The sequence below is a fragment of the Octopus sinensis genome, linkage group LG5 (assembly GCF_006345805.1).
Source record: "Octopus sinensis linkage group LG5, ASM634580v1, whole genome shotgun sequence".
Taxonomy (NCBI): Eukaryota; Metazoa; Mollusca; class Cephalopoda; order Octopoda; family Octopodidae; genus Octopus; species Octopus sinensis.
In genome coordinates this window covers 76,433,251-76,505,339 of record NC_043001.1, presented here as the reverse complement: position 1 = coordinate 76,505,339, position 72,089 = coordinate 76,433,251, and the positions used below count along the sequence as shown (strand labels likewise).

The following is a 72,089-nucleotide window of genomic DNA, read 5'->3' as shown; positions in this document are numbered from 1 at the left end:
TCATCATCATCATCATCATCATCATTATCATTATCATTATCATTATTATTATCATTATTATTATTATTATTATTATTATTATTATTATTATTATTATTATTATTATTATTATTATTATTATTATTATTATTATTATTAAGAAGGCGGTGAGCTAACAGAATCGTTAGCACGCCGGACACAATATTTAGCAGCATTTCGTACGCCTTCAAGTTCTGAATTAAAAAATCCGCCAAGGTCGGCGTTGCTTTTTTGTCCTTTGGGGGTTGATAAAATAAGTACCAGTTGAGCACAGGAGGCGATGTAACCAACTAACCTCTATCCTCGAAATTTTAGGCCTTGTGAATTATTTCTTGTTCATTTGTTCGTAATTTTTTTGTTCCTATTGTTTTCCCTTCCTTTCTTCTTTCCTTAATTTCTTCGTTTTCTAATGTTTTCCGTATTTTCCTTTTCTTTCATTGTTTGATTGTGTTATTAGTTTCTTTGTTTCTGTATTTTGTTTCATATTCTTCGCAGTCCTCTTTTACTTCTCGCCTTTGTAGTCTAACGCCATTTTGAAAAGGAATACGTGAAGAGAGAAAGAGAGACAGACAGACAGACAGAGCATATATGTATGTATAAACGAATTGAATGGAGCAAAAGAGAGGTAGAGATGATATAAAATGTGGGAGATAATAAGAGGGAGAAAGAAGGAAGACCCGTCTCTGGGTAGATTTTATTGAAATATTAGTGAAACCGATGAGTGAAACCGGTTATTTAATTTGCTTGAAGGTTAAGTGGGTTGAGACTACTATCCATACAGACAAAAGCCGCATGGTCCATTAAGCCAAAACTGAATACGCTGCAGTGAAAATTGATGTTCTGAAACTATTATTAATCAGTACTTCCGAAAGATTTTATTAAAACATTTAATATAATTGTACTTAGATCAACTTACAAGCAACTCCAAAATACAACTGTTCACATATTTGTGCTCTTTAAACGACTGCCATGTTTTCTCTTCTAAAGCATTGAATGCGAAACTAAAACAATGCTAACTCTTAAGATCAGAAAAGTTGATTTAAACTGAGTTCAGTGTATTTCTAATAAATTTCTCATTAAAATCTCTTGTGAATAATTTAGGTACATGCCAGTAATTTTGCGATAGGGAAGGGAGATATGCAGTTAAACAGACTCAAGTCTGTTTGATAGTTATTAAATGTTACCGGCCTTGGAAAGATGGCAGGCAAAGATGACCTCGAGAGAATTTGAATTCAGAATGTATAGATCCGGTATAAATAATATAAGGCATATTATTTGTCGTTTTAATGTTTCTACCAATCCACCACCCTTCTATAGTAATAATAATAATTTCTTTTATTCGTCACAGGAACACAGACAGGAGGTGCATCACAAGGACAGTCTACAATTTATGTTGGAGTTTACATAAAAGATAGGAGAGAAAGAAATGGAAAGGACGAAGGAGTGCTCCTATTACAGGAGAAACTCCAACTAAGGCCAATCAAGAAACCCCACAGATCCAGGATTACCCTGACTACTAATGGATCTAGCCCTCGCATAGTTGTTGTTCTCCAATCTACAAGCGCATGTAGATCCATTCACCCTAACTATTTTTGTCATAGTCACCAACCTTTACACAAATTCACTGGGAAGTAGCACTTTCCTTTCCACCCCCACTCTCCTTTCCAAGTGAAACATAAAAAAACTCGATAAGAGCTTTGATCAAAAAGGAAAATGTCTTTCCTCAATCCTATCAGCCTCAATAATAAGTTTCTTTCAGTATATTGGTGCTGTTTTTATTGCTTGATCTCAGGTCATCCTTGATTGACCAGAACTATGATTAAAGGCGTTCCATACACGACCATCTTGTCTGTTTATACTTCTAGAACAACGTTAATTACCGTGTCTCTCTTGTTGCTGAGTTTCGAACAATTGTTCTCAGGTTTCCTAGCTCAAGCCCACAGCCTGCCATACTGCCATAAAAGCAAGTTTAAATCATGTAAAGGTGTGTCGCCATAAATGGCATTAACGCCTATACGAATATAGTTTGACTAATCAGATCGGCTGGTGTGTAACCAAGTGAACTGAAATCTTCCCGTCAAAAAGTCTAACCGAATCTTTTAGAAAAACTCCATTGGGTTATAAAAAGCCATCTAGAAGCCCACACTGAAGTTTGTCGTTCTGCTCTACGAGATGGCCCTTCACCTTCAATGTTTCCTTACAGAATGATTTCTGGCGCTACACGAAACTATGTCACTCTGTGCCATAAGAGGTGATCTCACTTTTTCTACTTGTTCTGAACTAGGTAAGATACTACCCGAAGCTATGCCAATCAGCTTTCTGATAAGGCCTTATCATCCTTTCAGCTTAATTTGTCCTCAATAATTATTAACTGTCTTACGGTGGCGAGCTGGCAAAATTATTAGTACCTTGGTCCAAAGGCTTAGCAGCATTTCGTCCGTTTTTACGTTCTGAGTTCAAATTCCGCCGAAGTCGACTTTGCCTTCCATCCTTTTCGGGTCGATAAAATGAATACCAGTTGAGCACTGGGGTTTCAGCTTGCTTTTTCGACAAGTTTAAATCCTGCACAAGATCATTCAGATCTCCCTAACTCAACAAATGTGGTTCACTTGAAGAACAGTTAGGCTCAAAATCCAAGTCTTCTGTTTCTTTCTCCACATCTTAATCACTTGACTTGTCGTCGCTAAGTATCATTTGTTTTGGAGGGTCAAGTACAGGTAAGTGTTGACTGTGAAGTACTGGTCTCATAGTAGATTGTAAATTAGGATATTTTACAGTATGCTAGGATTTTGATGTTATACCTTGTATATTTGTCATGCAGAAGTAGCAATCGGAAGTGTGATCTTTGGGCTCTCTCCAAATCATAAGGATGGCAAAGGGCTTATGGCGTGAACCTTTGGCCCATGCAGTGAGAAGCCTGACAGAGATTACACAACGCACATGAGGGGCCCAGCTTTTATCCAGGTCACCCACTTTGCAATCAAAATAATACTCATAGCACATTTTTAATTAATGGCGTGAAATGCCGTCTTGGTGACTTGAATGTTAAATCACTGCAAATATAACAAAAGTTGTTTGCGATGTTTATACAATTTCTTGGAATTATGAAGGTGAATGGAATATGTAAACTTAGTACACAGCCGCACGCCTACACTTCAAGCACAGAACTGACAAAGCATCGGTGACTTATCGACTCAGTGTTGCCAAGCTTCGTCGACTCATTGACTCAGATAGCTAGATTTATGATTTCACTAGGCTAATTCTATTCATAAACATTTATATTAGGAGTATTTCTTAAACCGTCAGTTGAATAGCCGTAAACCTACTTTTGGGCCACCCTGTATAAATATATATATATGAAAATTAATACCATGCAAACGGAGGAATTCGACTGATTGCATATATATGCGGATGTCCGCTTGCATGGATGGTACCGTAGTGGTGGTATTAACTTTATTGACTTTTTGTGAAATGACACATTTTAATATATTGGACCGTTTAATATATATGCCTGCATTGAGTGTGAGTGTGTCTGTTGTGGTTTCTTGATGTTGGTTGAGGAGCTGTGGAGTTCAATATGGAACATTATTATGTTTGTTGATGTATATTGATCTATATTGTTTATATTGTATTATTGTGTATATATATATATGTAAGAATATGAGTATGTATGCACACATATTTATATTTATATGTAAATTATTTAGGATTTGTACTCATACTTGCATTAAAATCTCTGAAGAGGCCGTAAGATATTCTTGTTAATGTCTCATTTATACCTGCATTATATGGCTAATAGGTTAAATGAGACATACCTGTCTTCATGGCCGAAACAGCTGTCAGCTACAATGTAAATGTATTTCTATGTCTTGTTATATTTGTACTATATTAATGTATGATATCATTGCTATTGTGTAGTGTTTTAATAAAGTATTGATTCGGTATTATCTGATAGTTGATGATTGATTTAGATATATTTCTCTATTTTCTCATTTTGTATTATATATATATATATATATTATTTTCACGCTACATATTGTCATGAGTAGTATTAGCATTCCACATCTTTTTGTTTTGCTTCCTGGTAAATCCGAAATAACGTGCAGCAAACTTTTCAGTGGCCTAAAAGGCTTACATAAATCATTAAATCCTGAAGCCTTAATGGTTGACTTCGAGAAAGCAACTATCAATGCTTTCTCTCACACATTCACAACAACTATTAAAGGTTGTTTATTTCATATGACTAAGAATATTCATCGCAAAATTGTGGATATTGTTTAAAGTTGCTCTTTCAAACAAACGTATAATTTAACAACGAACTCAAACGCTTCACAGCATTAGCCTTTCTTCCAGAGCGCAATTGGATTTGTGGAAGTGACTGACCATGATGATTTTCTCCAAGTATACGTATCTTACTTTGAAACTCACTCTTTAGGAGGAGAACAAGTTCGAAGTACGCGAAATTGAATAATGAAGCCAATATTTCCAATAGAATTGTGGAATGTTTTCGAAAGAACTCAGAATAATATGATCAGAACAAACAATAGTTCAGAAGGCTTTCGCAATGCAATACAAAGCTCTATTACTAACATGTTTCCAAATATCTGGAAACTCATAACTTATTTAAAAAAGGAAGAGAATTTAGGAAAAAAGAAAAAGTGTGATTCAGATCAAGGAGATGCAGCAGAGATGAAGAAAAAGTATAGTGATATTAATGCAAGACTTCAGAGACAAATGCTTCGATACAATCCGCAGCAAAAGTACATAATTTGTACAGCATTACTTAGAATTTTCATACGTCTTAAATGAGCTCATCACATTTTTTTAATGTCTGATGTTGAATAAAGACTTACCTATTTAATGCTTTTATAAAACCGTTTACCATTCCTTTAAAAAGATGTTGATATAATATACTTTATCAATGTCCATACGGTGAATTTTTGCTATATGGGCAACAACTTTCCTGCAGTAAATATGTTTACGGTGAATTTTCTGGACACGGTCTCAAACTACGCGGGTTCTGCAGAGTTTAAAAACAGAAGTCAGGCTGTAGCCCTCTCCAAGGAGACATTGATAGCGAAAGGAGTTCTGCTACTGTTTGTAGTAGCCCTCTCAGACATGCTATCAATTATACAGGTAACCACTCTAACTAGCCATGCCGACGACACTAAAGTAGTGCAAAGCAGTCAAAAATCCTCTTTCAATGCTGATTTTCTACAGAGAGATAACGCTACTGTATACAAATGGGCTGAACCCCATCAGGGGGTCTTAGAATTCACATTAGAAGTGGAAACTTTGAGAATACTTCTTGATGTGTGTCAATTACAACTTGATCACCTCTGTCAGTCAAACACCCAACCCATGCGCTCCCGTCGTGACACTGATAGCGCAGAACAGGGTTGGGTGTGAAACCAAAACTCAACGAACGAGATTTATAAGTATTTTCAAAATCATGCTATTTTGCGGCCAAATTCGAGTTTTTCGCTTTCTTCTGCCTCCTTTTTTGTCCGACTAATGGCATGTGCACAGTCCTGCTAATTTTCCATGATTATGCCGTTCCAATGAATATGCCGAAGTCCAATGAATATTAATTACTCTCATAAAAAGGTCCAACTAGCTCATAAACAACAAAACTGGTCCGGGCTGAAATGTGATAAGAAACTTAGCTCTTGATTTAGTGAGAAATTTTTACTGCGACCCGGCAACGAATAACAAGCACTAGACTAGGCCCGGCAACGTCGGGTCATAGTGCTAGTAGATCTTAAATGATTATAATTATAACTACATATATGTACACGCACACACACATATACATACACACACATGTATATGTATCTTATATCTTTTATCTTTTACTTGTTTCAGTCATTTGACTGAGGCCATACTTTTAGTAGAAAAAATTGACCCTAGGACTTATTTTTTGAAAACTAGTACTTATTCTGTTGGTCTCTTTTGCCGAACCGCTAAGTTACGGGGACGTAAATACACAACCACCAGTTGTCAAGCGGTGGTGCGGGACAAACACAGACACAGAGGTACTCACACGCATATATATAGCACAGGCTTCTTTCAGTTTCCGTCTACCAAATCCACTCACAGGTCCTCGGTCTGCCTGAGGCTATAGTGGAGGACACTTGCCCAAGGCCGACTGAACCCGGAACTTTGTGGTTGAAAAGCAGGCTTCTTACCACACACCGACGCCTGCGCTTCTCTCTCTCTCTCTCTTTATATATATATATATATATATATATATATATATATATATCATCATCATCATCATCATCATCATTTAGCGTCCGTTTTCCATGCTAGCATGGGTTGGACGGTTCTACTGGGGTCTGTGAAGCCAGAAGGCTTCATCAGGCCCAGTCAAATCTGGCAGTGTTTCTACGGCTGGATGCCCTTCCTAACGCCAACCACTCCGTGAGTGTAGTGGGTGCTTTTTACGTGCCACCCGCACTGGTGCCAGACAGAGCTGGCAAACGGCCACGAACGGATGGTGCTTTTTATGTGCCACCGGCACGAGGGCCAGGCGAGGCTGGCAACGGACACGAAACGGGGCGGTGCTGGCAACGGTCGCGAAACGGAAAGTTCTCTTACATGCCACCGGCACTGGTAACACATCTGCAATTTCCATTGATCGATTTCCATTGATCGATTTCGATTCTGATCCTCACTTGCCTCAATGGGTCTTCACAAGCAGAGTTTCGACATGCCACCGGCACTGGTAGCACATCCGCAATTTCCATTGATCGATTTCGATTCTGATCCTCACTTGCCTCAACACGTCTTCACAAGTAGAGTTTTGTGTCCCAAGAAGGGAAGGTATGCATACGTAGGCTGGCTCCATCCCATGTAGAAGGCCACGGGTTGTGGACTCACTTGTCCTGCCGGGTCTTCTCGCGCACAGCACACTTCCAGAGGTCTCGGTCTCTAGTCATTTCCTCAGTGAGACCTAAAGTTCGAAGGTCGTGCTTCACCACCTCGTCCCAGGTTTTCCTGGGTCTGCCTCTTCCACAGGTTCCCTCAACCGCTAGGGTGTGGCACTTTTTCACACAACTATCTTCATCCATTCTCGCCACATGACCATACCAGCGCAAACGTCTCTCTTGCACACCACAACTGATGCTTCTTAGGTCCAGCTTTTCTCTCAAGGTACTTACACTCTGCCGAGTGTGAGTACCGGCATTACACATCCATCGGAGCATACTGGCTTCATTTCTAGCGAGCTTACGCATATCCTCAGCAGTCACGGCCCATGTTTCACTGCCATGTAGCATGGCTGTTCGTACACACGCATCATACAGTCTGCCTTTCACTCTGTGCGAGAGGCCTTTTGTCACCAGCAGAGGTAAGAGCTCTCTGAACTTTGCCCAAGCTATTCTTACTCTAGCAGTTACACTTTCAGCACACCCACCCCCGCTGCTGACTTGGTCACCTAGGTAACGGAAACTATCAACTATTTCTAGTTTTTCTCCCTGGAAAGTGACGGAAGTTGGTCTCAGAGCATTTTCGGTGTTTATTGTTCCTGAGCATCTGCCACATACAAAAACCATCTTCCTAGTTAGCCTTCCTTTGACATTGCTGCATCTCTTATGTGTCCATAGCTTACACTTGGTGCATCTTATAGAGTTTCTACCTACACCTTTTCTACAGATCGAGCAGGGCCATCTACCTGAAGGTGTTTGTGATTTGTCTACCTTCCTACTGATTACGACTTTGGTTTTAGCTAGATTGACTCTGAGGCCCTTCGATTCTAATCCTTGTTTCCACACCTGAAACTTCTCCTCCAGTTCTGATAGCGACTCAGCAATTAGAGCAAGGTCATCAGCATAGAGGAGCTCCCAAGGGCATCCTGTCTTGAATTCCTCCGTTATTGCCTGGAGGACTATGATAAATAGGAGGGGGCTGAGTACTGAGCCTTGGTGGACCCCTACCTCTACCCGGAATTCTTCACTGTACTCATTTCCAACCCTCACCCTACTAGCGGCGTCCCTATACATGGCCCGCACAATATATATATATATATATATAAAAAGCAATAAAGATTCAAGTTAATTTAAATGAATTTACTTGAATATGGTACCTAACTTAGATGCACCAAAAAAAACTATACTGTTTTAACAATACAGTAATGTGGGGTGATTATAAGCGAGAAAGAAGCAACAAGAATGGATAGGTTTTTAGTACAATCGTTTCATACAAGGACAGGCTTTATTATTTGCAACTTTTAATAAAGCCTGTCCTTGTATGAAACGATTGTACTAAAAATCTATCCATTCTTGTTGCTTCTTTCTCGCGTATATATATATATATATATATATACACAGATAGATAGATAGATAGATAGATAGATAGATAGATAGATAGATAGATAGATAGATAAAACTTACTTGGAAGTGGATGCGTGGCGTTCGATCATATAATAACAAATTAATAAATAAAACATATGCATACATACATATATGTACATACCTACATCTATATGTATATATACATGCATATATGGGTACAGGACACCAAAATAATCATAAACACAACGGGAAACAAAAACAAAAATGCGGAAACAACGAAAAAACAGAGTACAAGACATACAACACAAGGAACATTCCCCTTCTTCAACTGCCCCTGCTTCGACTACTCCGTGTTTCGAAGGTAAGGGCAAGACACGACTTCGTTGAAACAATCCTTCCCGCAAAGCAAATTAAATATAATTTGGGATTTTTTGTGGAGGGGTAAAAATGGTGACAAGAACAGGACAGTAAAAACAAAACAAGACAGTAAAAGCAATACAAATAAAAACAGTAAAAGACAGGACAAGGAGAATAACACAGTAAAATCAAACGATAAGAGTTTTTAAGGCTAGACAATGGAAAAATTAATTTGAACGCATTGAGAAAACGGCTTACGAGGACAGGAGAAACCGTTGTTGACTCGTTGAAGGAAAGAAAGTTAGTTACCCTCTGATCAGCGACGAGAGGGAGGAGGAGGAGTAAGAGAGAGGGAACTGTGAAAGGGAGAGGAGAAGAATAGGGAAGGGTGGGAGAGAAAACCAGAAAGGATGAAAAATAAGAGAGGGAGAGAGACAGGCAGTGAGGAAGACAGACAGGCAGGGAGGAAAGTGGGGAGGAAAGGTCATATATTATATATATATATATACATATATATATATATATACATATACCTATTAGACGGAAGCCACAATGTGGACACCCAGATGTTAGAAATAGATCCGCTATGGTCTTACCACTAAGAAATGTTCTCAAGAAAAATTTAGCAAAACAACCAAATGTAATCGAGCAAGATAAAAGAAAAAGCAATAAAAATATGGATTATTCACATACATGTTTCTCTGAGTGAGATAAATTGAATATTAATTTAATTAATATCAACTTAAAACCAGTAGCCTAGCATATATAAAAAATCTGAAAAATCAGAATATATACATACATATATATATATATATATATATATATAAGCACACACATATACCATCATCGTCATCGTTTTTGCTGCAATGGTTTGGGTCGCTTGACCAGAGCTGGCAAGCTGCACCAGGTTCTAGTCAATTTGGGCGTAGTTTCTATGGCTGGATGCCCTTCCTGATACCGACCACTTTACAGTGTGCGTTAGATGCTTTTAACGTACCACCGGCACAAGTGCTAATTACGTGGTACCGGCACGAGCACTTTTTATATGGCACCGGCACAGGACTCTTCACCAGAAAATGCGGTCTTAACAATTCTGCTGAGGAGGTGTCTTCTTCAGTACAGCAAGGTGCCAGGTACCTCTGTCCTTTATCATCTCGTCCGAAATATTCAGTGTTCTGAGGTCGTCCTTCAGTACTTCGTTCCATGTGTTTCTGGGTTTCCCTTTTCCACAAGTTCCACCTACTTTGAATGAACAGCACCCTTCTTTATGTAGCTGTCAGCATCCATCCGCATCACATGTAAAACCAGCGCAGTCCTCTCTTTTGCACACTGCATCTAATTCCTCCTATGCCTAACTTCTTTCTCAATACACTGTCATTACACATCCACCCGAGGATGCTAGCCTCATTCCTCTTTAACCTTCGCATGCTCTCTGTATTGAGGGCCCACGTCTCACTATCATGTAGAATTGCTGTTCGTATGCATCATACAATATTTTTTTCACTTGAACAGAGAAACTTTTGGTTGTCAACTAAGGTAAAAGCTCTCTGAATTTTCTCTATCCTATTCTTATTCTAGCTATTACACTCCCCGTACATCATCTCCCATAATTAATTTGGTCCCCTGGGTAGCAAAAATTATCCACCTCCTGTAAAGAACCTCCGGGGTATTTGAGAAAATCGATTTCCTGAGTATCTATAGTTTTCATGGCTCCTGTGCATCTTTCCACGTACAAACGCTACTTTCTCTCGTAACCTTCCTATTAATCCACTGCACTCTTGTGCGGTCATAGCTTACACCGGGTACACTATATGGAGTTCTTGCCTACACATCGAAGTGGTTGGATCCTAACTGTCTTCTGGCTTACTAAGACCTTAGTCTTCGTTAAGTTGATTTTAAGACCGCTTTGATCCCAGGTTTTGCTTCCATAGCTGGAATTTCTTTTCTAGCTGATATAGAATCTGCTATAAGTCCGTATCCTACCCTACCAGATACTTTGAGCAACCTAATTGTGATTCTAGATGGATCAGAGGCTTTCCAGGTTTTCATATCTTTAATTGTCTTATCTATCATACTGATGTCTGCTAGGATAGCTGGTCCCTCTATTGGATTCACGTGAAGGAGACTTCCTTTATCCCATTCATTCTCAACATTCAATAGCATTGCACATGCCTCTTTCTTGCCTGAATCATTACGTGCTAGCATACCATAATCCATCCATCGCCTGACTGGCTTCCGTGCCAGTGGCATGTACAACGCACCATCCGAACGTGGTCGATGCCAGTGCTCCCTGACTGGCGCCTGTGCCATGTAAAAAGAAAAAACTACGCTCTCGAAGTGGTTGGCATTAGGAAGGGCGTCCAGCTGCAGAAATATTGCCAGATCAGAGCCTAGTACAACCCAATGGCTTGTCAGACCTCAGTTAAACCGTCCAACCCATGCCAGCTTGGAGAGCGGACGTTAAACGATGACACAATATATCAATTCTCTCTGACACACTGTCTCGCAATCCAGAACACCTCATGTCTCTGATCTTCACACTACAGGACATTGGCAAACACACACATCATCATTTAATGTCCGTTGTACATGCTGGCATGGGTTGGACGGTTTGATCTGGGCTGGTAAACTGAAGAACTGCACAAGACACCAGTCTGATTTGGCATGGTTTCTATGGCTGGATGCCTTTCCTAACACCAACCACTCCAAGAGTATAATGAGTGCACACGTGTATATATATTTTACTCATTTGACTGCAGCCATGCTGGAGCACCGCCATTAGTCAAAGAAATCGACCCCGAGGACTTATTCTTTGTAAGCCTAGTACTTATTCTATCAGACTCTTTTGCTGAACCGCTAATTTACGGGGATGTAACCACACCAACATCAGTTGTCAAGCGATGGTAGGGGAACAAACACACACATACTTCAGTTTCCATCTACCAAGTCCACTCACAAGTCTTTGGTTGGCCCGAGGCTATAGTAGAAGACACTTGCCCAAGGTGCCACATAGTGGGACTGATCCCGGAACTATGTGGTTGGGAAGCAAGCTTCTTACCACACAGCCACATAAATATGACCTATAAATATAAAGATTGACAACCAAAAACAATAGTCAAAAATCTTTTTATTCCATGGAGCCAAGGTACAAAGAAGAAGAAAAAAAATGTTTTGTTTTTTATATTTGTCTTTATTTTATTTTCATATATATATATATTTCTCTTCATCATAAAATTTACCCAGGGGGAAATATTGAAAGATTATGTTATCATTATTATTATTATTATTATTATTTATTATTATCATTATTATCATTCAGGCATTTTTTTTTCTTATTTTTTGTTATTTGTAGTCACTAGATATATTTTTTAGGGAGGGAATGGAGGTCATGAGTCCAGCAGAAAAAAAAAAAAAATTGCAGATTTTAAAGTAGCTTCATAATTCAATCTCTGGAGTTCAACTGAGGCTACACACATCCAGTATCAAGTTATGTTTTCCTCCTTTTGCTGCAGTAGTTGCTGGTGTTGCTCTGCCACCGAAAAAAAAAAAAAAAGAATAAAGACCACCTAAAACAGAACCCTTTCAAGGGCTCTTCAGTTCGCTCCCAATTTTGTAACTGATCAGTTTGTTCCAGTCAATTTTGCTGCGGGTCACAGGAAGTTGTCGTCTGAGAGCTTTAAAGGTGGTGTCAGACATAGTTTGGTAGTTTTCAGATATGGCTCTCTGCAAAACAGGAGGAAAGAAAAACACTGATTAATATTATAACAAAAAAAAAAATTTTTTTTAATAAAATAAAAAAAAAATTTTAAATAGAAATTTTTTTTGAAAAAGTGTCACCATGCGGTGGTGCCCCAACATGGCCGCAGCCTTCGGGCTGAAACATTTTTAGGATTTAAGGATTTATGACTGGTATACATCACAGGTTTTTGGTTTAAAAAAATAAAATGAAAAAAACCATCATGTTAACTGGATCAATGATAAATGAATAACAATGTATGGGAAAAATAGGTTTTGTTCTGAGACCCTAAGTTGTACTGTGGATGGTTACTGAGGTATACTTTCACAATCCAAGCAGAATCTTTTGATTATCAACCTGCATTATCGCAGATCAATTTTTGATAAGTATAATACAGTTCGCAACCAGTGTTCCATGTCATTCCAGATCAGTGATAAATGAGGATAGATCTATTAACTCTTTAGCATTTAATCCAGCCACATCCAGCCCAAATATTCTACTTGTATTATGTTAAAACTAACCAGATCCAACCTTTCATACTTAACCTACAATGTCATTCTAAAAACATATAAACACACCATTGAAATCTTGAAGCTACAGGATAATACATGATTAATTCAAAACAATGTGAATAAATAAGCAATACATTTGACAGAGATCTGAATGCTAATGGATTAAACAACATCACCAGAAACAGCATTTACAACAATGTAAACAATAACTGCTAGAGTAACAACAGTAACTGTAGATGTACGTAATGACAAATACTGACAAATTACAACAGGAGGGTAAACAATAACCAGCTGTAACAGGTAGTCAGGATACCATGGCTATCTTGTGGATGAAGACCAACCAATTGCATCATAGTGGTCAAAACATACAGAAGCGTTCAAAATAGGATTCAATATATCGGTCATTATAATCCCAAAGCTTGGCTAGAAGAACATCATTATAAGAAGCAACAACAACAGCAGTAATAATAATTCCTAATATAAGTAAAAAACTGCAAATTTTTACAAAGGGCAAGACCTTAATACCTGTCAGGTACCTTAAAATAAACCCTGACAATGAAATGCAAAATGCAACTATATCTTTGCCACACCATCTTTTGATTCTTCAAAGTGTGACATTTTCTCATTTCTTTACGCAGTGTTTTTCCAATTTTTATGTAACTCAGCAATATCTTTTGGGCTGTGGTGATTGGGTAGTAGAAGGCAGAAAGGGCAGTGTTCCATAGTATGGTCCATCATTACTAGCCTTTATCATCTTGACGTAACTAACCAATTCCTGTCTAGTATCAGTAGGAGCACATACCAGCAAGGAGATGGAGGTTGTCTGTGCTGATAGGTCTCGTGTAACCAGTGATCTAACAACACATGTTCAATGCTGGATCAAGTTTCTTTTCTGGGCTGAACTCTCCCAGACAGGACATGCAAACTCCGATTCTACAGTTGACATCCATAATGACACTAGTAATAACATCAACTACTACTTCAAAAGTATCAATACAAATGTAACAACACAGTACAATAAATAATAATTTCATATTTTGACACAAGGCCAGCAAGTTTGGAGGAGGAGTTAACGCAGTTTACATAAACCCCAGCATTCAACTGGTACTTGTTTTATCAACTTCAGTGGAATTTTGAACTCAGAATGTAAATATGGACGAAATGTCACAACACATTTTGCCCTTCATGCTAATGAATCTGCCAGCTCATTGCCTTACTATAACATCAGTTTCAAATTTCAACACTAGTCCAGCAAAATTTTTTGGAGAAGGGTTAAATTGATTATATCAACTCCCAGTGTTTAACTGGTACTTATTTTATCAACTCTGAAAGGATCAAAGGCAAAGTCGACCTCAGCAAAATTTTGAACTCAGAATGTAAAGTGCCACTAAGCTTCATGTTAATGATTCTGCTAGTTCACCACTTTACTCAGTATTATAATATTGAAAAGCAACATTGCGCACACATGCGAGTGTGTATGAAACTTACTTGATACTCATTCTCTGCCTCTGAAACCAGTTGTGTAAATTCCTTGGCCAATGCTTCTTCTTTCTGAAATAGAAAAATATTTCTTTCAAAACCAAATAGTATTTCATTATATGTTTATATTTTCTGCTTAAATATTTAATTAACCCTTTAGTAACCGGCCCCAATATTCTATGTCATCATTATCATCAGCAGCAGCATCATTTAATGTCCACTTTCCATGCTGGCATGTGTTGAACTGTTTGACATGGAGCTGTCCAAACTCCAATTGCCTGTGGCATGGTTTCTATAGTTGGGTGCCCTTCCTAACACCAACCACTTAACAGAGTGTGCTGGGTGCTAAAACTGACCAGATTCAACCTCTCACACCTCCCCTACAATGTCATTCTAAAAATATACAATCACATCATTGAAATCTTGAAGCTACAAAACAATGCAGAATTAATTCCAAAGAATGTGAATAAATAAGCAATATATTTCATTAAGAAACCTGAATGCAAATGGGCTAAACAAAAATTATTTGGAGGACCTGTAGCAAGAATACTGAATGTATGGATGCATGTTTAGTATTCATAGAGGCTGCATACTTCAGAAGTTTGCTTCCCAGCTAAATGGTTTCAGGTTCAGTCCCACTGTGGGGCACCTTGGGCAAATGTCTTCTACTATAGTCTCAAATCTACTCAACAGACATTGGTGATCAGTGGCTTCAAGATAAGAGCAAGATAGACCCAAAACAATCTAGAGAAGAAAGGTACAGAACATGAAAGATCCACCAATGATATGCAACCTATGGAGTGCTGAAAAGTTCCTGGCTTTGAGTAAAAGAAAATACAGGAGGGTCAGTTAATTATGATTTTATTGAATATATTCCCCTCTCAGAGGCACATTTATTGCAGTGATCCTTCAGTTTTTCTAAGCCTTGCAAAAGAACTTGGAAGGTTGCGCCTCCAACCAGACCTTTCATATCCTTAGAGCCAGGAACTTTTCAACACCCCTCATAGAACCTTTATAAATAGGGCTAATTTAACTTTCTCTTTAGATTGATAAAAATGATGATCAGCCTTAATCGATTTTCAAATCTTATTAAATTCTCATCAGAGGCATCTGCATCAATTTGACCAACACCAGAGAAGCAAGCAACCAATCTGTATATGCTCAACAATTAGAGTAGCTACAGAAAACTAGAGCTACTTATTTGCATACTGTAAGTGTTAACATGTAAGTTCAAAGAAGTGCTAGGCACTGTATGAGACAAGAAGTGGAGACAAAGTTTTATAAAATTTGGGGGGTTCTGAGAAAACCCACTACCCGCCACAGACAAGATCTACGGATGGACCAAGGTTCTAACCAGATAGACATGGCGTGGAATGGTAGCATAGATAGTCCCTAAAAGCTAAGAGACAGGTCTGAAAAGAATGTAAGAAAGACAGATGGGTGGAGAGCAAAGAACAATATCTGTTAAATATTAGATTAGACTTAGCAAGGAGAGAAACTGAAAGTAAGAGGCTTGCTAATTTTCTGTGATGAGATGATCAGAGGTATAAGCTGTTCTAAATGTCAATATGCTAATAAGGACAGTGGTGCACTTGGTGGTATTTGCATCAAAAAGAAAAAGGGATGTGAAAGGTCACTGAACAAAGAGAATGCTTGGAGGATAGGGGTTACTCCAAATACACCCAAAACAAAGACTATAGTTGAAATTAACAGCGACAGAGTTGAAAGGACTATTAAGGGATATAAAGGTAGGAAAAGTATCAGGAAATAGTTGGTAAGATCCTGAAAATATTTAATGAAATACGAAAGGTGCTAATCACTTGCATAGTTAATTCTGTAGTAGAGGGTGTAGTAGTATCTTCAACAGAAACAAGAGTAAAAGAGATGCTCTAAAAGAAAACACTACACAGACATCAAATTGATGGGCGATGTTTATGAAAACAGCTAATTAGAAAGAGAGTAAGCTTATATCAGTGATAAATGAGGATAGGACAGGAGACAGGACAGGAAGGACATCCAGTCATAGAAATTCTGCCTGTGCAAGCATGGAATAGTGATGATAATGATGAGTGTGGGTGTGTGTGTGACTGAGTTTATATTCATTTGTTTATGTCCAGTAACTTAGTGGATCAACAAATATACCAATAAAGTACTAGACTTGAAAATAACTTAAGAATAATATGATCACCTGTTGAAGGTAGTTGAAGGTAGCTTAGGTTTCTGCCAGGATGGACAGAATATCACCAATGCCCACCACCTATTTAGTGGTAAGTTCCCAGCTAAGAGTAAGCCTACGAATACCCAGTATTTGTTGACTAGACAGTCTTTGATAGGGTACCATGCTCTGAAGACTGGTGATCATTAAGAAAACCATTGCCAGTAAGGTGAGAGTCAGCAATGGTTCCATTGAGGTAGCTGGTATGCAATAAGTATGTGTCTATCAGAGCCGGATTCCCAACCTCCTTGTTTACGACAGGCTACCCAGATTTCTGTCAATGATCTAGCTCTTATAGATTAATCAGTCAAACAGTTAGAGAAGTTTTTAACATAGAAGTAAGTAAACTGAAAGGCTTAACCATAAATCTATAGTATATGGAATTTCTATCCACTTTAGTGTCTGTATATTGACCATGATTAACTCCCAAATGGTAAGACATAGAATCAAAGAGAAGCCCTATCAAATCCATGGAAGTGTAAAAAAACAGAGAGAAATCGCAACAAAAACAAACGAAAAAATAGGTAACAAAAAAATATATACTTACGGTAACATTTATAGTTAAGTTAACATCTTTGGAGCTAACAAGCTGTACATTACCATCTTCATAATAGTGGACCTGATAGAATAAAAAAAAAGAAAAGAATCATTAAATAACTGCAAGTTGACAAAATCTTATGTAAGTCATCACCAAAATCTTAAGTCAACTGCCACAGTCTAGTAGCAGGTGAACTGTGATGTTATTTAGTGTTGAGGAGTTGAAAAAAAGAAAACAGGTGTGTGTGAGGGGAGACTCCTAACATAATATGAAATAGGATACTTTTTGATCATAAATGATCAACAAGCCAACAAAGGTATCCCTCAATCAGTAGTTCTCAACTGGTGCCCATATAACCCTTGAGGTTTCATATAAGATTTTGTTGTTAAAGCTTATGAGCAATGAACTAGTTACACTTCTACACTACACTGAGTATTTTAACAAATTAGATCCTAGAGGCACTGCCATTGATGATGGTAGCTTCTGTCACATTAGGTGGTAATGTCTTCACAATCAACCTTGTCCCATTGCATAATGTAGGAGGATCTAAATTTCTTTGAAGCATTATTGGGACTCCTACCTTCAGAAAAAATTTATGTGGAGGAGTTCCAGGTGGCTTAAGAAAATTAAGGAACTCTGTTGGGTAATGGACAGCTTGATTTTCATCAAAGACTGAATCAACTGATTTGTACTCCTTAATGACTGTTAGAATCTTATTCATTAACTCATGGTTAATCCTTGCTACTTCCACATTTTTTTGGAGCAAGAATAGCCCTTTCACAACCATTTATGTGAATTATAATTATTACTTAAGTCTGGAAATACCCTGTTCCTCAAATCAGCTGGAGAATTCACCGTGACAACAATATGAACCAATCTCATATCACCATTCCCATCAAATGGTACTTTTCCATTTCCTAATTAGAGAAGCCAATTTGAAAACGGTTTTGCACATTGGTCTCCATGTAATAAAGCTCACACATTAGTATCGAAAGAGAATTTTAGTACTTTATTCTATTGGTGTGAAGACAATGCATGCTTTTATATCACCAGATCTTGTTCGTCTCAGAATGACTGGTAATGTGTATCTGAAGTCTCCTGATAAAACTAATGTAACTCCTCCCATAGATTTGTTGTTGCCTCTGATGTCCTGTAAGGTCTTACCAAGAGCTTCCATTGCACCTCTGTGACATGGTGCACTCATCCCAAATGATAATGTGGCTTTAGCACAACACTTCTGCTGAACCTGAATTTTTGCTTATGTTACAAATTGGACTGTCCCTTGTGACCAGGTTTAGTGATAATTTAAAAGCAGAGTGAGCTGTTCGTCTTCCTGGGAGAATGGTGGCTGCAAAGCCAGACAATAGTACAGCAACTGCAATTCTTTTTTTGTTACCTTGGAGAGAAGCAATGTTACAAATGTTTTACCTGTGCCACCAGGAGCATCAAGAAAGAAAATTCCTCTGCTTTTTTTCTAGTGATTATGGAATGCCGCATGCATACACATACACAGATACATACAATATCAAACATCAGATGAAATGGATGCGTGTGTGTGTGTGTGTGTGTGTGTGTGTGTGTGTGTGTGTGTGTGTGTGTGTGTGTGTGTGTGGTGTGTGTGTGTGTGTGTGTGTGTGAGAGAGAGAGAGAGAGAGAGAGAGAGAGCAAGTGAGTGAAGGAGTGTGTTGTTTATGTATATGTATATACGTAAATAGGCATACATCTTTCTTGTATGTATATGTGTGTGAAAGAGAAAGAGTGCCACTTAGACATCACTCTCCCTCTCACACTCACACAGAAAAAAGATGAATGCATATATATATTTATATATGTATGTATGCATGCATGCATGACAACACACCCATTCACTCACACACACATAAATGCATACAAACGTACATACAAAAACGCATGTGCATGTGTGACTGACTACAAATAGAGAACTGAACACAGCGTGCAAAATGAAAATAAATTTTAAAATTTTACAGAAATTAACAAAGTGTGCGAGTACAGAACGAAATCAGAGAGAGAGAGAGAGACAGGCAGAGAAAACATTGAAAGCAATGAATGAGATAAACATGGAATGAAAAAATCGTATAAATAAAAGCACGTTAAAAACTATATTGTACCGAATATTTAAATTTGTGAACTTCGTAAATAGTTCTTTCAGTAATTTATGGTAGTTGTTTACAAATAGTGAACATTAAAATAGTAAGTGAGACTTCACCGCTTTTACATCAATGCCAGAAGTTGACATTGAGAAACCTTTTCAAAGAAGTGAATCATAAATATAAAGCAACATTTTTTATTTTTAATAAAAAAAATTAAATGAAGACCCTATTATGTGTCTGAGGTCAAATTATTCATACATCACAAGTATGGAAGTAAATGAAGCTGTTTTCATGTGAAAAGTGAATATACACACACACATCTCTCTTTCATATATTAGATTAGATGTAAGGAATTGTATAAAAAAAGGTGTTAAAATATTTTGTGTTGTAGAAATCTGACCAATTTATTGCCCATAGATTTTAACAACAAAATTTTATATGGACTCCAGCTGAGAACTGTTTTAGACTCATAGATTAACAATGAGCAGACTTATCAAATATACTATTACTAGTATATGCACTTTCACTATTGATGAATATCACAAATTGTATCCCCACATTAACTTATTATCTGATGTCAAAAGTTATAAACTACTAAGTTATGTAATAATGATTTCAAAAGTGAAAAGTGAGAAACTGCTGTTCATTAACATCATTAATGTCCTCAACATAGCCCCGCCAATCTCCACTACTACAATTCTTTATTAATCTGAGTTCTGTTAATTTTAAGAAAAAAAGGTCTAGATAACTCCTTATATACAGGATGCGACACAACCTCCCCAATCCATCATTTTTGTTAAACATTTCAACAGTTATCACAGGATGTACGAAGTCCAAACTACGATGGGTGGGGGGAAAAAAAGCAGTAAAACATTATTTACATGAATACATCGTTACCACCTGTCTATGTCCACTAACGCCACAGCAACGACGAATTTTTTTCTGCCGCATGTTGTATATGCAAGCGCATTTTGTTTTTTTAATTATAAAAAGTTGTCTTTGATTACCTCCCTTTAAACACTTGCTAAAGCAAGAATTACCTCCCTGTTCAACATCCAAAAATTCATAGTTGCTTGCTTACCTGCACTTTGAGAAGACCTATCAAGTCAACTTTACCGCCATTCTCATTAAAGGTGATAGTCCACTGAGAGCGCCAGCGCCCATTCCTATAAAACATTGGAAATACAGATATTAATTACATTAGCATACGAATCGAAATACAAAGTAAACTATAAAAGTGTTCAATATATAATATGAAATAATGTTTAGAATGCTAAGAATTTTAAGAGCAAAGAAATACCAAATTCCTCCCTGATTAGTTGCTGACCCTTTACAAAGACTGAATAAACACTACAGTGGAGCACAGTTCATGAGACAGAAGCACAATTATCTACACTATCATCAGTCAGTTTTACTCACCAGCACACTACACCACTGGTTCATTGGAACATTTTGCAATGTGATTCTAATAATGCAATGCAAAAAAACCCTCTCCATCTAGGACAATCCATCTCAGCCTACTCTTTACATTACTCACACTGTATCAGTTATTAGACCCTGCAAGCTAAACATACTTCAACCAATTTTTTCTAACTCAAATCACAAATCTAGGCAATTCTGTTATTGTCCATTGGCTTTTCCTACATGTTCAAATCAATCTCATTTAGCCTGGATGAGCTTTCATAGTTTATGGGCACTGTCTCTCCTTTGCTACCTATCCTTTAAAAACACGTGTATGCTTTAAAACTATTACTAGCTTATAGGCACAAGTGTGACTTTGTGGTTCAGCAGTCAGCTTCCCAATCATTTGCTTTGTGAATAGTTGATAAAGCCAAAATTAGTAACATGTAAATATTGTGTTTAAAAACGTGTGTGTGAGTTCAAGTACTTATGTCTAGAGATCGCGTGATGGTTGTAAATGAGTATCACTGACATACAAGCAAGGTTGGTTGTTTTCAGTTTTCTGTGAAAAACATTATCTGGTCATGGGGAAATATAACCTTGCTAGGAAACAGGTAAAGGTTGCAGACAGGAAGAGTATCTGGCCATAGAAAATATACAATAAACTCTATTCATCCCATGCAAGTATGGAAAATTAACATTAGAATAATGATGATGATTAGTTGCCAACTCAAAAAGCATTTATCAGGAATTAGTTTAAAAAACCAGTATGATTTTTCAACATTTGTCAGATTTCTTTTAAAATAAGGCCTTCTTGATCTTGTTGTATACTGCAGAAATTGGGCTGACAATTTCGTAAATTATACACTGAAATCATACCAATACATGATGTGGATATACAATTTATTAAATGAATTACTGATACTTTCACTAGGTATTTTTTGAGCTGAGCACATTGAAAGTACTTTAACCCATTTTATACCAATCAACCTGAGACTGCTTCTGGTTTTTTGATACAAAAACCACCCACCTATTTTAAAGTGTTTATATTTAATTTAAAACTCAATCCCAGCTTAATGAAATAGCTAAAAAAATTAATGTGGGTGGGGTTCAGGAGTTCATTTTGCAACCATGCGGTTTTTAATTCAATCCCAATGCAAGGAATATTGTGTAGGCAAATGTTTTCTCTGATAGCCTTGGGTTAGATAATGCATTATAAGAGAAAATGGATAAACAAAAATTATACAGAAGTCTATCGTGTGTGTATGTGATTGTGTGATAGGCTTCTGTATAATTTACCAGTTAACAAATTATACACAGACAAAGGCATGTCTGCGTGGTTAAGAAGCTTCCTTTCTAAATATGTGCTGGGTTTTGTCCTACTGCATGATACTTTGAGCAAATACCTTCTACTACAGCCTTGAGGCAGCTAAAGTCTTGTAAGTGAATTTGGTAGACAGAAACTGAAAGCCATCATGTGTTTGTGTGATGGCTATAAACAAGCATCACTGCCACCATACAAGTGACATTATTTGTTTCTAGTCCCCTGTGATAAAACATGCCTGGAGACAGGACAGGAAGGACATCCAGTCATAGGAATTCTGCCTGTGCAAGCATGGAATAGTGATGATAATGATGAGTGTGGGTGTGTGTGTGACTGTGTTTATATTCATTTGTTTATGTCCAGTAACTTAGTAGATCAACAAATATACCAATAAAGTACTAGACTTGAAAATAACTTAAGAATAATATGATCACCTGTTGAAGGTAGTGTGACCCAACATGGCTGCAATCAAATTATTGAAACCAATAAAGAAGGGATTTCACTAAATCTCTCCAAGTCTGATATTTTTCAGTGTATTTCATTGGGAAATATCACAAAAAACTCCACACACACACACATATTAGTGGGAATGGATTTGTTCAGTGTGCAACAAATTTACTGTTCAGATTGAGAGGTGTTTATTAGGAATAATCACATTAAGCTCACACTGTTGCTTGACCCCAATGGATTCCTTTTCGTCTGGGAAGTGTTATAACATAATATAAAGAGCACATCAATAATGAAATAAAGGCAGAAAAAAAAAACAGAGGCATGAACTTGATACTCTGTTATTACATTTGTTTCAGTATTCAACAATTAACGATATCACATAAGTTGTATCTATGTATCGCATTTAAAGTGTGACATTATTAATTACCAAATACTGAAACATGCTATAAGGAATACACGTTCATTCTCTCACTATATCATCATCGTCGTTTAACGTCCGTTCTCCATGCTAGCATGGGTTGGACGGTTCGACCGGGGTTCTGGGAAGCCAGAAGGCTGCACCAGGCTCCAGTCTAATTTGGCAATGTTTCTACAGCTGGATGCCCTTCCTAACGCCAACCACTCCGTGAGTGTAGTGGGTGCTTTTTACGTGCCACCTGCACAGGTGCCAGGCGGGGCTGGCAACGGCCACGGTCAGATTGGTGTATTTTATGTGCCACCGGCACGGAAGCCAGTCGAGGCGGTGCTGGCATCGGCCACGAGTCGGATAGTGCTTTTTACGTACCACCAGACCAGGGATCCTGGCTGGTTCAATTCGATTTCGATTTCGCTTGCCCCAACATGTCTTCACAAGCAAAGGGGGTTGGCAAGGGTGCCTGTCGTACGGTCGCATTGGAGTATTCTACGTGCCACGGCCACGAGTCGGATAGTGCTTTTTACGTACCACCAGACCAGGGATCCTGGCTGGTTCAATTCGATTTCGATTTCGCTTGCCCCAACATGTCTTCACAAGCAAAGGGGGTTGGCATGGGTGCCTGTCGTACGGTCGCATTGGAGTATTTTACGTGCCACGGCCCCGAGTCGGATAGTGCTTTTTACGTACCACCAGGCCAGGGATCCTGGCTGGTTCAATTCGGTTTCGATTTCGCTTGCCCCAACATGTCTTCGCAAGCATGGGGAGTTGGATGGGTGTCTGTCGTCGGATGAGGTTCTATATCGACTTCGCTTGCCTCAACCGGTCTTTGTGTCCAAGGGAGGAAAGGCATTCATAAGTGGGCTGGGCTCACTTGTCCTGCTGGTCTTCTCACGTACAGAATATTTCCAAAGGTCTCGGTCTCTGGTCATTTCCTCAGTGAGGCCTAAAGTTCGAAGGTCGTGCTTCACCACCTCGTCCCAGGTTTTCCTGGGTCTACCTCTTCCACGGGTTCCCTCAACTGCTAGGGATTGGCACTTTCTCACACACCTATCTTCATCCATTCTCGCCACATGACCATACCAGCGCAATCGTCTCTCTGCACACCACAACTGATGCTTCTTAGGTACAACATTTCTCTCAAGGTGCTAACGCTCTGTCGAGTATGTACACTGACATTACACATCCATCGGAGCATACTGGCTTCATTCTCACGAGCTTACGCATGTCCTCAGCAGTCACAGCCCATGTTTCGCTGCCATGTAGCATGGCTGTTCGTACACACGCATCATACAGTCTGCCTTTTACTCTGAGCGAGAGGCCTTTAGTCACCAGCAGAGGTAAGAGCTCCCTAAACTTTGCCCAGGCTATTCTTATTCTAGCAGTTACACTTTCAGCGCACCCACCCCCACTACTGACTGGTCACCTAGATAACGAAGCTATCAACTACTTCTAGTTTTTCCCCCTGGAAAGTGACGGAAGTTGTTTTCTGCAGATTTTCGGAGGTTAATGCTCCCGAGCATCTGCCACATATATATATATATATATATATATATACACACTCTGAGCTAAAAGGTATTAGTGCCACTCATCTGTGCTTGAACAGAGAGTTTTTAAACAAGTTACAATAACTGCTATTTCTAAATGAAGCCAACCCAACATTAATGCAAGACAAACTGTCTGAAAATGTAGGCCCTTCCAACAGGATATTTAAAAATAAAAAAGCAGGTTTATTCAGTAAATAAAGTGAATAAACATTACTACTTACTGATTAAACAATTATAATCACCATCCTCACTAACATTGTTATTATTATTATTATATCTAGTTGTGTCCAATGCATTCTAAGACCAAATCCAGCCATGGCTGATTTTACCATTCATCCTGTCAGTGTTGTGAAATAAGTACCAGTCAAGTACTACAATCAATAATCAACTAACACTTACCCAAATTTAGTGGCTACATTAGAAGCTATTATTATAATTATTATTAAGGTGACAGCAAGCAGGCAGAATCAAATTGTTACTGTGCTGGAACAAAATGCTCAATGGCATTCCTACCAGCTCTGAGTTGAAATTCCACCAAGGTCAACTTTGTTTCTCATCCTTTCAATGAAAATAAAATAAAGTACCAGTTGATCACAACAGTTGATGTACTTGACTAGACCACCCCTCTCTTCCCACTAAATTTCAAACTTTATGCTTATAATGGAAAGAATCCTCCCTGCCTATAATAGAAAGAATCCAGTTGCATAAGAGATGTTTGTTTCTATTCTTCCATATAAAATATGCCAGGCTATGGGGATATATTACCTTGCTTGGAAACATAAAAATTGGCAAAAGGAAGGGAATGCAGCTCAATAAATTCTGTCTGATCCATGTAAGCATGGAACAGTGGACTTAACATGATGATTGTAAAAGTGGAATTGTAGAAATAGCAGCATGATTAAATCCTAAGAGTATTTGGATCCTTTCCATTATGTTCTAAGTTGGAATCTTGGTAACGTCAATGCTCCATCTACTTAGCCCTCAATAACAGCAATGACTTATTTGAGCCAAGGCAAGAACATGTGAATGGTTACTTTAACTGACAGAAATAGTAACCAAATCTCACTCTCGGTCTCCACAATGGGAAATGATTTGAGATTAAATAAGAGTTTCTCACATAAGCTGAAGGTCACAAATTCGGAAGTGTGTGTGTGGGGGGAGTTTACCCCAGTATATTACTAGTATGTGTTTTATCTGCCCTGAAAGGAATTTAAACTAAAGTGCCGTACCTAAAAAATGCAATGCATTTTGCTTAGTGCTCTACTAGTTTTGCCATCCACCATACTAGAAAGTACTCATTAGCATTCAGATTGTCACATGTAATGCTTATTTTTCTTTTATTCTTTTACTTCTTTCAGTCATTCGACTGTGGCCATGCTGGGACACCGCCTTGAAGGATTTTAGTCGAACAAATCCACCCCACTGGGACTTTTTTTTTAAAAGCCTAGTACTTCTATTGGTCTCTTTGCAGAACCATTAAGTTACAGAGATGTAAACAAACCAACACTGGTTGTCAAGTGGTGATGGGGAAGCAAACACTGACACAAAGACACAGAAACAGATATATATATATATATAATGAGGCTTCTTTCAGTTTCCATCTACCAAATCCACTCACAAGGCTTTGGTTGGCCTGAGGCTATAGTAGCCTCAAGATGCCATGCTGTGGGACTGACCAAGAATCATGTGGTCGGGAAGCAAGCTTCTTACTGCACAGCCATACCTGCACCTATTAATTCACATTGTTTCATAGATTCGATATTTCAGTGATGTGGTAGCTTATTTTTAAAGTGACATTGTAAAGATAGATGCGAGAGGCAAAATCTGGTTGGTTTGAACACAAAGCACAATACTTGGGCTTGATATGGCCAGTTTCACATTATCACAGAATCAACCAGACTATCAGATGCTGTTATTCACCGATGGTCCAATGAGCTTCTAGCTTGGTTTTGATTGTGCCATTCTTTTCCATCTTGACCCAAATCATCTTCCCATTGTCATGGAGACCTTCCAAGTGGCCATTTCCGATCTCTTGGACACTCCTCAGCCAGCTTAAATGTTAAAATGTTAAAAATATTAAAATGAAAGAAAAAAAAAACTAAATAAAAACTTACCAAAAGTTCTTGGGTTGGAATTGATGGCTTTCCACACAAGCAATGATGGTGATATTGCCATCAGTGTGGCTACCATAGACAGAAGTGACGCCATATTTGTAGTGGTTATGTACATAGGGAGTAAATGAAGATTCTATAGCAGCACGCCACGGTTCAGCTACCTTATCAATTTCAGCAGGTTGGAAGTCACTGGCTTCTTTCCGCAAATGGTCATATCTGATAGGAAACACAAATGAAAATATATTTCATAAAAAAAAAAAATGGAATCAAATTTTCACAGCTCAAAATAAAGAAAAATAGTAAAACAAGCTGAAACAAACAGTGTTAATTTATAAATTTTTATTTTAATACATAAGGTGTGTGATTTTATGGTTGAAAAGTTTGCTTCCGACCCTGTGGGCAAGTGTCTTCTATTAAAGCCCAGGCACAGCCAAAGCCAGGATTGGTAGATTGAAACTGAAAGAAGTCCATTGTGTGTGTTTGCATGTACACTTGTCTTGAATCCATGTAATGGTTGTAGGTGAGCATCACCATCAAATAGGCAATATAGTCTTGTTTCTAGTCTTCCAAAAAAGCATATCAGGCCAAAGAGTAAATATATTCTTACTTGGAAACAGGTGACAAGAAGGGCATCTGACTACAGAAAAAAAAAACCGTATCTCAATAAATTTCATCAGACCCATTCATGAGAGGAAAAGTGCGCATTAAATGGTGATGCTGACACTGAATACAGAGAACTCACAAACTGTGAATGGAGACAATTTTAACCTTGATATTTGATAATCATTACCCTATATCAACAGCAGAATGAGATTATCTGAAGGCAGTAATGGACGAAAGATAAGATTTTGTTTGTAGAGAATGTGAGTCCTCTATATTCATCAGCATCACCATCTAATGTGTTCTTTTCCATACTTGCATGAGTGGCAGAATTTGTTGAGGCAGATTTTTATACAACTGAATGCTTTTCCTGTCACCACCCACGCTGTTTCCAAGCAAGGTAACATTTCTCCATGAACAACAAGAAACAAACATCATCTGTATGATGGTGATGCTCATTTACAACCATCACAAGACATAGGTAAATACACACATCTACACACACACAATCTTCTTTCAGTTTCTGCCAACCAAATCCACTCACAAAGCTTTGGTTGGCCCATACTATAGTTCAGGGCACACTTGCCCAAGTTGCTATGCAACCCAAGATCACATAGTTGTGAAGCAAGCTTCTTAACTACATAGCTACTGAGAATTTTGTATTATTAATTTCTATTATTAAAAAAATATTGAATACTAAACTCAGAAAAATGACAGGGAAAACTTTAGGTTTGAATCCAATAGATAAACTCTACTTCACATGTGATGTGCATATAAAGAATCTTCAGACATTGTGCATCACTGAGGAAATGACAAGGGACTGGGAGATGTGCTGTACTTGATAAGACACGTCAAGCTAAGTAAAATCATTGCCTTCCACACAGTCTTGTCTTTTTAGGTGTCAATGCCACTTAAAAAGCACCCATGGCAGTGCTGTGTTAACACATCTATGCTGGTGACATGTAAAAAGCACCAAGCACACTTAAGTGGTTGGCATTAAGAAGGGCAGCCAGCTATAAAAACCATGCCACAATTGACGGTTGGAGTCCAAATAGCACCCTGCTAGCCAACTCCATGTTAAACGGTCCAATCCATGCCAGCATGGAGACCAGATGTTAAGTGGTGCTGACGATCATACACACACACACACACACACATACTGAATGCACCTTTTCTCTTATTTCTACACAAAAAATCATATATTTTTGAAGTCCTGAAAACCATAAGATGTACACTTACTTAAAGGTGGTCTTTGTTCGAGGATCCAAAAATCTTCCTGCACCCAAGTCACCATATTCAGTAATCAAAACCTAAATATAAACAGAAAAAAAAATTTCATTTGCAAAAGTTAAAAAAAAAAAAGTCACTATATTCAATAGAGACTTGGTATGTAGCAAAAGTCTACTCAAATATGAACCACTGTTCATTTTGCTTAATTCTATAAAAATAGATTTTGGTAATTGTAGTGTACTATGAGTCTCTATAAGGAACTAAGAAATGATGAAGAATTCTTCTCATGTATGCAATAACATACAAAGAAAAAGAATGAGGAATCAAAAATTCATATATATAATAGGCTCCATTCAGTTTCTATCTAGATCCACTCACAAGGCTTTGGTCAGCCCAAGGTGCCATGTGATGGGACTGAACCCAAAACTATCTGATTGGGAAGCAGACTTTTTAACCACACAGCCACACCTATGTCTATAACAAATAAAATTAAATGGTAAATAAATATTTTTGAAAAGAAACAAAAATATATATATATATATATATATATATATAATATATATATATATATATATATATATATATGAAGCAACACTTGTATTAAAATCCTATGCTTGAAGTCACAACAGCCCTCTCCCATTAAATTCTTGTTGCTCCAAAATAGTCATTTAAAAGTTTAACCTTTCTCAATTCTGAAGAAATTTAAACAAATAATAATAACGATTTAGCAGTGAAGATAAATATGTGCATTGCAAAAGATACCAAAGCCAGCTGAAAATACCAAGAGATAAAAATTTACAAATATTTATTTTAACTTGGAACAGTAATCTATTATTAGTTTTTCTTTTATCTTTTTTTAATTTATCTTTCTTTAGATTTGAGAAAGGTTAATGTTTCAAATATCAGTTAGTACTGAACTAGCCATACCATGTGAGAGGAGAGTTTAACCCTTTTGTTGCCATATTTCTTTGAAAATAAGGAAAAATTTATCAAAATAACTTTACCCTTATTAAGCTAGTGGCTAAATAAACATGAAATTTTGATGGAAAGAATTTAATTTAAATTATTTTAAAACAGGGAATTTATATTATGGAACCAAAGTCAGTCTTAGACAGCTTGGTGATGATGATGGTCTCTCCTGTCGTAATTGACAGAGGGGTGTTGCACAACAAGTACAGACGACTTGTTTATACTATGGTTAGTTTATAATGATTGAATGTTTGAGCGGTGCATTAGCTCACTCACTCTATTAAATCAACATTGGCTATACAAGTGCATAATGTGCCACACCACCAGATGTCGAAGTGATAGCAGAGCAATATGAATCAAAATGTTTGGTTTTGACCAAGAGCACAATGCACCACCCAATCCAGGAATTAAAACGATTATTGTTTTTACTTTTTTTTTACCATCACAAGTGCAACGCTCTAACTATTAAGCCACTGGAGTGTTGGTGTCAAAAAGGTTAATGGATTGATTGAATTCCAGAGTCCACTGACAATTACAATGTCTGAGATAGAAACTAATAACTCACTTGTTCCTCACTGCCTTCTATCCGGCAAGGAGTGAACTGGTCTTTGTTGTATTTAGCAAACGCCCTGAAATTAAGAGAGAGAGTGAGAGATTAAACAAAGTGGTAATAACAGTAATACAAATCACAAAGTCATTCACAAAGCATTTGTCCCTAAGGTGTTACACAGTGGAACTGAACCCAAAACTACATGGTTGCAAAGTGAGCTTCTTAATCACATAGCCATTCCTACCTTTTTATCCTTACTCAGGAAGAGAGGCAGCATCTCTAAGATTGGCAGGAGGGAGAACAGTATCTGCAAACTGGGGGCATGGCCAAACTACTTGCAAATGGTCAGTATTAAAATCACTGAAGATAGTGGTGTGAAATCATGTGACAGATTAATTCTATCACTTAAGCAGACCATGTCAGGATTTGAACTCAGAATGCAAAGAATCAGAACAAATATCACAAAACATCTGGCCTAACATTCTTCATCCCTTCCAATCCACTATCCTGGATGGGTAGGCAAGCTGACTTTGGCAGGTTTTAAACTCAAGCACAGAGTTGGAACAAACAAAATGCTGTTAGCATGTTTTAAAAATTTGCTGCCTAACAGGAAACACAGGAATCATCTATAAATGGAACAAAAAACAAAATGGAATAGTAGGATTAAAACACATTAAAAAAGAAACTTAATGGTCATTTGTTGGTCGTGCAGCTTTCACAAATTCCCACGACTCTACATTGCCATCCAATTCCATCTGTATGAATTTGAATTAAGAGCTTGATTCATAATAAATCTTTCATTTGCTGATTACACAACCATGGACACCACCCCTATTGATGCATTGCAGTTACTTTCTAGATAGAGCTTGATCCTGACTGTTGATCTTCTAAGATTCCTCCGTTCAGCATCTATGTAAGAAGCACTGGTGGCTCAGTTGAGATCTTCCGCTACCTCTTCACAATCCACCATGCTGCAGCTCCATGTCTTTGCCATATCCCTGGCAGGGTGGTTGAACAGGTGTTATATCTTGCCAAAGGTCAACACTTAATTATGCTACTATGTGAAGATGTTATAAGTAATATCCACCATCTCTGCAGGTTTTTAATACAAAGATACTTTCTGCACTCCTTCATGTGTGATGATATTGGTAGCACTATCTACACTTGGGCTTGTAGAGGAAACATGGTTGGTAACGAAGGATATACCTGCAGGTCATCAATGTAGACCCCAACCCCATTGATCAGGACTCACCATCATTGGTGTTTGCAATTGAAGCAGTATTAAATTAAAATAGTCACCTATCATAATGTATATACACAGTTGACAGGCAAGTTACTGCAGTTTATATCCGAGATAAAATATTTTATGGATATACTATGTTTAAAAACAATATATACGAGGTTGGGCTGAAAGGTTCATAGGCTCACTACGAAGGAGCGATGCTAGAGCTGTGAAGTTTTGAATACATTAATTTCAACTAATTGTTTCTTTCCAGGTAAGCTGACATCTAATGGTTCAACAGACTTCAAAAGTAACTAAGCAGCAACAGCTGATATGACATCATCATCACTGCAATACTGGTTCCCTATTAAGTGTTTTCTCATGTTGGGAAACAGATGAAAGTCAGACCACGCCAAATCAAGAGAACGGGGAAGGTATTAAAGCCTCAGTCATGCACAGCAGCCACTGAAACCAAAGACGTGTGCTGGAGCATTATCTTGAAACAAAACTGTTTTTACCAATTTTCCTGGGTATTTGGTCTTGATAGCTTTTTGCAACTGCCTCAGCAAGTTGGCATAGTACTTTCCATTGCTGGAGTGGTCCTTTTGAAGAGAGTCAATAAACACAATGCCTTTTACATCCCAAAACATGCAGGCCATCACCTTCCTTGCAGATGAAACAACCTTGGCCTACTTTGGAGCAGATGAGGAGAGGTGTTACCATTGCATGGACTGCCTCTCTGTCCTTAGCTCAAAGTGATGAAGCCAACACTCATCCTGGCTTAGGAAATGTTCAAAGAAACCAGGTGGATCTGCCTGAAACAACGTCAGACTTTCTTCTGATGTGATCTGCTTGGTGTGCTTTTGATCAAATGTCAGAAGACATGGGACTCACTGAGGTCTGGACATCCTGCAACTGCCAACACATATTTGTCACTGTTCAGCCCCCAATTAAGTCTTAAGCAGATCTAATGTTAACCATCCTACCAACATCATTTAATGTCCACATTCCATGCTGGCATGAGTTGGATGGTTTGATTGGATCTGATAGGTCGAAGGACTGCATCAGGCTCCGCTATCTACTTTGGAATGGTTTCTATTAATGCCAACCACTGTACAATGTGTACAGAGAACTTTCTTCAAGGTGCCAGCACCAGTGAGGTTGCCATGCAGCTTGCAAAGCTACAAATTCCAAGAAAGTTGGCTTTATGCAAAGAGATGAGACAAAGTACGAAAGACAGGACTAGAGCAGAAAAGGTTTCTGGGCCACATGGTTACTCATATAAGGTGAGGAAGTGATCAAGGTATCCTTCCTTCCTTTTAAAATGGTAGAGTCATATGAGGGAGATTTAGCTGCTATTTCAAATAGGCTGAGTGAATTCATACAAGCTTCCCTTAATGGCTTCAGCTGGTGTGCAGCCAACACACAAAAAAAAAAAGCGGAGTTTACTTCAGTGCTACTTTGACAAGCCATAGGAAATCTCCCCATACCATTCCCCACCACTAATTAAGCAGATACAACAATGGACTAGAGGTTTACAACACATCTACTGAACAGTGTGAACTAAATCTTGGTAAATGGTGATATTTTAGCTACTACTAGACAGGAACCAATACACGGATGTCAGCAAAATGGGAGAATACAAAATTTGACCTTTACCATTTAGGTGAGAGAGAAAGAAATATAAAAGCTAGCAGACATGTAGATTAAATGAATAACTAATAGTGAAACATAAACAGGCATACTGGACATAGAACTACTCTAAAGTACACCACTGTATTCCCCCACATTGTCATGGACTGCAGTCTGATGTCACATGTAGTGTAGAGGGTAGTAATCGATTCCTCTTTCATCTCAGACAGAGAGATGACATGATTTCACCTAAGGTAGTAGATGTTTGAATGGGAGTTATAGCAGAGTGGGTGGAGGAAAAAAGATACTCTGAGAGAAAGAATGGGCATTTGTCTGTAATAACTTACCCAGAAGCTCCTGTCCGAAGTAACTGGTCCTCATTCAGTAATATACGAACGTCTGTAGGTAAAAAAAAAAGAGAGATTCATAGCAACAGAGAGAGAGAGAGAGCGATACAAAATGATAAAACAAAGATAAAGTTGAAAGGGAATGGAAAGGAAATGAAAAAGACAATGGGAGACAGAGAGAGAGAACTTGATAACAGGCAATATACATAAGAGAAATAAATAATGATTCAGCTTTGAACTGTCTTACCTCTTTCCCCCTACATATACCAATGTCAATAGTTATTTGATAGTAACTATCACAAAGTCAACATTTAAACTGTGACCACTTCCTCTTTTTTTTTATTATGTAGGGCATCTTGTACTAACAATTCAAAGTTTGAAATCTGAAAAGTTGAACAGCTAAACAGAAGGTCTTTTGCTTGTTTAACAAGGATACATACATACCTACCTACACACACACATATATATATGTATGTATATCCAGTGGTGGAGTAGTTACCACTAATGAGCTTTAATTTTAAGCCAAACTAGTCTAGTATGATGATTTCGCTCACTGTGGAGCAGTTATCTCTCCTGTCAGTGCACAGAAGTGCTTCTTGCGGCTAAGGATTTTAAACTTATTTCTAGCAATGTAGGTGCTACCCTGCACTGTCAGTCACAATTAGCAACAATTGAATTTTTCCTTTTTGGTTTTATATTATGTATAGCTGCCTTCATTATTCTATATATATATATATATATATATATATATATATATATATAATATATATATATAAATATATAATATAAATATATAAATATAAATAATATATATATATAATATATATATATATATATAATATAAATATATATATATAAATATATATATATAAATATATATATATAAATATATATTATAATATATATAATATAAATATATATATATAAATAATATATATAAATATAATATATATATTAATATATATATATATATAAATATAAATATATATATATAAATATATATATATATATAAATAAATATAAATATATATATATATATATATATATAATATATATATATATATATAAATATAAATGGTGATGAACTGACAAAAAGAGTACAGTGAACTTGCCTTGGGGAGTAGCAAATCCAATGTTTGAAGCTGAGTCCATCTTCAGGAAAAAGTTGACAGACAGGAGTGAAATTAAAGAGAAGCAGATTTATATCCTCCCATCAATTTTCCCCTGAAGAAGAGCTTTGTCCAAAACATTGATTACCCCATTTGCTGTGGGTAGGTTATTCACTCCCTACAGCAAGTTCACTTTTCTTGCCAATTTTACTACATAATATAGGACTCTTTGGATTCAGTCTTATATATAAAGAGACTTGATACTAAAGCACATTCTAACAATATATTCACACATTAAATCATGACTCAACAGCAACACTACTAACCACAATAAATCCCAACATGCAAGAATATACCTAAATCCTGCTACCATGCTCTGTCCATCACATCATACTTAATTCACAGAAAAAAAACTGAGATTTCCACACTGTGGACCACTGAAAATATTTGGAATTCCACTCATAATCTTGATTGTTAAACTACCCCTTTCACAGTATGTTCAGGCCATCACAACATAAGGCATACAAACATCCAGATGTCTGCATATGTCCTATACATCATGCTTGGACTGCTTCAGAGAAGCATGTCCAGATTGCAGCACAACACCACATACATGTATTCACATCAAAATATATCATACTTAACAGACAACTATACCACACTATATCCCCATATTACATGCTCAAACTATCATACTATATCCTCAGAGCTGCGTGACACTCTCTCACCACAAACAAATCACTTGATTGAAAAAGTGCACAAATACAAAGCAAGCAAACAGCAACAGAAAAATAATGAAAATAAACACACCAATGAAAGAAAGTGAATCTAAGCTTTGGGGTGTTATCATTTATCAAAAAGAAGGAATAAGAGAAGCAAGAGAAAAAGAAAAATACAGAATACTAAATCTTTGCATTTTTACTTTAAGAGTGCCATATATACAGATGTTGTAAAATATGGTAACATTTTTTTCTTTTCACCTTGTCTCTCTTATTCTTTTACTTGAGGTATCACATGAAACACTGCTTCTTCCATTGATGTATTTCTTTTCACTGTGCACTTCCTTCATTGCTGCTTTTGCACTTTACATTTTTCAGCCATGTGGTTTTGTTTGTTTGAACCCATGTACCATTTGTTTGTCTTCTTGTCTCACAATCTTTATTTTGTGTGTGTGATTTTTATTCCTTACAGCTACACAACAAATTGCTGCTAACTCACAGATTTACTACAATATATATATCATCATCAACATCATTTAAATGTCTGCTTTCCATGCTGGCATGGGTTGGACGATTTGACTGAGGACTGGTGAACCAGATGGCTGCACCAGGCTCCAATCTGATCTGGCAGTTTCTACAGTTGGATGCCCTTCCTAACACCAACCACTCCGAGAGTGTAGTGGGTGCTTTTATGTGCTACCAGCATGAGGGCCAGTCAGGCAGTACTGGCAATGGCCACGCTCAAATGGTATTTTTTATGTGCCACCTGCATAGGAGCCAGTCCATCGGCACTGGCAATGACCTCGCTCGATTGTTTTTTCACATACCACCAGCACAAGTGCCAGCAAGGCGACGCTGGTAACGATCACGCTCGAATGTTGCTTTTTACATGCCACCGGTACGTAAAAAGTTAAACCTTTCAAGGATAGGCTGCTGGACTATTTCAAGTAAACTTCACTCAGAAAAAGTCAAGTACATATTTTCCTCAAAAAATATATGGAAAGTGAGAAATGTTAAAAATTTAAGTAACTAGTCCAAAGATAACAAATGATAGCAAAAACCCACTAAATAGAATGGGGTAGTAGTACAGACAGGGCAAAATGAAATATGGAATGAACTCTCTGAACAGGTCATGCATAGATGAAGGAAAGAAAGAATTGAAGAAAAATATTTAACATACCATTGAAAACTTCATTGAACTCTCCAGGAGGAGCATGGATGATGAAATTTGATATTATCTTCAGCTAGATGGGAAGAAAGAGAATACATATAAATAAATATATATAGAATACATACACATATTTGTGTACACACATACACACAGATAAATATACACAAATTGATGTTGGAAATGTCATCTACCAGATGTACCTTCTCTATGTTACCATACCACAATCTTGTATAGCATGTCAAGGGAATTCTGTGTACCATATTTTGCAGCATGGTAAATGCTGCATTGTGGAAGACACACCCTGATTTCAAAAATCTAATTTTAGGAAAAAAATCTTTTTATATTTGCCAATATATGACTAGACAGTGTCCAGTAGGTATGCCCTAAATGCCTATTATCAGACAAAATTATTAGTGAGGGTAAGCCAACAGAATGCTTATGCCCACTGTCATTGAGCAAAATCACCACACAATGGCCACCTATTATGCCAAGAATTATTGTAGTACACAACACAAGACTCATCACTTTCACTGTCCTGTGATTATTCATGTGACACACACCATGATGATGATCATACCATATCTGACACTGCTGACACCCATTAAATCTACATAAAGGTTGACATCAGTTAACCCTAAGAAAGCTACAACTCAACTAGCATCATGAAAGATGTATGGTAATTTTCAAGTCCTTTTTTTTTCTGTTTGTTTTGCAATGAAAAAAAGAAAAGTGTATTTTCCATGTCATCAAAATATGCTAATCATTCAGTTAACCAGTGCTCTACACACTATCCTGATCTTTAAAAAGTAGTTGTAGCAGAGATGAAAAGAAAAATGTACAAGACAATACATATATTTAATAATAACTCAACTAAAACTGTGTCATGTAAATGTAAGACTACACCTCATACTAACACACACTATGAACCTGTAGGACTACAAATGATACCATGTGTGTGTAGGATCAGAAAAGGATACTAATACATACTATGTACATGTGAGACTACAAAGTGCATGCAGGACCACAAAAGACACAATATATGTGTGGGATGACAAGTAATTACTAATACACATTATGTACATGTGAGACTACAAAAGACACACACAAACACACATACACAGCACAGACTGATTACATTTCCAACACAAAATTATAAGAAAATTCCAAGTCATGGCTCATTACATGAAGACTGACAACAAAACACTTTTCTTCTAATTACAAATGAGGGAGTGACAGGAGTAGGAGAGAGAGAGAAGAGGACAGGGGGTCTGACTGGCTTAATTATAAAGAGTGGATATAATAATACAGCATAAATATAACAACTATGAGGAAAGCAGAGCTTATATATATATATATATATATATAAATAAATAAACCAAAAATTTAATAATATACAAGTTGTCGCAACAAAGAGAATATCAGAAATACTTCAATATCATAGTCTACTTTGGACAGAAAGAAGAGGAGGGTAGGGAAGGAAAGAGAGAGAAAGAGAGTCTAAAAGGAAGAGGGCAACATGGTGTCATACGAGACAAAATTTAGCTTTACCAAATTTACCAAACACCTGGATGTTAGACAGTCAGTTAGTCATACCTGTTAATGATGACAGACTATCATGAAATGAAAATGATGTATTGCTAGTTTACTGTTGCTGAGTAGCTGCAAACATGGCAGTCCTCAAAATCCGCATATAACATTTGGTCCACAGCGAGCCAAATTCCATTGTTTTTTACAATAATTTGTGTCACTGCACCACACACATACAAGGTACAATTTCCTTCGCCAACCAGCAAAGTAATATAAACAGCATAATGTAGCTTCACTGAAGCATGGCATATCCAAATTGACAAATCTTTAGTTGTATACACTGCTTTCCTCCATACTATATACCCTGATAGCTATCAAAATGTAGTCCATACTATTACCACAACTACTCAATTGTGGTGTCAAACCAGATTGAAGATTGGTATATTTTACAATAGAATTGTAAGATTATCCACTGCACTCCTGTACAACACCAACACAACTTGCTAGTGCATAATACTACTGCACAATATTATGCATACTCTAGTTGCAGACCTGACTTAAGGCAGACATAGGCACTGCACTTACAGATAGCACTCAAATATTTGCTTGACTTTCTTCAAGAATGGCAATAGTAGGAGCAGTAGCATCTACATGTTCCCACTATCTCATTACATTGGCTGTCACCAGAATTAGTAGAAAGATAACCAAAGTTGTAATCCTAACCCTTTTCTAAATGTTAAAATATATAAGAGAGTTAGGCTTGTGTATCTAAGATACAACCTAACTAATAAACTGCTGCTGTGACATTTTTGTACATAAGGAGTTAACTCGAGTCATGAGTCCAGTACCATTTTGATCCAACATGCAGGCATGGCTGTGTGGTTAAGAAGCTTGCTTCTAAACCATGGCATTTTGGGCAAGTATTTTCCACTATAGCCTTCAACTGACCAAAGCCTTGTGAGTGGGTTTGGTAGATGGAAACAGAAATGCAATCATGCGGGTGTGTATGAAAGAGAGAGAAAGAGAGAGTCTACACCTTTGTCTTGCCATCAAATAATGATTGTAAATGAGCATTACTTTCATACAAGTGACAGGAAGAGCATCCAGCCATTGAAAAATCAACCTCAACAAATTCCAACTGATCAATGGAAGCTTGGAAAAGTGGACATTAATTGACAATAATTTGAGGGAAGCACAAAACATTTTCTCCTCTCGAGACACAGTAGCACATTGAAATTTGATACCTACTGTAACAGATCAAGTTATAGTAGACAGGTGAAATGACTTTTTCATTTTGTTTTTAGGTGATCAGAGGAGGTAGAGTACGAAAAATGCATGGACCATTTGTTCAACTAAATAACAATTACACAATAGACATAGTGGTACTAGAAGGATGGATATATAACTTGGTAATGATAACTACAATGACATGCTGAGGAATATTTCTACAATGATGATGATGGATGGTGGTGGTGGTGATGACAAATATTCCGAAACTATTGTGGTTATCTTCCAAGGGTGGTGCTGATAAACATGTCACTTTGGTAGATAAGCTAGCTTAAAGTCAGATTCCAGACATTCAGCTCAACATTTATATATATGTATTTATATATAGTTTCTAACTTGTCATTAGAAAAAAGCTACTTCTTACACCCTTTGGCTGTCTTTTTAACCCTTTGGTATTTAAACTGGCTGGTCATCCGGCTGTAGAAAACTTGCCACGTGAATAGTACTGCACATATGTATATCTGGCCAAAGTATTCCCGGTGGGGTAACATTTCTCCATGATCAGACATGTTTTCACAGAAGACTGGGAAGACAGTAACACACACACACACACACACACACAATGGGATTCTTTCAGTTTCTGTCTACCAAATTCACTCACAAGACTTTTGTCATACCAGGGCTATAGTAGAAAACATTTGCTCAAGATGCCACACATTAGACTGAACCCAAGACTATATGGTTAGGAAGCAAAATTCTTACAACACAGACACGCATGTGCCTTGATGCAATAATGTATGTGCCACTCCTGTATAGATATAGGACACAGTCAATCTAGAAAAACACTCACAGGTAATTTTTGTTATCTATTTCTTCAATGGCAACATGAACTGATACAATGCAGAATAAGTGTCCTGTTGAGATAATTAAACCGTCAGCAGTTATTGTTTAGTCCAGATGAAACCTAATCCAACAGATTTATGATCAAAACAGGCATGCTAGCAATTATGACCACATTCTTTCAGGGATGTCAGGACTACCTTATTTTGTGTTGTTTTTAAATACTGAGGTGTGACTTAGTGGGAAATCTGGCTACTATTTCTAGCAAATCAAACAACCATAAAGAGCAGGCATGGACAATTTTGTTTCAAGAAGTAGGCCACATGAGACATAGCTCATCATCAGGCAAACTGCAATACTAAAAAAAAAATATTCAAGGTAATTCTTTTGTTAGGTGTGCCAGTCAGAAAGTCCTATGGATTACAGTTTCCTCACGACTGATGTAGAGTGTTTGTTATTGATTTCACACATACTGTAGATTCAAGTGTAAGACCTAATGAGTTGGCCATTATGAACTTTGTTAACAGTTGTGGACATGAAAAGAATAATTGTTTCTAATAAAGACACATGGCTAGAAATTTGTGGGTTGTAGTGAAGTGTTTAAACCTTTTGTTACCATACTTCTGTTGAGATGCTCTGTGTTTCTTTCAATTAATTTTAAATATAACAAAGTATTTAGTAAAATAACTTAGTTACCATTCAGCTAGTGTTAGGAACATAAATTGTGACTAAGGTTTGGTGGATGATTTTAATTCAGAACTTTTGAAAACAAGACATTCGTACTACAGAGCCAGAGGCAGTCTCAGGTGGGTTGGTATCAAAAGGGTTAATTATAATGACCCCACCAGAAGAATGAAAAAGTTGACCGTGGTAAGGTCCTGAACTAAGAACAAAGAGCCCGAACAAAGACAATTTTAATAAGCAGGAATGGCTGTGTAGTTAAGAAGTTTGTTTTGCAACTAAGTGTTTTCTACTAGCCCTGGGCCAACTAATGCCTTGTGAGTGAATTTGGTAGACAGAAACTATGTGGTAGCCAATCATATATATATTTGTGTGTGTGTGTGTGTGTGTGTGTCTCTATGTTAGTCACCCCCACAGCTTGACAATTGATGGTATGTTTATGTCTCTGTAACTTAGCAGTTCAGCAAAAGATACCAAACTTAAAAAAATAAGTACTGGGGGTCAATTTGTTTGACTAAAACCCTTCAAACCAGTGTCCCTCAATAACTGAAACAAGTAAAAGATAAAAAAATAAAATAATGGCAAGAATAATTGTTTCTAACAAACACAAGGTCAGATATTGGGAGGGAGTTGGCAGGTGATTATATAAACCCCTGGTATTTACCTAGTACTATATTTTAATCAACCTCAGAAAGATTAAAGCTAAAGTTGACTTTGGCTGGATCTGAATTCAATGTAAAGAGTCAAAACAAATACAATTTCTATAAATAAATTATTTGACCATATCCACCATCATTTTCAATTTTTATCCATCCATCCACCTATTTTTGCCACCCACTATTCCTGAGAATAGTCATGGGAATACTGTCCTCAGGCACCCCTTCATAAAGTCCAGAGGTAATCATCATTACATTTTCCTGATGGATTCTTAAAAACAATTTCCATATCTGCTTTGATTGTCATGAGCCACATCTTCAGCTGACCACCTCTCCGCTTAAACCCAAGGGAGGATCTGGTGCTATTACCTTCTGGACAAATTTGTCATGGCAGCTCAACAGTGACAAAATTATTTTACTAAATTCTCCATTATCTTATAAATTAATAGAAACAAAAGCAATGTATTTCAACAGAAATATGGTAAAAAAAAAAAAAAAAAAAAAAAGAGTTAATACTCACTCACACACACACAACCTACCATCTTTAAAAAAAAGGACAATTTTGAGAATAGTCTAGGATATGTTGTTTACAAATAGACAGGGAAACCATGGCTAGATTGCCTAATCATAGGCCTACTCAATTCTAGGTTAACCAAGGGCTAAACAACAACACACATCAAGCATTTACAATTTATTTATCTGCGTGTGTCTGAGCCTGTTTCTGCCAATTACAGATATTCTGGCTTAGTTTGATTAATAAGAATATATGTAGACCAAGATCTAGGATAGGTAGTAATGAATGTTCATCATTAATAACAAACAATCCCAGTGGATGTAGTCTATTCAGAAATTAATAGCTTAGATCACAGCAGTGAACAATCCCAGTGAATAAAGATATTTCACAACAAAGCTATCTTTAGCTTTAAAACTCCCAATAAACAATTTGCAATGAGTAAAGTCTGTAACCTCAGGACTCTTTAGCTAAGACCCATCATTACTCACATTGTTTTAACATTCACTTTTCTATGCTTGCGTAGGTCAGCCAGAATGTCTCAAGGCATATTTTCTAAGGCTGGACACCATTCCATTCACCAACTCTCACTTGTTTTCAAACAGAGTAATATTTCCTCACAAACATCAAGAAGGGCATCCATAGAAACCATGCCAAATCCGACTGGAACTTGGTGCAGCTCTCCAGCTTACAAGTTTCAGTCAAATTAACCCTTGCCAGCATGGAAAGCAGATGCTACATGATGATGAAACAGACATGTTTTGATGGGAAATTGGAAAGAAATAACCTTGCTTATGTAATGGTGTCACTCTTTTACAACTATCCAGCCATGTCAAGATGAGGTGTAAACACATACACGTCAAACACACACATTATCAATATCAATATTTAAAGAGTGTGTTGTTAAACACTAGAAAGCTTCAGTATTTCATCCAGGGGAGATGCCTTTAAAGACATATAGTGTTAAAAAAAAACACAGCATACTTCAAAGGTGAAACAAAATCGCCCCAGATGTGAGAGCAACAGATACTGATATCGTCCAGTTATTTCCAGTTGTCAGTGTCACATACTCCTTTCTATGCCTCCAAAACTGTGTGGTTAAGAGGTTTCCTTTGGAACCACATAGTTTTAGGTTCAGTTCCATTGGACAACACTTTGGACAAGTGTCTTTTACTTTAACCTCAGGCCAATAAAACCCTTGTGAGTGGATTTGGTTGATGGAAAAACAAAAAAGCTGTCCCGTGTGTGTGTGTGCACGCGTGCGCACTCATGTCGACATCATATGATGGTTGTAAGCAAATATCAGTCATACAAGTGAATTTGTTTCCAGTCTTCCATGAGACATGTCTAAGGATAGGAAAATATCACCTTGCTTGATAACAGGTGAGAGATAGCAAACAAAGGAAAACTTGGTGGTAAAATGATTATAATGATAAAACACAACACTTCTTTCAGTTTCTTCAAAATTCAATCACATGGTTTTGACCATCTCATTTTTTATATAAAGACAGTCGAGAGTGACATTTCATTACACTCTGATTTTAAACTCAATCCAAGTTTAATTGCCACTGAGTTGACTACAGCTTCTCTCCTCTCAAAACTGTGGCCTTGTGCCTATATGAAAGAATCAATTAACCAGCAGACAAAACACTTTCATCATTTAGTTATATTGTTCTGAGTTCAAATTCTGTTAACTTTGCTTTTGAACCTTGAGTCAAATTAAATTACCAGTGTGAGCTTGTACCTGTGTAAGCAATTAAAATTAGTGGGGCACTGAACAAAAAGTTTTAGCCCTTTAGTATTTGAACGGGCCATATCTGACCCAAATACTCTGTTCATCTCATGTTTAAGCCAGCCACATCAGGCCCAAATATTTCACCTGTTTTATGTTCAAAATGACCAGATCCAACTTTTTACACTTAACCTACAAGAAAATGCAGGATTAATTTTAAATGATGTGAAGAAATAAGCATTACATTTGACTGAGTAATCTGTATACTAAAGGGTTACAGTATTTTTAGTTATTCTGTTGTCTGGAGAGAGTCATTTTCTTTTAGTGCCTTATAATTTAACACACTCACAGGTAAAGTTTCCACTCATTTACTTATATATTTTTCTAAAATTTTCGTTGCATCTTGCAACCTTTTGAACTGGTGAATGTGTTAAATTAAAAGGCACTAAAAGAGAATGACTCTCCCCAGACACAACAGAATATGCTTCAACACACAAACTCACATAAAGAATCTTGCAAACCAAATCCAAAAATGAAATATTTTTAGTTAGTATCCTTTATATTCTAAGTTGAAATTCTCCTAAGGTTAGCTTTATCTTTCATCCTTTGAGGATGGGTTAATAGTCAAATATTAGAAAAAATTAAATTTCCTCTTCCTCTAAATTTGCGCTACTCTTTACATTAAAACAGTGTAATTGTCATTTATAACTAACAAAAACAGTAGTGTCGTGTGCAGTTTGAAAGTAAACTTCCGTGTCTCACTGAAATCCTATTCTTTTCAAATGTGCAACCAATAGTCTTGTGAAAGAACTACAATACTTGATGGTAAAAAAAATGCACGAGAATATTATGCACACTACAATTTCAGCAGCACATATTCAGAAAAAGTTTTAGTGTACTAAAGCAAGGGTAAAGAGGATGCTTCTTTTTTTTTTTTTTTGGCAATGACATCTCATATGCCATCAAATACAGTATCATATTTCCCCTCTCTCTAAGCTTTTGGCTCAGAGCTGAATCAAAAATCCATAATTATCAGATACAAATTTCACATTAATTATTAGATATTTTAAAACTAATTAATCATTAATTAGTATTCAACAACAATTGGATCTCATAACTGTTAATGCCTTTTTTCATAATGGCATTAGAGGAAGGTAGAGGAAAAAATGCTCATGAAATGTAGGTACTTCAGATTGGTGAGATTGTTATAGTTGATGCCCAACCTGACTGAACATCTCTGTGCTAGCAGGGAAAAACATAGTTTGAAAAGAAAGGAAGAGCCTGGTTTCACTGCTTGCAACAGAGTAAAGCCTGCTAAAGGCACCCATGAAACAGGTGGAGGCATATTAAGCCTATCACTCAAAAGTTCAAATATACTACACAAGAAAAATACTATAAACAAGTAAAAGAATAGGAAAATTGTTCTTTATGACTAAATCAAACAGGCAGGTACTCATCTCTCTCCAATAGCTCTATGGAGCATAGTTAGAGAATGTAAGTGAAAAATAAATAAACGGCTTAGCCAGGTAGTGAACCTACATAACAGATGCAGCTTACTGGAAGCTTAACATGACTCTACAGTGCTTACAGTAAAAAGAAAAAATATATCTTATTTAAAAGCCAAACCCATACATAAGAGACACGAAGAGCATTGGTATAAGAGCTACTTCTCTCAACAAGTATCTCTTTGTTGTTTAGGAATTATTTGAAATGATGGGAGTATGTGGTGAGAGAGAGAAAGTGACAATGCATGTATCTGTGTTTGTGTATGTATATATATATATATATATATATATATCAGTTTTTTAAAAAAAAACTGTAGCCTTAGATATTGAATTAAATGGATTTCTCCATTATCTCAGTTATTTACTGTTATCAGTAGCAGAAATTAGCTAGAGACTGATGAAGGATGTACTTTTAAATACAGAAACAAACAAATGAAAAAGTAAAAGGTGCTTTTAAACTTGACTACATAGAACAATCAATTTCTCTCACTTATACAACTGAGAAATGGGAGGTGAGAGCAACCATGCCTTTATTAACATCCACCAGTGTACGTATGTGTATATCATCATTGGTTTACTGTCCATGTTTCCATCCTTGCATGGGTTGGATGGAATTTGTAGAGGCAGATTTTTTTATGGCTAGATGCCCTTTCTGTTGCCAATCTTCACTTGTTTCCAAGTAAGGTAAGACTTTTCCCATGACTAGACATGGTTTTCAAAGAAGATTGAGAAATGAAACTCACTGCCTATATGACAGTGGCACTCATGTACAACCATCATGTGATGTCAAGACAAGACACCATACATTTTATGCACATTTTATGCACACACACACACACACACAGAGATGATATATTTATGATGAACTTCAAGTTTCACTTACCAAATCCACTTGCAAAGCTTTGATAGCCTGATACTGTAGAAGACACTTGCCAAGCAGTGGGACTGAATCCAAATCCAATTAGTTGCAAAGCACAGTTCTTAACCACAGAGCCAGACACACTAGTGTCATGGTTATAGCAGAATCCAAACAGCAGAGGAATGACATTTTTTTAATAGCAATCAATTACCATCCCTTCACCTTCCAAGACCAAATGTTGTCTAGGGCAACTAGGCCTTTCTTAACCATCTCTGACCTGGGCCCCTGTGTCTAACTTTAACCTCAATATGGGCTCCTCAGTAAAAGAAAAATAGTTGCATACACAGCTCAAGAATAATAATTACAGGCAAACTAGCTGACAGAATCGCAAAAAAAAAAATTCAGAAGAATAACAATAATAGGCCTATCTCTCAAATACCATATTTATTCATGGCAAGCAAACAAATGACAAAATCACAAAAAGATTCAGGAGAATAACAATGATAGGCTTGTCTTTTAACTACTGTATTTGTTCACTGAAATTGCTACTTTCCTCATCATTTTCACTAGTTTGAATGTCTGAATCACTCTCATTGTTTTTGTAAGTGTAAATTCATCATCCAAAGAATAAATATCATTAACAATTTCCTCAACTGTAAAGAATCTAGGTTTTGTTCATTTACCAGATGAAGTTATGGGCTCATCACACTCATTTCATCACCATTTTTTTTTTTTTTTCAATTAAAAATGAAAGCAAATTCCAGTTACAGGGGTCACCATTAACAAGGAGTCATAAACACACTCGACTACAATGTTGCAATGTGATCAGTTTTCTATTTTGTATATTTATGTTCTTTTTCTACATGTGTGTTCATTAGCGCTTTAATGGGAATTAAATGTAGAGATTACATTTCTGAACCTATTTTCCCCTAGACCCCACTGTAACTTTCCAGGGAAATGCCCACCATCAGTTGAGAAAAAACGACTTTATTTTTAATATTTTATCACAATTATTTAATATGAAAGAATCTACTGGTAGCCTTTTTTTTTATTAAGTATTGAGTATAAAAAAGAAGTACATTATCGACTAAGAAAACAAAAAAAGATTTTCACAATTCCACGTCCCACTATAAAAAAAAAAAGAAAAAAATTTGGATCCCATGCTCCATGTTGGGAATCACTGGTTTAGGCTTTTCCTACTATACCTAGGACATGGTGCAATTGGGTCAATTTTTATTTCATGGTTAAGTGAGAAAGAAGAGAGAGAACATGTCTTTCATCTTCACAGGTTAGCTACAACCAGGGTCTATGCACCAACAAGAACAAACTGCACTATGGAGTTACAACACATAAGATTGCCACACAATCCCACATAATAAACCACTGTATGTGTTGAAGTATGCTGAGTGATCCTTAAAACAATGGTGGAAAGAAACTTCTGAAGTTGTGGGTATATATGTCTCACCGAGACGTTTTGACTAGCAGTCTCATCCTCATTTTAATGTCCACTTTTCCATGCTTGCATGGAATAAACAGAATTTGTTGAAGCAGATTTTCTATTAACATATGTCCATCATTTCACCAACCCTCACCTGTTTCCAGGCAAGGTAATATTAACCCATGGCCAGATATGCTTTCACAGAAGACGGGAAATGAATGATATCACTTGTATGATGGCGATGCTCACTTACAATCATCACATAATATCAAAACAAGGGTACACATAAACACACATGCACGCACAACAGACTTCTTTAAGTTTCCACCTACCAAATCCATTCACACAGCTTTGGTTGGCTAAGGCTATAGCAGACACTTGCCCAAGGTACTGTGCAATAGAATGGAACTGAACCCAAATCCATGATTGAGAAGCAAGCTTCATAACAACATAGCCATACCTGTGTCTATAAGTTAGAAATTAATTTGAGTAATACAAGGCTAATTGAAAAATGCACAAGTGCAGCTTTAATATCATCATCATTTAACATCTTATCTTTTCTGCTGGTACCTGTTGGACAGGTCAACAGAATCCAATGAGTCTGATGACTTCATCGGTCTTCAATGTCTGCTTTGGCAAATGAAAATGAAATATACTTTGTTAGTATGTTTTATTAAAAGAGGTAAAGAGATTGTATGTGTACTGACAGAGGGGACTATATTGGCAGGGATTTAACTGATGGTCTTACATCCATGACGAACAGATCAAACAAGTTATTTCATGTGCAGCAGTTTAAAACATTGCAGGAATGATGGTGAAGTAAGAAGTTCACTTCCCGACCAGATGGTTCTGAATTCAATCCCACTATAGCTCTGGGCAGACCAAAGCTATGTCAGTGGATTTGGTAGGTGGAAACTCAAAGAATCAAATCATATTTATACATAAGTGTATGTCAATGTGTGTGTCTTTGTTCCCCATCACTTTTTGATGGCCAGTGTTGGTTTGTTTAGCAGTTCAACCAAAGGGACCAATAGCACAAGCACCAGGTTTTAAAAATGTACAGGGATCAATTCATTCAACTAAAACCCTTCATGGTAGCGTCCTAGCATAGCTGCAGTCCAATGGCTGAAACAGACTAAAGATTCACAAACCATATTGCATTGGACAACACAGTCTAAAATACACATACACACATAGGGTGGGAGGTGGGGGCACCTTGAGCAAGTGTCTTCTACTATAGCCTCAACCCAACTTCTTGAGTGATGTGTCAACTGAAAAACAGCAATTGTATTTATGTGTGATTATATATATCATCATTTTAACATCCACTTTTCCAAGCTTGCATGGGTCAGATGGAATTTGCTGAGGTTTAATTTTCTATGGCCAAATGCCTTTCTTCATCATCATTTAATGTCCACCTTCCATGCTGGGTTGGACAGGTTGACAGGAGCTGGACAGGCCTACATCATACCTCTGTCCATTTTGGTATGTTTTTTTTTGCAGCTGGATGCCCTTCCTAACACCAACCACCTTGCAGAGTGAGCCGAGTGCTTTTTATGTGGCACCAGCACAGATTAGGTCAGTTTTGGCATGGTTTTTACAGCTGGATGCCCAACCAAATGCCAACCACTTCATGTATATATTTCTACCTCTTTGTTTTGACATTGCATGCTAATTGCATACTAACATCTATCATACAAGTACTCCTGTTTGTTAGCAATGTCCCATGTAAATATGTCCAAATTAGGGTAAAATGTTACCTTGTTTGGAAATAGGTATGGGTTGGCAGCAGGATGAGCATCCAGCTATAGAAAATCTGCCTCAACTTAGTTTGTCCGATTCATGCAAGCAAGGAAAAGTAAATCTTAATATGACACACATACACATTGCACTGGATCATAATGCATAGTTTTAAATCTTAAGTAGATTGAATGACATACGGCATTTAGGAAATTCAGTGACATATCAATAGCTCTTTATATGAAAACCATCAAATTTCCCAAACACTTGGACTCTTCAACTTGCTATAACCAAACTAGAAACGTTGTGGGAGAGTACTTAAAATATTTTACCTACTTGTGCATGATGTATATTTAAACTAGTGACAGAGCTTCATTCAAGAATAGTTGTACTTCAAGGTATGGCTCTGTAGTTTAGAATCTCTCTCTGTAACTATGTGGTTTTGGGTTTAGTCCTACCTTGAGTTAGTGTCCACTTTAACTCCAGGTCAGAAAGTGTATGGAAGTTCATATATATATACTCAATATAAAATAGTGTACATTTAAACAAAAAAGAAAACTGCCTTCAATGGGCAGTTTTTATATGCTAGTAGTCAAAATGACCAAAACCACATTTAAGAGCAATCATCAAAAAGAATGGAAAATAAAAACTTTTACCTTGTTATTTTAATCTGGTCAGATCTAAATTTAAAAAATTTTTTAGCAAATCAAATAATTTGCTAGGCAAAATTTCTCATCAGTGACTGCGCTATAACACTAACATATAATTAAGAGACGAATAACATGTGTCTCATCGTTATACATTATAATTTTTCAAATTCACCATGCAAGCCAACTGAAACTGCACTTGCGCGGTGAATTTGAAAAATGATAATGCATAACGATGGGACACGTTATTCGTTTCTTAATTATATGTTAGTGTTATGGCGCAGTCACTGATGAGAAATTTCGCCTAGCAAATTATTTCATTTGCTAAAAAAATTTTGAAACCTAGGTCTGACCAGATTAAAAAACAAGGTGAAAGTTTGTATTTTGCATTCCATTTGAAGATTGCTTTTAAATGTGGTTTTGGTCATTTTGACTACTTCTTCTAGCATGTAAAAACTGCCTGTTTAAATGTACATATTGAGATAATGTTGTCTATTGACTTTTTATACATGCTGGGCCACTGGTAGTGAATTTTCTAAAAAAAAAAAAATCACTACCCTATATTTTATATATACATATTCTTTTTTTTTATTTTCTTGCTTCAGTCATTTGACTGCAGCCCTGCTGCAGCACCGCCTTGAGGGGTTTTAGTTGAACAAATCAATCCTGGGGCTTATTTTTAAGCCTAATACTTATTCTATCAGTCTCTTTTGCTAAACACACCAACACCGGTTGTCAAGCAGTGATGGGGGACAAACACAGACACAAAGGCATGCAATGTACACACACAACAGGCTTCTTTCAGTTTCTGTCTACCAAATACACCCACAAATCTTTGGTTGGCTTGAGGCTATAGCAGAAGACACTTGGCCAAGGTGCCTTGCAGTGGGACTGAACCTGGAACCAAGTGGTTGGGAAGCAAGCTTCTTTTCATACAGTCATTTATTATATTATAAATACATATTTATATCTCTGCATATATGCATATGTGTCTTTATTTGTTCCCTCCAACTGTTTGAAATTCTGTGCTGGATTGTTTATGTTGCCAATAACTTAGCAGTTTGATGAAAGAGACTGACAGAACAAGTACCAGACTTTAACCCTTTAGTGATCATATTACTGTCAAATGTAATGCTTATTTATTCGTGTTATTTTGAATTAATCGTGCATTATCTTGTAGCTTCGAGATTTGGATGATGTAACTTTCCTTAGAATGACATTGTAGGATAGGTGTGACATACCAGATCAGGCCAGTCTGCACATAAGTAAGTAGGATATTTGGGTCAGACATGGCCAGTTTAAATGCTAAAGGGTTAAAGAAAAAATAAGTATTAAAGTTGACTTGTTAGACTGAACCCTCCAAAGCAGTGCCCCAACATGGCTTCAGTCAAATGACTGAAACAAGTAAACTGATAATGCAGAATGTTAATATTTTATATCAATATAAGGTGTTAGAACATCATCATCATCATCGTTTAACGTCCGTTTTCCATGCTAGCATGGGTTGGACGGTTCAACTGGGGTCTGGGGAGCCAGTAGGCTGCGCCAGGCCCAGTCTGATCTGGCAGTCTTTCTACAGCTGGATGCCCTTCCTAACGCCAACCACTCTGTGAGTGTAGTGGGTGCTTTTTATGTGCCACCTGCACAGGTGCCAGACGAGGCTGGCAAACGGCCAGGATTGGATGGTGCTTTTTACGTGCCACCGGCACGGGGGCCAGACAAGACTGGCAACGGCCACAATCGGATGGTGCTTTTTATGTGCCACCGGCACGGAGGCCAGTCAGGGCGGCGCTGGCAACGGCCACGTTCGGACGGTTCTCTTATGTGCCACCGGCACTGGTATCACAGCTACAATTTCCATTGATGTTGATCGATTTCAATTTTCACTTGCCTCAACAGGTCTTCACAAGTAGGGTTTGTGTCACAAGAAGGAAAGGTATGTGTAAGTGGACTGGCTACGTCCCAGGTAGAGGCCACGGGTTATGGTCTCACTTGTCCTGCTGGGCCTTCCTACGCACAGCATACTTCCAAAGGTCTCGGTCTCTAGTCATTTCCTTGGTGAGACCTAAAGTTCAAAGGTCGTGCTTCACCACCTCGTCCCAGGTTTTCCTGGGTCTACCTCTTCCACAGGTTCCCTCAACCGCTAGGGTGTGGCACTTTTTCACACAACTATCTTCATCCATTCTCGCTACATGACCATACCAGCACAAACGTCTCTCTTGCACGCCACAACTGATGCTCCTTAGGTCAAATTGTAGTAATTTTAATAAAACCAAATCATTACAGTTATGAGAATACCTCTTTTAAGTTTGCATTGACCCACTCTATCACACTTGAACTTTTCATCATCTGACACAAGATCCTCTCAGTTGAACTTTGTCTTTCTCTCCCAATGCCCCTGTCACATTCCTCTCAAAAGATCTTTGTCTTGCAAGTTACTTGGTGAACCTATCAGTGTTGGTACCATGTAAAAAGCATCCAGTCCACACTGTAAAGTGGTTAGCGTTTGGAAGGGCATCCAGCTGTAAAAACCATAACAAAACTGACCTTACCTGTGCTTATGCCATGTAAAAAGCACTCTGTCCACTCTACTGGTGCTTGGTGTTAGGAAAGGCATGCAGCTGTAAAAACCATGCCAAAACCAACACAGAAGTTTAGTGCAGGCTCCTGTCAAACTGTCCAATACATGCCAGCATGGAAGACAGATGCTAAACAATGATGATAATGATAACAGCTCAGATCAACCAGAGCCACATATATTTCAGAATAGTCAATGAAAACCTTTATTCCACCCATTTCTTTTTGACAAACCCATCATCATCAACATTAAGACTACTTTTACATCACTGCATAGGTTGGCTGGAAATTGTTGAGGTAGATTTTCTATGGCTTAATGTCCTTCCTGTCACCAACCCTCACCTGTTCCCAAATAAGGTAAATTTTTCCCATGGCTGGACATGTTTTCACATAAAATTGGAAATGAAGGATACTACTGTATGGTGGTGACACTCGTTTGCAACTATCACATGATATCGAGACAAGAAGACAAAACACACACACGCACGCATATATACAGTAGGTGTTTTTCAATTTACACCTACCTAATCCACTTGCATGGCTCTGGTCAGCCTGGGGCCATAGCAGAGGATGCCCAAAGTGCCACACGGTTGGACTGAACCCAGAACCAAGTGGTTGGGAAGCAAGCTTCTTAACCACACAGTCACACCTGCACCTATTTTTAACAAAATAACAGAGGATAATTTTTCTCTCAACTACAGTTGAATATGATAAGCCTGTTGGTAATTCCACTGAAATAGTAGACTTCAGTGATAAAGTTAAACACACAAGCAAAACACAGTATTAGTAACCCAAATTCTTCATTCTTTTATTTTTTCAGCCAGAGGCAGTAGCCATACTGGGGCACTGCCATTAAAAGTTTTGCTTACAATACCTAGGTTTCACAAGCAGTAATCCATCTAAATACTAACTAGGCTTCATGTTGCATAATCTCAATGATTGGATGAGAATAGGTGTTTTAAACATGATATGGCTGTGAAATTGACAGCTTAATTGCATTAACCTTTTAGCATTCAGGTTACACAGTTAAATGTAATGCTTAATTATTCACACTGTCTAGAATTAATCTTCCATTATTTCATAGCTTTGAGGTTTTGATGATGTGATTGCTTATTTTTAAAATGACATAGCAGAGTAGATGTGAAAGGCAGAATTTAGCTACTTTGAACATAGAAAAAGGTGGAATATTTGGGTCAGATACGGTCATTTAATTTCTAAAGGGTTAAATTAGAGAAATAGATTAATACATACAAAAAGTCAACTCACAGAAGTATGGTCCAATGAGATTTTCTCGGAATGTTGCCTTTAAAGATTAGCATTCAAATCAAGATTAGAATAATTATCATCATTTGCTTAATGCCATGAAGCCAGAGATAAGCACTGGCTTTTAAACTTCCCTGGGGCTTTAGAAAATTGGTGGCCAAGAAACCAGTTCATGTAAAAATTTATAGGTACCATGAAATGGTGCAATTCATTGCTGGAATTAAGAGGAGCAGCATTCACCAAGCCGATTTACCTTAGAATATACATCATAAAGATGAAGTACTGTGTCTATAATTTTATAACTTAGTGGTGTCCAAAATATTTAAAGTTCATACAAAGTTTGAATTTACAGGTCACCCCGAATTTTATGAGTGAAATTGGGTAAATGGAAACAATGTGAAAGCCCAACAGATAGATTGCACCTGTACTTCAACTAGCATGGCTTGTTGCACAGTATCACATCCATTTAATCTAAGATCTAAATTGTGCATGTGCCAGTGGAATGTTTCAGCCAAATTAACAGCAGGTAGTAACTGAATACATGGTTACTCATTGTTAAAACAGAGTGTTCATTACAGGTTAGATCTGAGACAGCTCAGAGTCAATAGGAAATAATATTTAAAACCATTGTTGTTTAATTGTGCAACCCATGCAAGTATGGGTCTAACAGAATTTGTTGGGGTGGATTTTCTACAGCTGGATATCATTCCTGTTGCTAACCCTCAGCTGCTTCCATGTAAGGTAATATTCCTCATGACCAGACATGTTTTCATGGAAGATAGTGATATTCCTTGACAGCAATCACATGAAGTCAAAGCAAGGAAACAGTAAAACACACACAAATTATATATGTAAATATATATATGTACACACATGACAGGTTTCTTTCAGTTTGTGACCACCAAATCCACTCTGAAGGCTTTGGTTGTCCTGGGGCTATAGTAGAAGACACTCACCCAAGGTACCAATTTCTTTACTACCCTATAGGGGCTAAACAAGGACAGACAAATGGATTAAGTCGATTACATAGATCCCAGTGCGTAACTGGTACTTAATTTATCGACTCCGAAAGGATGAAGGGCAAAGTCAACCTTGGTAGAATTTGAACTCAGAACGTAACAGCAGACGAAATACGGCTACGCATTTCGTCCGGCATGCTAACGTTTCTGTCAGCTCACCGCTGGTACCATACTCACCCAAGGTACCATGCAGTGGAACTGAAGCCAAGATCATATGGTTAGAATGCAAACTTCTTAGCACAAAGTCATGCTTGTGCTCATATATAAATCAACACACACACAACTTTACCTAAACAGTGATTAGTAAGCCCTTTCAACCATTGGGTCATTCAAGCAGCACTCAAACAGTCTGACTTTATATATGTTGAACATATCAACCTGCTGGAGCCATCAAAACCACTTGAACTGTATGTCAATTTTAAGCTTCACATACAGTTTTTACCATCATATTATGTATATGTAATTGATTTAAACCATTTAAGGCAAGTGGATGGACATGGATGCAATGGTTGCTGGAAGAGGCAAGATACTAGTGACCTCTCGGCCAGTTGTCCCACAACCTGTTCCACCAAGTCATCTGTGTTTAATACACTGGCTAACTGTAATTAAGGAGAGGAAATGAAGGAGTTATTACTGCCCAAAAGTAGTGCACAGAAACCTAAAGACCCAGTCTCTAGTTGAAAGCTGATAAGACCATGAAACATGTCAGAAAATCTATCATACATAGCACAGATGTGGCTGTGAGGTACAGGGTGACCGTGCAGTTAAAAAATTTGCTTCCCAACCATATGGTTTGGGGTTCGGTCCCATGGCAAAGCACCTTGGACAAGTTAACATAATTGCTGTGATTTGGTGTCACTGGTTGGATGCCCTTCCTAATGCCAACAACTTTACAGAATATACTGGGTGCTTTGTTTTGTGACACCAGCACTAGTGACACTATCAAGTATCTCACAAGATAAGACTCCTTCAATTAAGTAAGGGTGTAGTATTGAAGAAGGTGAATGTATGATAGAAAGACAGAAAGAAGTGCCTTGCTGAAGAGAAGATACATAGCTTCTCCAGCTGAAGAGGGAGAATAGGACTAGAGAGTCAGAAAAGGTGGGTGGGCAGGGAAGTCCACATTATATGTGTGTGTGTGTATACATATATATATATATATACTTTTACTTGTTGCAGTCATTTGACAGCAGCCGTGCTGGAGCACTGCCTTAAAGGGTTTTAGTTGAAGAAATTGACCCCAGGACTTATTTTTTGTAAGCCTAGTACTTATTCTATTGGTTTCTCTTCCTGAACCACTAAGTTATGTGGACATAACACACCAGCATTGGTTGTCAAGCAATGGCATGGAGACAGACACACAAATATATATATGTATATATATATATATATAAATACACACACACATATATACAAAAGGTTTCTTTCAGTTTCCATCTACTAAATCCACTCACAAGGCTTTGGTTGATCTGAGGCTATAGTGGTAGACACTTACTCAAGTGCCATGTTATTGGGAAGTAAGCTTCTTACCACACAGTCACGCCTGCACTTATGTGTACATATATGTGTGTGTGTATTATACATACATATAAAGTCTTAAATATGGTGTGCAAATTAGAAGCTCCAGTTCTGTGAGGCTACTAGATTTGTTGCGTATATCAACAGGGTAGTTAATTCTGAGATTGGTTACGTGATGTAGACCACTTTGATGAGAACCTGATGAGATTCTGAAATTGATTAAGATTGATTTTTTTTTTTCAGTCTACGGAGAAATGGTTAAATTTACCATGCTTATATATCTATTATGTATATTTTATATAGACAGATAGACAGACACGTAGGTAGGTTGGATAAAAAGCTAGCTAGATAGGTAGGTAGATGGCTAGATGTTTCTTTATTAGACACACAGGGCTGGACACAGACGGGACTAGCTAGACAGATACATAGCTAAATAGATAGATAGACGTTGGACACGAGTTTTTATTCAGTTTCTATCAACCAAATTCACACACAAGACTTAATTGGCCTGAAGTTAAGTGGAAGACAATTGCCAAAGATGTGTAGCGTGACTGAACCTGAGACAGCATGATTCGGAAGTACGTTTCTCAACCACACAACTACGCCTGCGCCTACCGGATACATAAGTTTTCAAAATTAATGTTCAAAATTCTTACATGCTTCCTCTCTCTTTATCTATCCCTTGAGAATGTAATTTCAACCGGACATATCAAATTACAAAGCTCGCAGATAATAAAACATTGTGCCTGTGTGTGTGTATATAATAAATGTTTGCGTAGCTGCGTGTGTGTGTATATAAATGTTTGCGTAGCTGCGTGTGTATGTGCTATGGTGGTCTGAGAGAGAGATAAAAAGAATTTTGCCTCTATCCAAAAAAAAAAAAAAAAAAGAAAATTCTGCAAATAAATATTTTCTCCAAGTAATAACACTAACGATTAATACAACAATGTCTAAGTAGAACAAAAGCCAATACAAGTAATAGCAATTTCCGTATTTTCGTATTAGTAACAAAATGCCTTCGGAGGGCGTGGCAAACTTATTGATTCTTTATCCTTTACAACTAGGGTCAACAAACTCTTTTCTGTTTTATATTTAAATATAACAACAAAAACTTATCGATAGTTTTCTAAATTCTTTAACCGATATTTCACTTAATGTTTTTGTCGAAAAGGAAAGCTTTTGGTTACAATTATATGACTATTGAAAGAGTGCCAAATGGTATACCTTACAACGGTATTTTTCGTTCTCTCTTTCTCTCTTAAGTTCTACTCATTCTAGTTTCTAAATTCAAAACCTGTTGGAATCGACTATATTTGTCAATGCCTATAAGATCGATAAAATTATTGCTCGGTCGATAGAATCCTATACATTTTCAGTTCCATCAAATTTAAACCTTTGTACCAGCGGTTTAGATTTCATATTAAAAGTAGCTGCCCATAAGCTCCAGGTCAGTTCTATTCAGTCTTGTGATCTAAGATATTACCGATGCTCTCCCCACCCCAAACCGAATATCTGAGGTTTAATATATGTCCTTCCTTTTTATTCGCACAATCAGTATAGATGAGTGAGATTTGTCTGCTATTTCTAGCAAATATGTAAAGGCTCTATGGTCGGCTCGCCTTTAGGAACGGTATTTATAGATAGTAATATGGTGGCTATGATGATGGAACTTATAATTTTCCTTATAAAATGGTGAAGTTATCGGCGGCGATGGATGAAAAGTACGTGACCGGATTTTGAACATCATTTAAGACTCGTCTTTTTATCGCCCTCGTATACGTTTCCTGAAAGCATCTACATAAGAAATTGACTATCTAATCACACACGTGCACCAATCATATAAAAACCTTTATGGATCAGAAACATTGTGCACACCTACTGCCCAACAACTATCGACAACTTAAATTTATGATGAGCCAAAGGATATCCGAAGATACAGCAGACATTTAAAAATGTTGGTACTGAATTTGAAGGTGGGTGCTAAGCGAACATGATGTTAGAAAATGCTAATAAAATATCACTTTTAGACAAAAAAAAAAAAGAAGCAATATGCTTAGTGACTTGGATAATTTTAAAATGAAGTGTTTCGATTTATAAACAAGTTACTATACAGGAGTATATTGTACTCTGATTAGCTCTTATAAGAAAAAGAACTGATAAATCACTACATTTAAAAAATTATTTTTTAATGTATTACAATATTTAGTGCCACCAGCAAATTTCTATAAATAATCGCCATAGCTTGTCTAATATGGGCTGCAACTCTTGAGAATTATTATCTTTCAATTTTAATACAGGATGTAAAAATTACGAAGAACTCGAGTGAATTTTATATATGTGTATATATATATATATATAGTGTGTGTATGTATGTATGTGTGTGCATATATATCAGAATAGAGACGAATCGCAGTAGGTGACATTCTTGCAGCCAACAACAAAAAACCTCTAAAAGTCAAAGCTATAGGAATTGTTTACAAAATATTTTGACGGAAACAATACAAACTGACAATCGAAGTGCAGGTTGTTTACGTCAATCTCTTCACCATCCTATTATATATATATATATATATATATAATATATATATATATATATATATAACCACTTTGAGTAAAAGGAGAGAGGCCATATTTGTTAAAAGGGAAGCGATATAATAATTGAATCTAGTTGTCTATCCTTGTAAACTATTTTATTTTTTTCGGTTTTACATAGGATGATTGTTCTTTGCAGTTAAAGAATGCCAAATAAATATATTGATGCCGTTCGATGAAACACACGACCAATTTTTAGGTGGGAGAGGAGTCATAGCTGACGTTTTCGAATCGATTTTATTATATAACTTTTATCACTCGAGACAAACAGAATCTAAACAATGAGTTGACTCTGATGGGATATGAACTCAAAACCATAGGGTACGAAGCTAACGAAATATTGTAAAAGCATCAAATCAGCCAACCAGCAAACACGCTACCACTTCTACTGCCAATAAGCTTTCTTCATCCAAGAAGACGCCCAGATTCTTCTTTTTTTAATGCTGTGAAATAGGAACTTGTGACATTCATGCCTCTTCAAAGTGCATTAACGACATTTGACGAAGAATGAGAATGTGAAATAAGGCACAAAACGAATAAAAATTAATTTTAAGAAATTAGGAAGGTTGAAGGGTAAAATCTTCAGGTGGTTCCTGATAGAATTAATTAATCATTATTTGATTGAGGGCGGTGTTGAGCGGAAATATAATGAAGACAGAGTAACATCAAACTATTATTCACTGAAATAATAATAATGTTACTGGTTATTCCACTGAAATACTTATATATATATATATGATATTATATGAATTAACGAACTGAATAATTATATTTTTAAAAGATGAAGGGAGGGGTCGCACAGTAAACATGGTCAAGTGTTATGTATGTGTATTATAAGAATGTACATATTACAGACACACACACACACATATATATATATATATATATATATATATATATATATGTCTATTTTTCATGTGTATATTAAATAGTCATGTGCATATATATATATATATATATATTGATATATATGAATGTGTGACATCCCATCCACCAAGACTATGTCAATTGATTTCTATTACACGCAACTAAATACTGTTACAACCGGAAATTTAGGGTAAAAGATTCGAATATAATAAAAATTCTTATTCTTTATCAAGACAACTACTAAATGAGAATACAAAGTAAATGTCAACAAGATGTTACCTTTTCGCCATCGGAGATCTGATCATCGTAATCAGCCATTTTGATTTTGAATGTTAGCAAAGTAAGGAATGATGCATGCTGGGCGGAAAAAGCTAAAATTAAAAAAAATTTAATCAGTAATATTATTTACTACTTTTTATATTTATAGATATGTATTGAGAAAATGTAAAATATATACTAATTATAAATAAATAAAAATGTATAATAAATATTATTGGTGGTTTTTGCCTACGCTATTGTGTATGCCTCTATGTGTCAATGTGTGTACATCATTGTGAGTTGTGTGCGCATGTTGAACTAAAAGAGTGCCTGTGCTTAGCGGGTCTATATTTATTATAAATTATTTCGGGCTTTGGGACTGCGTTGCATTTCAAGAAATTATTGTAATTTTGTGATTTCTTTAAATCATCCCTTACAAAATTGAACATCACATCATATGGGCACAAACACACATATTTACATACTCATGGGTGTGTATATGTATGTAAGTGTTTGTAGGGGAGGGTCATAATTAACAAAAATTGCAACTAAAAATGATACGTGGACTAAGCGAGCTAATTTTTTTTTTTTTTCTGATAGAGCAATTTCTTTTAAAGTACTTTTAATATTTGGCATGAAAATAAAAGTAAATTCTGCTGAGTAGGATGTTTAGAATAGAAATTAATGTAGCTGAAATATAGTGGGTGTAGTTGACATTAATGTGAGGTCACTTCCTGTTTGGGAAAAGTCAACTATTATAAACAAAGCCTTTTTTCTACTTTACACACACACACATAGATACATAGGCAAAGGCAATTTTTTGGTATTGGTACATGACGTCAGTCATGCGTGAGTGTGTATAATGAACGTGTTTGACTGTTCAGCTCTGTCGAGCAGACGAAGGCCAATGTCACACACACTCATGACGTCATAGACTTTTACCGAAAACTTACCTATATGTGTGTGTATGAAGATATAATTCAAAGTTGTCCAAAAATGTCATCACATTAATATCTACTGGTGAAACAATGTTGTAGCCAATACACTTTACAATGAGATCTGTGAGAAAGATAATCATGTGATCAAAGAGATAAGACCCCACTGTGTGGTAGAGCCCATAGCCACTTGTAATATAAAAAAGGTATAGGCAGAATCTCTCAGTGACAACCTCAGTAAAATCATCATCAACAACAACAACATTTAACGTCCGGTTTCCATGCTGGCATGAGTTGGACGGCTTGACCGGAACTGGCAAGGCCAGGGATCGCGCCAAGTTCCATAGAGTGTTTTGGCTAGGTTTCTACAGCTGGATCTTCCTAACATCAAACACTTTACATAGTTTCCTAGGTACATTTTACGTGGCGCTAGCATCCACACCAAGGCATTTTACGTGGTACCTTGATTTTAGGATATTAATTATGTTGTGATGGGTGGGTCTTCTTGGATACAGCAATGCGCCACGAATCTCGGTCCTCTCTTTCGTATGACCGAGATATATGACGCATTGCTGTACTCAAGAAGATCTGCCCACTGCAACAAAAACAATATCTAAAAACCAAGGTGCCACGTAGACCAGGCATAGTGGTTTGGAGACCAGACATAGTGATTCAGGACAGAGAAGAGTAATGAAATCAGTTGCCCACCAGATGTCAACATAAAGAGAAATATCAGCGAAAAAGAAAACATCTACGCTAAAATATTCTTTTCTACTCTTGGCACAAGGCCCGAAATTTTGGGGGAAGGGTCCAGTCGATCAGATCGATCACAGTACGCAACTGGTACTTAATTTATCGACCCCGAAAGGATGAAAGCAAAGTCGACCTCGGCGGGATTTGAACTCAGAACGTGTAGATGGACGAAATACCGCTAAGTATTTCGCCCGGTGTGCTAACGTTTCTGCCAGCTCGCCGCCTTACCTACTCTAAAATATTGAGGCATTTACAGCTATTCACAAGTTCAGATTTATACCCGTATACTTACATCTAATGTTTAAAGTTATCAACGATGTTGCTGGAGAGCACATGGAATCATTTGGTGTTAATTACTGGAATATTAATACTCTTATATACACAGCCGCTATTACTCTAAAAGAACACCTAGAAGAAATCTACATTGAACAAAGTAACGAAATTACTAAACGGAAACAATCTAGATGGAAAACAAAACTTGAAGTAGACAACAACGTGTGCGGCCATATTGGATGGTTAACTACAACAGTAAAATATAAGGAGAAAAATGAGTTTACACCTCACCAACTCTACCTTAGACAAAAATTAATGAAACTTTATGGCAACTCTTCACACCGAGCCCTTGAAGGAAAGCTAATCACTTTGAACTCAAGACGATGAGCGAGAAACTCCGCTATCGCAAGCGAATTTTTGAGCGAGCCAGTATCAATTGCAAGTTTGCTTCTAACCCACAAGCATTATACAGAGAGATGAGGAAGGAAAATATTACCATTAAGAAAGTTCCCTCCCAAGAAGTTCTACAATTTTTGACCAGAATGATCTGGTCAAAAATTTGGAACAAAAAGAAGTATTTCAACCTGAATGCATCATGGTTAAATACAGTTGAGAGAGAATGTACTGTACCAACACTAACAGTAAAACTTACAAAATTGATGCAGAAACCTTCACTATATCAGTAGGCAAACTGCAGAATGGGAAGGGACCTAATAGTTAAATATTGGCACAAGAAGCTGACATTTTATAGAAACCAACTGATATGTATGTTCAAAAGGACTATGGAAGTTCAGACTGATATATCACATTGGCTTGCTACAGCAAGGATAAATCTTGTCAAAAAGGAAATCACCGAGGTGGCAGGAAACTACAGGCCCATTGCCCGCCTGAACATTATGTACAAACTGTACACAAATTGTCTCAACCAATTCCTCCGGGACCATTGTGAGTCGAACGACATTGTGACTAATGAACAGGCAAGTGGAAAGAAGGGAGTGTGGGAATGTGCCGAGCAAAGCTGACTGTCTGAAGTAAGAAAACAGCGCAGAAACCTTATGACAGAATGGCTTAACTATAAGAAGGCTCTATCCCGCATTCATGGCCGTAACTGCTGCTGTAGAGAGACTCATAAAAATGTGGACAACTATTCTTACTACTGAGAACAGAATAATTGTTTTTAATAGTAGAGGCATTACAACGGGAATGTTCCAGGGAGATAGTCTTTCTGTACTTCTTTTCATTTTGGCACTGAATCCATTATCGTTCTTACTGCAGAAAATAAATGGTTACATGCTAGGATCTTCAACTGCTAGAAATATCAATGTAACTCATAATTTCTTTGTAGACGACCTCAAGATTTATTCTAAAAGTGTTAACATTTTCAAAAAGCAACGGGAATTGATAACATTTTCAGCTGATATAGGTATGGAATTTGGTCAAAAGAAATGTTCATATTTGGTTAAAGATCGCGGAACCTCAGTTCCCCAAACCCCAAGCCTATGCATCAACGGTATCTCTGTCTCCCCCATTCCACACAAAGAATGTTATAAGTACCTAGGCATAGACGAAAATGTATCATATGAAGGCACTGTGAATAAAGATAGAGCGACCCGAGAATATTACACCAGACTAAGGAAAATATGGCAGTCGGAACACTTCTCTTACAGCAAAGCAATATCCCACAATGCATTTGCCGTACCAGTTTTGACCGCAACATTTGGGATACTTGATTGGTCTATAGAGGAAATCCACTCTATAGATATCAAAACCTGCAAAATCTTGACAACAACTAGGAACTTCCACAGAAACAGTGATGTTGACAGGTTCTACCTAAGAAGAAATGAAGGTGGTAGAGGCCTGAGATTAATGCAGACGGCCTTCGAATGCCGTATGGTATCACTCAGGCAGCACCTGCTAAACAACAGCAGCAATATATATATATATATATATATATATATATATATAATATATATATATATATATATATATATATATATATATTAATGTAGTCCTGAAAAGTGAAGTGAATAACATTGTACGAGTTGACAGTGAACTCCTCAACAAACACTCTCTTCCTGGTGATCTCCTATATGTTGTTGTTATATATATATAATGTATTGAGTATTAAAGGAAGTAGTGAGTACTTAGTATGAAAGATTAAGAAAGTGAGAGAGACTGAAAAAACGTGTTAACGATACGAGATACTTTATTAGACTGCCGTTGTTGTACAAGGTATTTGTTGTGGCGGGAAACTTGCTGAATGTCCTTGTATCAAGGGAGACAATGGGCAACGTTGATTGTTCATGTTTGTTGTGATGATTACATAACACTATACACCCCCAAAACAGCTGGACTCTCTTACCTCAGAGAAGACCTGAATGGAAAGCACTCAGCATACAAAAAATAAATAAATAAAAAAGACCGTGCATGCGTATGTTGTCCGGAAGCTTGAAGAAGACAGTAGAATTGACACGAAGCGCAGCCTCTCTTAGACACAAGACCACTCCATCACATCACATCACACTTTGAAGGCTATGCGTTTGCAATGCAGGAACAGGAGATTGCCACAAAGTACTTGGTGAACAAGGGAGACAGTGACACTCTTGTAAACCCAAGCTGCAACCGCATGTGCAGGCTATGTCATATTTCTGTGGAAGACATTACGCATGTGATTAGCAGCTGTGCTAAAATGTCGTCGCGGTACTACCTCTGTATGCGGTACGATGTTGTTGCTTAAACAATTTACAATGCTATCCGCAAAAAAGACTGTCCTGAAATAAACTTAGAAAATCCCTCTGTTATGGAATACATTCCTAAACATCAACTCAAGGAATACTGGTGGAATATTCCCATCAAAACTTCTGTCAAATGTAAGCATAACAGGCCGGATATTGTTGTTTGGGACAGAGGGGCAAAAGTATGTACTGTCATAGAGTTTAGCTGTCATGCAGATATAAATATCTCTTTGAAAATCAATGAAAAAGAAGATATCTATGGACAACTGCTTCGAAACCTCCAGCTTCAATATCTAGATTATAAATTCATATTCATACCAATAATAATTGGAGCACTAGGCTTTGTTAGAAAATGCTTAAAGGAGAATCTGAATAAACTGGGATTTTCAGAAAGAGAAATTAACCAGCTGATTCGTACATTACAAGTCCAATCTGTGTGTGGAACGGTAAAAATATGCAAGACTTTTCTTAAGTTCCAAACGTGAATTTGTCTGTGTTAACTACAACTCTAAGATGGTACCTTGTATCTTTGTTGGAAACCGACTCCCTCCTCAGTGGAAGATTTATAAAATTTAAAAAATCGAAAAAACGTACATACATACAAACATATATATACATATATATTCATGTATGTTTGTATGTATGTATGTATGTATGTATGTATGTATGTATGTATGTACAAATACATATGTATGTACATACACATACACACATGTATGTGTATGTGTGTGTATGTGTATAATCAAAATAAGCAACAGGATATCAAGTAATGATGCAGTACGAATGTTTCAAGCGACTCCATTTAATTGGACAATGCAATGATTACATCAATTTAAATGCAATGCCATCTTCAGCTGTACAAATAAATAAAAAGAAATCTAACCAGTAGGACACATTAATATAATTTTTCTCAAATATTTTAACAGAGCAAGAAGATGGAAGAGATTCATGCTGTTGTTATTTTAGCTAAGAATAGACTACACTTCCAAGAATCGCATGAAGCCTATTGAGGTCATGGTGTTGTATATGACCGCAATAGGCTTCATGCGATTCTTGGAAGAGTAGTCTATTTTTAGCTACAATAGCGACAACATGAATTTCTTCCATCTTCTTGCTCTGTTAAAATATTTGAGAAAAATTATATTAATGTGTCCTACTTGCTAGAATTTATTTATTTGTGCAGCTGAAGATGTCACTGCATATGAATTGATGTAACGATTGCATTGTTCAATTAGAGCCACTTGAAATGGCCGTACTGCATCACTACTTGATATCTTGTTGATTATTTTGATTTTATTCACCTTACTTCGAGCTGTGCGCACAATACCGTACTGACATGGTGCTTCAACTTAGGTACCTAATTCAACTGAATCTCAATTATTTCTACACACACACACACACACACACACACACACACACAGATATACACATGGTGTGATGAGTAAATTGTCGCCAGTTTATATTTTTAATTTTGCACATGCGCATTGTTTGGTTTGGATTTTGCCGACTACACAGTATTGTAGGGTCAGCGGGGCATCGTCTGTGAGAAAAACAGCACCATGATGCAATTCACACTGCCAGAAATTTGGAAACGATACGCTGTACATCTTGGCATTCACGCCGGAGCCTCCAATACTCCAATACGAACATTTCAGGGTGTTAGGGTGTCTTTCTGAGGATTCGGAAAGAGTTGGATGACTCCAATAGTGGTTACGAAGGTGCAGCAGCTCGGAAAGCCCACTCTGATTGTTCTGATAAGAAATGATCTCCTGAATTTGTTGGTGAGATCCAGAGCATGATCGACAACGATCTCCACAAACCAATCAGGCCCATCGCCAGGGACAGGGGAGTGTCTGAGTTTCTTATCAGGCAGCTAGTGCATGAAGACATTCGGTATTGCTCATACAAGATGAGAAAGGGCCAATTTTTATCCCAGACCATCAAGAACAAGAGGAAAGACCGCGTTACGAAGCTTTTTTACAAACACAAGCATCCCCTCCAACCAAACATGTGTGAATGGGGACAGGCTTAAAATTATGTGGGCCTGTGTGCGTGTATCTGTATAAGTAACATAGTGCGTACATTTTGTGGAGTGATGCGAGTTTCATGTACTGGTGTGTATGTGTGTGTGTGAGCATGTATGTGTATGTGTACAAGTAACCTAGTTGGGCGTTGTGTGAAGTGATGTGCGTTTCCTGTATTTGTATGTGTGTGTGTGCACGATTGCGCGTGTGTGTGCATATGGACGTGAGTGTATAAGTGTGAATATGGACGTGTGTATATGTATGTGTATGCAATTAAACCAAAATTGTATGTAATACAATGAAGTAGAAATATGAATATGTCCTCAGCGACAATACAGAGTTTTCCGATTCCGCTCATCACGTAATTACCTCCGCCAAGGAAGGAGGTTATGATTTCATCGGCGCTGGTTTGTCCGTCTGTTCGTCTGTGTGCAAAATAACTCAAAAAGTTGTTGAAACTTGCAGAAAAAGTTGGTAATAACACAAGGAACAGATGATGAAATTTTGGTAGTGATCCGGCAATTTTTATGGATTTTTGAAGGATTTTTCATTTTGTTATATCTACTTTACATGAAGTATTACAATGCTAGGATCTTCTCCTTTTGAACGGCAGTTTTCAACACAATTTCTAGTTAACTAAACACTTTTAAACTTCGTATACTGGTAGCTCAATAGAGGCCATAGGATTGGTTAAAATTCGAAAAATTAAACTAAGTTAAACTTACAAATTACAATTTTCTCAAGAAAGCCAAGAGAAAAAAATTTTTTATTTTGACACATTCTACCAGTTTATGAAGTTTAAAAGTGTTTAGTTAACTAGAAATTGTGTTGAAAACTGCCGTTCAAAAGGAAAAGATCCCAATGTTACGTTCTTTGATTGTCTCTCTTGAAAACACGCTCATCGTTTCCACTTAACCTATGGTGGCGTTGCTGATTCCAAAGTTTATATTCGTTTCTCTATTAGTAATTTTACTTGCGTATCTATCTTAAAATGCGCTGCTTGGCGGAGGTCTGCGGAGGATGACATAACAAGCCTTGATTATTGGGATCGACTCAAAAAGCTCAGGCTTTGCTCTCTCTTCAACGCCGCTGTGAGCTCTATATCATCTGTATGATGTGGAAAATAATCCATCAACATTGCCCATCTTTAAAATTCGTCCAAAGTTTGGCTCCCGTGCCATCCGTCCACTACAGAAATGTTCGTGTCGTATCACAACATTATGACAGAACTATTTCACCTCAATTGGCCCTCCTCTCTTCAACATCGTGCCAAACACACATAAAGGAGGAAAGTGACTTCACAGCATTCAAACGATCCCGAGATAATTACCCTCAACAAATACCAGATAAACCACTCACACCCAGATATGTCTCTGAAAACAATAACCCTCTGCTTGAATGGGCTACGGTTCCCCAGAGCTGACTGTGTATCTCTTCCAGGTGGTGCTATTAAATTAGACATGGCCTGAGTCAACTTCGGCCGAAACTTATCTAAGTAATCTAATCTATGCTGTAACCTTTTAATCAAAGCATGACAACGTGGGTAGAGGCTGATATCTTAACATTGCTGATGGTCTTCAGTATAAAAAAAAATTATTAAAGATTTGTATAGAACTACATTCAGAGTATATCTATGAGCTATTGTGTTTAGACCTGGTTTCTATCCTCAAACAGTTCCGTTTTGTAGGTGCTATTTTTTTTAATAAAGCACTCCGAAATTAGAAAAGTCAAAAATCTGCAACAATCTCGGTCCCATGAGTATTAGATAATGGATTTTCAACTGTGTAAAGAAACTGATTGTGGTGATCGTAGTTTTGACGGTGATTGTGGTGAAAGCAGAGACAGTGTTGATGATGACGATGGTCGAAATAAGTATGGGAGGACTTTATGTTTTTGCCGGCATTGGTTTGGGAATTTGGGTGATTTTCAGCATGCGTGTATATGGGCGGAAATGAGCTGCTTGACGGAGGTCTGCGCTCTCCGAGTGCTTTTCTAGTTGGATATACAATAATTCCGGTTGGTATGAATATATTGGTGGAATATATATATAATTGTTAAACAGGATAGCAAACATTAAGGCAATGCAAACACATTGTATATAACTTGAGATGTATAACTTGCGATGATTGCCTTGCCTTATTATTTGCTGTCCTGTTTAACAATTATATATCCGCTGCATCGGAAATCTGCAATGGCTCCATAACTACCATCTCGGCTATAACTTTGGAGCCCCTGAAACCGGATCAGGCATTATCTCACCTCCAGTAACAAAGAGCAGTGGGCATATTTTTTTTCTATATCTGATGCACGTGTTAGATAGCCACCCTGTTATGTAATATTCGGTGCGAAACCGATTGGTAAGATCGGTTGTAATGATATATAACACTGTATACTTTGATAGGTATGGTTGTGTGGTAAGAAGCTTGCTTCCCAACTAGAAATATGTCATCCTCCGCAGACCTCCGCCAAGCAGCGCATTTTAAGATAGATACGCAAGTAAAATTACTAATAGAGAAACGAATATAAACTTTGGAATCAGTAACGCCACCATAGGTTAAGTGGAAACGATGAGCGTGTTTTCAAGAGAGACAGCACTCACCTAGCGTTTGAACTAAACCCCCATAATTAGTATACACAGACACACACACACATGTGTGTGTGTGTGTGTGTGTGTGTGATTATAATTTAGGATATCTAAGAGATACCACCACGCTGGAAATAGCAGCCAAAACTTGACTCTAAAACCACATTAAATGTTCATACAACACCAGGAAACGAACCTGATGCAACAACTCTTTCCCTTCACCGAGCGTCTAATTAACATATTTCTTGTACACGTCCGCACGTTCGTTTTTTTCTTATTTTTCTCTGTTTTTTAACTTTTTGTTTATTTGAATAAACTATATATATATATATACATACAACGGGCTTCTTTCAGCTTCCGTCCACCAAATCCACTCACAAGGCTTTGATCGGTCCGAGGCTTGACTCTTGCCAAAAGTATCACGCAGTGAGACTGAACTTGGAACTATGTAGTTGGGAAGCAAGCTTCTTACCACACAACCATACCTATCAAAGTATACAGTGTTATATATCATTACAACCGATCTTACCAATCGGTTTCGCACCGAATATTACATAACAGGGTGGCTATCTAACACGTGCATCAGATATAGAAAAAAAATATGCCCACTGCTCTTTGTTACTGGAGGTGAGATAATGCCTGATCCGGTTTCTGGATTCTGTGAAAAAAGGAGAAACGAAGCCGAAAGAGACAATTGAGCGAGGGATTTATTGAGAGTTATATTTCTTGGCCCTAAAACACTTGAATTAGCTGAGGTGCAATATGTGTAAAAGGGAAGGTTTGGAAGAGGAATTAGGCGAGTTCCAGAACTTTTAGCTCCATTTTTGGGAACATATGCGTGTGTTCATGTGTATATGGTTTAGCTAAAAACTTTGCTGGATTCTCATGATGTGATGATGGGAGGACCGTGGTGTGGTCCTCCCATTATTGTGAAGAACCTAGTCATTATTGTCACTGTGAAAACGCGTTCGTTGTATAACATATACCTTCTCTCATATGGACATGGACTAAAAATCTCGTTTCTGCAATTTAGGTAGATATCCAGGTGACGGAAAAATTTTAATATAATTCTCTTCTTGGCTAAGCATAAATTGCATTTTCTCCTACTATTAAAATAAGCCTTGCACAAAACTTTCCACTTGTCTCTAAAACTTTCCACTTGGTGTTGTAATCTTTGGCGTTTACCTTCAACGATTATGCTAGGGATGTGAAATTGCGTCTCTCCTGGATATTGGAAGACAACTTGTGGTTGATGAATCTGGTTTTAGAAGGTCCTTCTGTCGCGCCCATATACTTCTACGAATTTGACTGTCCATTGGGGCCTTTTAACATTACATCTGCCTCATATACGACTATCTCTGGGTTGCAGTCGCCGTTAAGGGAACATGTGGCGTTGCCTCTGCATAAGCATCTGTAACGTGAAAGGATCTATCCTCGAAGCACTGGTAGGGTGTCGAGATCCTTTCTAGTCACATACAATAATTCTTGTAGAAAACAAACAGACGAAACTCAGGTTAAAGGTGAACAGACAACTTGGTTTATTGATTCATGGTTGTACGTTGTCTGATGGGGGAATAGACAGCCTCTGAGATACCGCTGGTGTTGGTCGTTGAGGTTGGTTGAAGTTGGTTGAAGCAGGTGTGTGGCTGTCAGAGCCAGGAAAACCGTGACCGATCGCAGTGCTGTCTTGAGCCGAAGAGAGCGATTTGAGGTTCGCGGGCTCGAGAGATGTTTTCTCGCACATGCGCATGGGGAAGACTTCCGGTGGCCACCCGGAAGTAGTCCCATTCTGCGCATGCGCGCCGAACCCTACACAGTAGCATCACTACAGGGCTCCCCTCCGAGTGCGAAGTACGGCAACCAGAATATTGTGGTGGTGCTGCAGAAAACAGAAGGCTTGCCGATCCCCCAGAAGACTTGGTACATACTATTATACAATAAGAAACATTTTAAAGAAAGTTAAATGTAAATTGTTTTTGAAAGTTTCTTGGGCCAATGCACTGTTCTGCCCGATTTTGTAACATACGGTGTGCTCGGGGCACCCGTTGACGGCGAGGGTGGTGTTGTAGGAGCCGGTGAAGGTGATTGTGCAGGTGAAGGCGTTTGTGCAGGTGAAGGCGTTGTGCAGGTGAAGGCGTTTGTGCAGGTGAAGCGTTTTGTGCAGGTGAAGTGTTGTTAAAGGTGCATAGGTGGGTGTGTCAAGGTTGTCATCAAAAGATGAAGACGTCTCAAAATGTGCCTTTTTTAAACGGTCCACGGAAACGGTCTCCGAACGACCATTTATCTCAATCGTGAAAACCTTTGGTGTGCGAGAAAGCACACGAAAAGGTCCTTTATAGGAGAAAAACAAGTGGGCCCTTCACAGAATCGTCCCGAACAAAAACATGCGACCAGGTGTTCATATCCGGTGGAAGATGGGACGGTGGAGATTGCTTTCTGGGAAGCATGGGCGGAAGGTTTGAAAAATATTCCCGCAGTCTGGTGACATATGTCGCCGGATCATGGGGCGGGGAAGTGTCTGGCACCAACATCGTACCGGGCAATGCCAGTGTGGTACCATACAGCAGCTCTGCAGCAGAAAACCCCAGGTCTGCCTTGACAGCAGTCCGACAGCCGAGAAGCACAATGGGCAGAAATTCGATCCAGGACTGTGGGCCCGAAGAGGCACGAAGAGCGGCCTTGAGCTGTCTATGGAACCGCTCAACCAATCCATTAGACGCTGGATGGTAGCTTGTGGTGTGGATATGGTGCATACCCAAAATTCGCGACAATTCGCGAAATAGCGAGGCCTCAAACTGTCGTCCACGATCAGTTGTCAATCGGGACGGGACTCCGAAGCGAGAAATTCAGTTTGAAACGAAAGCTCGCGCAACAGTCTCAGCAGAAATGTCTGCTATCGGAATGGCTTCTGGCAGCGGGAGAAACGATCGACACAAGTTAATAGATAAGAGAACCCGCGACTCACAGGCCATGGTCCAACCAGATCGATGTGGACATGGCGAAAACGGGCCTCCGTGGGGGAAATTGTCCAAGCGGGGCACGAACGTGCCGTTGAATCTTGGATCGTTGACACTTGGAGCAGGTGCGTGTCCAACAAGTAATTGTGCGACGCATATTCGGCCAGAAAAACCGAGCAGTGATTAGTTTGAGGGTGGCAGCGATGCCAGGATGTGATAAGGAGTGCAGTGCTTCAAACACTGAGCGTTGATGGTCTCAGGCACCAGTGGCCTGGGAGATCCAGTTGAAGTGTCACAAAGAATGGTGCCTTCGG

General features: G+C 37.6%; 1 protein-coding gene across 1 annotated transcript; it reads right to left on the bottom strand.

Annotated features, from left to right (window-relative positions):
• Window positions 1-11,928: 11,928 nt before the first annotated feature.
• Window positions 11,929-60,165, bottom strand: LOC115211802 (F-actin-capping protein subunit alpha-2). The gene is made up of 11 exons (XM_029780505.2): window positions 60,135-60,165; window positions 59,536-59,627; window positions 36,067-36,130; window positions 33,059-33,110; window positions 29,873-29,936; window positions 28,348-28,418; window positions 26,509-26,724; window positions 20,342-20,426; window positions 17,159-17,230; window positions 14,406-14,468; window positions 11,929-12,392 (listed from the first exon to the last, which is right to left on the bottom strand). Exons 1-11 carry the CDS (start codon window positions 60,148-60,150, stop codon window positions 12,252-12,254), a joined length of 936 nt encoding a protein of 311 aa, XP_029636365.2. The 5' UTR covers window positions 60,151-60,165; the 3' UTR covers window positions 11,929-12,251.
• Window positions 60,166-72,089: the final 11,924 nt, after the last annotated feature.

Coding starts and splice junctions, on each gene's coding strand:
- LOC115211802 (XM_029780505.2), bottom strand. Junction 20,427..26,508: donor TTCCAACCCAAGAACTTTTG/GTAAGTTTTTAT, acceptor AATGTTTTATAG/GAATGGGCGCTGGCGCTCTC. Junction 17,231..20,341: donor TAGGTCTTCTCAAAGTGCAG/GTAAGCAAGCAA, acceptor TTATTCTATCAG/GTCCACTATTATGAAGATGG.